Source organism: Hypomesus nipponensis, chromosome 11, assembly GCF_054491055.1.
Source record: "Hypomesus nipponensis isolate SF chromosome 11, ASM5449105v1, whole genome shotgun sequence".
Lineage (NCBI taxonomy): Eukaryota > Metazoa > Chordata > Actinopteri > Osmeriformes > Osmeridae > Hypomesus > Hypomesus nipponensis.
Window position 1 is genome coordinate 18,232,464 of NC_140371.1, and position 72,089 is coordinate 18,304,552.

Here is a 72,089-nt window from a genome sequence, read left to right on the forward strand (position 1 = left end):
TGCCAGCATAATTTCATCGTGTATTTGTCCAGTTACAGGGATTTTCAAGTACTAGTGAAACATTCCAACTTGTGTAACTGGCAGATGGAACATTCCAACATTGACAGTTGATATATATATATATATATATATATATATATATATATATATATATATATATATATATATATATATAGGTATCACACACATACACATCCAAGCACAGGAACACACCTGCAGCATTTCGGGCCCAAAGAACTCCATAAGTGGAGGGATCTTGTTCTCAGTTTTCTCTCCAGAAGAAGCAGTTATGATTTTCCGAAGCACTGCTACTGCCCAGTTGAAACCTGCAGGAAACCAGGAGATAATGGAAAACGTTACAGTACATGCAAATATATTTTCCTCACAGATACTATTCAGTTGTAAATGTGGGCCTAATCTTTTATCTTACTTTCAGTTTTCAAACATGCACAGATTGATCTTTGTCATGCATGTTAAGGATTGTAAACTTGCTAATTACAGTAAGATAGGACTCTGTGTCAGACTCTGAACCTATATTGGATAATTCCAAATACATTGCCAAAGTCACACACTTGGGATTTTGCTTATTAGAGACTAGCTGAATGTACTATGTGATACATTACCTAAATCAACTTTTTATTCCAGGACAGAGAGAGAGAGAGAGAGAGAGAGAGAGAGAGAGAGAGAGAGAGAGAGAGAGAGAGACAGAGAGACAGAGAGACAGAGAGAGAGAGAGAGAGAGAGAGAGAGAGAGAGAGAGAGAGAGAGAGAGAGGGAAATTTAATGGAGATTTGCGTTCCAAATAGGCTACAGACACTCTCCCTTTACAGAACCCCACACTGTGGAGCCCATTGGTCTGTGGCATGGGGCGAGGCATGTATGTTTTCCTTAAGGATGACTCCTTTTTTATGCTACTTTTTGCAGTGAGCGCAGGCTCGGTACTAAAATACATACATAACATTCCTCAAACACACACCATTTCTGTGTCCCTTGACGTGGTGCTGTACACAGTTCAACGCTCTGCCTTTCACTCATGAAAAGACGTTTGGCTGCTAAAGACTGTGCGTTTTGTCTTTGTGTGTAACCTCCACACTCACACAGTTCACTGCTGTTTACTAGCACTGCTAAATCAAAGTATAGAGCTGCTGCTGTGAATTGGCCCACTTAAATTAGCTGACAGATTATTTTGGAGATGTTGCAGTCTCCTATCTTCATCAATCACATGATACATATAAAACACAAATCCCGCCCATAAAGTGTTCATAACCACATTGCTTTTTTATGATAACAACATTAAAATAGCCTCTTACAAATAAGGAGACAATGCTGTATATCTAGTCTTTGAGTTTAGGGTGTACTCCAGTCACAAGTTTTTTTTGAACATTTATTAGAATCGAATGTATGAGCAACTTTATGGCCCTTGTTTTAGAACAAGGAATTTCACTAGAAACTGAAAACATTTTCTTGATGGTGAAGACATACAGTCTTTAATCACAAGGATGCTTTGTAACCAACAAGAGAAAGTGTAAAATATTTCACATTCCCTTTTTACTGAACTACTGTAGGCAAGTAGTTTTTACTCACCACATTTGGGGTAGGCAACTAACATAATATCATCTTCCCTGGCTTCCAGTTCTTGTAAAGCCTTAAGGTTCTCCTCCGGGCACATAATGACAGGATACAGCACTCCATTATACCTGTACAACTTTTCCTCCTCCTTCATGCCCTTCGCCAGCTCCATCTTGGACTGGATTTTGTCTGGGAACTTGTTACTCATATTGATCAAATCTAATGTCAAATAGAAAAGTTCTCCAGAAAATCTCACTTTCAGATTCAATGGACAAGTCTCTATTTGTGCAGCTGGAAGTCCATGCACTCTACTCTCTGTGTGAGGGAGTGGGGCTCTGTGAGAGTGATTTTATAGTAGTGGGTGTGAGTGTATAGTAGTATACTAAAGGAGGAGGAGAAGGAAGAGGAGGAGCTGGGCCCGCCTCTTCAGATAATGCTTTCATGAGAAGCGGGAGTTTCCTGGTTTCAGTTGGAGCCTGTGGAGTTTCTAGTCTAATGTGGGCAGTGATCGATTGGGTGATGCCCCTGCAATGTTAACCAGATGGGAGGGACCCCTCTCTGTCCTTTTTCTTTGGAGCAGCAATGCCTTCCCTCGCTGGAGCCCCTTTCAAAAAAAGATGGGAGGTTGGGGGAGGATTGCTCTCTTTTGGTAAGGTAATACTAGTCATAATCTCTCAAAACAGCATTCTATCTCTGACCGTGTCCTCTTTAATGATGCATTGTCCTTTTGCAAGTACATTGGCCATTTGTTTCTTTTCTCTTTCACACAACCTTACTTACTGATGATATTTAGTACGCACCGTAAAATGCTAGATGTCTGTCAGTCATGTTGTGAATGTGGAGTGTTATTGAAATATCCCGGATGAAATGTCCGACCAAGTGGAGTGGGGACTCCAGCGACTAGTTTCAACCAATAAAGAAGCCAATCCCAGGACACCACCTCATTCATATACACATCCCAGTGTCACTTGATTAACAGCTTCTGAACAATGTGACTATTCACAACCATAGAAAAAATAAATGCATTTACATTTAGCAGACGCTCTTATCCAGAGCAACTTACAGTAAGTACAGGGACATTCCCCCGAGGCAAGTAGGGTGAAGTGCCTTGCCCAAGGACACAACATAATTTAGCACGATCCGGCAACTTCCTTATTACTAGCCCGATTCCCTAACCGCTCAGCCACTTGACCCACCAAAACTCTTCAAGTTCCATACTGGCCCAGTGCCACCAACCAATAGAATTTCCAGGCTCACCATGACACTTCCCATCCATTCCTGTCCCACACACTCTATGGCAGTTAATCGTTTCTGAACAAACCTTTTGGAAAAGCTTGTTAGATCACAAGAGAAAGTCCAGAGCAGAGAAGCTGTTGTAAGTGAGTGGATCTCCAGGATAGTCCTTCAGCTTGTTTGCATAGCTTCATCATGTGGAACATGGCTTAACGGTGAAAGTGTGCACTGGAGGAGATGTAGACATACTGTGATGTGTTATGACTGAACCTATTGTATCCCTGACTCACATTAAAAGGGCAGATGCCTTTTTGTGGAGGATTTAGGCAAATCACCACCCACAGCCACAACCACAGTACTATGGACACACAAAAAATAGGGTGTCAAAGGAGCAGTTGTTTTCATTCATGTCCTGCATGTTATGGGACATGAAAGTTGTATAAAATAGCAAGGTGGACTGACATGGATCAACTTACCCCAGTGAACCAGACTGATCACTGGCTCCTTTCAGTATGGTTTTACAAGATAGACTAGGCCTCTAGCGAATTTAAAGTTTCATTTTAGCGCAAGAACCCCTTTCCCTCACGGTGAACATACTTGTTTCATTTAGGATCAATCTGTTTGGTCAATAGGGGGTGAAGAGAGCCAAGTCAGTGGTTGGAATAAATAGTAAGGACAGTTACCGTAACACTATTGACATGCACACTGATACAGATTATGTGGCTCACCCTTAACATTGCAATTCTGACAATGCTGAAATATTCTATAATGAATCTCAACTTAACAGCTGGCCACGTTTGTATAATAACAGCAATAAAAGGATGGACGAAGCAGGAATGTTTAACAGATAACAGATGGTTGTCAAACTTTCCTTGCCAGGCAGGATTGTTAACTTGATGAAAGCAGCATGGAATTCTCTACATATTTGAGATCAAATTGAGCTGTGTGTTTTAAAGCAGTACATAGAAAGGATTTGAGAGTGTATCTGGTAGAATGAAACTGTCAATTATGTTAATTGTAGGTAATTCTGAGTTGTTAGGTAGAATTCAGTATTATGAGCCCACATTTTTTTTCAAATAATACGTGTTGTCAATAAGTTCACTCATAGGTCATGACTTGAGATCAGCCCAAGAAGTTAATTGTCAAAAGAAGCAGGACCAAATAATTATAGTATATCTGTACCTGTACAACTGGAAATAAACTACAATTGAAACTTTATCAACGTGGTATGAATAATCTTTAAACAGAAATTCAATTTTAGATTTCCACTGAAGATAGAGATCTGGGTAAGAGCGTCTGCTAAATTACTAAATGTACAATGTAAATGATAATTATCTGTTTACGTGGTATTCGCAAAAGAACAACTTGAAGAAATGCAATTTTAGTTGAGTTATGTAGGCTACGTTACGTTTTAATGCATCACAAGTTTGCTTTTACATTCATGAAATTTGTCCCTTCGCCTTTTCCGTACGCTGCTGTGTATGCTCAGACTTATAGTACAATGAACCATCTGTTTGGTGATGAACGTACAATACAAATAACTTGATGATTTGTAGATCTGTGAATTTTTGCCTGCTGCGCATTGAGCTCATTTGGGGGAAATTCCTACTCCGGAGTTGAAAATGGCGATGGACGGGTTGTCCACGTCTCAATCCGGACTTTCGTATGCTGGGGATTTTTACCCTAGAAAATTTGGTCCCAAGCCGGACGTGGTACCGTCCGGTATTACGGAGAGGAAAGTTGGCCCACTCGATAAACCTGACATGGTTGCGGTGGACGTCATTAACATCAAGGATTCAGGTTTGTTGACAGCGTCCAGCCGCTATTAGCTAGCTAGGTAACGCTAGCTTGTGATGTCTCGGCTGCTACCACAGGTTATTTAGCTGGCCTAGCTACTTAGTAACATTAGGTTATTATTAGCTAGTACTAGTTATATCACTGTAAACGTTTGACGTGTTAGAATTTCCAGTGATATAACTTAATTACTGCTACTCATCTCACCATGTACTACTAGCAAGCTTGCTAGCACTACTGCTTGCTATAAACGAGCCACAACACCAGCCATTATAACATGGCTAGCTAGCTAGCAAGCTTGATGGCCTAATTAACTGACTCAGTCCCTTTTAAATAAGGTTGGAATACTAGTAGGCATTTGGTGAAAATTGTGCTCTTAGCCCTTTCCACTCAAATTCGCAACGATTTGTAACTAACTGTGGCTTGTAAACGCAATGCAGTGGCCATTTCTAAACGACTTGATTCGTCTTTGGCAGATATTCCATTGCACAGGAAAAAGCAAGAACATGACACCTATGTTTTGGTAAGTTGTTGAACATGGAAGTACGCTCGCATATTAATTCCAACATAGACTTGGGTAATACACCAAATATTACACCCCATTTCCTGGCACGTGAACGTACTTCAGCGTCACTTACTTTACATTAGAAAGCCACGAGATGGCGATGTTGGATAATGTCACTATCCTCTGCTCTCAACATCCTTGCACAGTAGTAGATGGAGGACGCTGCATTCATTTTGCAGTACAATCTTATGTTTTATTAACAATGTTGTTTTTGGTCTACCAAAGGGCACTATTCACCCTTTCCGGAAGACTCACAGATCCTTTTATGGTAAACTCTTGCAAGAATTTCGCTTGGTGACTTCAGACAGAAGGGTGAGTTTGTGTGCACTTGCAACCTTAAAGACAGCATTATTCCTTATAAACATTATATGTATTGTATTGCATAATCTTAAGTGCTGACTTTGTTATCCCATTGGGATTAAGACGTTTAGACATCACATGTAGTTTAGTAGCCAGACACTTCATGCCAATCTGTCTTGAGTCAAGTCCATCACTTGATTCCTTTGATAATTGGCTTGTTCAAAAGCTAGGAGACATCCTATACATTCAGACATGCCGTGTAGGGTAATCCATCTGTTGGCAACACGTTCCACGCAGCGCACATCGCCTTGCACCGTCCAGCACGTCCAACAGTCCTGCCAGTACAAACACGGGGGATGGAATCATTTAGCGTCATGTATCGTAGAGGCATCACAAGCCTACTTAAAAAGCAAACCTTTTTAGATCACAGCTTGCCCACTTGTCTTTGTGTACTTTATGGGAAAGTGTCCCTAGCTACTGAATAGGATGTCCTGTGTCCACGGTGATGCCATGACGACAGCGAGACACAGTTGTACTGTGGAGTGAGTGTATACAGGGTTCAATCCCATCTTTAGGTATTATCTGGATGGTATCCATCTGCCGGTTGTTGCCTGGTGTGTGCCCTGCCTCCTGTACTCGCCTGGACCCACATAGAACCCACTGGAAGGGCTGGCTGGTTTGACCTCTGACCTCTGGGATAAGCTGCTTTGGACCAAAAGTGTTCCATCTGCTGGTGGACAGGGCCCTGGTTGGCGAGCAAGAGGGAAAAGAGATAGAGAGAGATGTCACTGGGAAGACCAGGGAGAGAGTATAGAGATGGAGAGAGATGTTATCGGGAAGAACAGGGAGAGAGTATAGAGATGGAGAGAGATGTCAGCGGGAAGACCAGGGAGAGAGTATAGAGATGGATAGAGATGTCACAAGGAAGCCCAGGGAGAGAGTATAGAGATGGAGAGAAATGTCACTAAGAAGCCCAGGGAGAGAGTATAGAGATGGAAAGAAATGTCACTAGGAAGCCCAGGGAGAGAGTATAGAGATGGAGAGAGATGTCACTAGGAAGACCAGGGAGAGGGCTTGAGAAAGACAGTAGACTGTGGAGAGTGAAGGGCGGCAAAGGTTGGAGTTGTAGAAGGAAGAAAGGGTTAATTCACGTGAAGGGGAGACTGTACGATAGAGAGGATATGCGTGACCCACCTATGATGTGGGTGGGTGGGTGGGGGGGGGGGCACAGACTGAGAATATAGCCCAGTCATCGCTGGACCCTGGTCGATGACGCAAAGCAGTCACAAGGCTTGACGTTAACAGTATCCTGAGGATTCCCACAAGTGCCACTGTGAGTGCCACACAGGGTGAGGTGCATCAGGGCGATCAGGGCCGCGTCATCCCAATGTCAGCTGCAAAAATCCTCGCGTTGTCAGCTGAAGCCTCAGGAATAAGAATCAAGCTGGGTTTGCACCCGCAATGCTGTCATCCACCACAGGGTGGCAGTGCATCACCTACCCTCCCACCTCTCCTCTCCCGCAGGGGCCAGTGTGTCCAAGTTTGTTTGTGTGTGTGTCGGGAGAGGGGGACGTGTTGGCCAGCGCGCTGTCGTTCTGTTTGCACACACACACAGGGCGCAGTGCACAGCATAGCCCTGTGGCAGTAACATCCCCTACCACACACACTCACTTCAGCTCCCATCTCTGTCCTTGGTCGTGGCTGTCACAAGACGCCCCAGCCCTGTCATAACACTGTGCACCACAGTAATTGTAGATTTCACAGCACTCCAAGGATGGCCTCTGACTGGTACAGGAAGTGACAGGCCCGCAGTTAGGACACTAATGTTTTTTTAAGGAGAAGCCCATCCAATGTTTCTGTTGTGGTAGCACATGTACCCAAGTATTCAGACTGCCCGGAGTTGGGAAATCTCAAGTTATTATCAGGGTATCTAACTGTGTTTGTTTGTTTGTTGTAGTCTTGGCGGATCCTGCTGTTTGGGGTCCTAAATGTGTTGTGTACCGGCTGCCTTCTGATGTGGTGCAGCTCTACAAACAGTATGGGTAAGTTGTGCACATGGTACACATACTACACCTAGCATACTACAATTGTACACATCAGAGTAGTATACTTCCATACCACACTCTCAACTATTCTACAGACCTTCAGCAGAATAGTGCATCTCTGCTCCATTAAATACAAAACGACTTTATGAAATCTTTGAGAGGTTGATTAGAAAGGCATGTACTGTCTTCTTTTCCTCGCAAAGTTTTCCCAGTAGGAAAGTTGCAGTTCACATCGAAGCAGTAGTTGCCATTATACTTATTATTCTCAAGAATATCCTTGCATCTGTTGTTTGTTATGTTGGTTATGGATGGCTGCCTGTTTAGGAAGAAGGGAACACAAACAAAAATAGCTGATACGCCACATAAACACACACTCGTGCGCACACAGCTGGACAACTGTAGTGTTTGTCCTTTTAAGGAATATCATGACATTGTATTTTGATCAGGAGTCAGCTGACAGCTCAGTCTGTCTGTCGGCGCGTGTATGTGCGCCTGGCCGTATTATTTCAGCAATCATCACAACAAGCTTGGTGTGAAATCCCATTATGATGACTTAATCCTTTTGAGGAGCCATGAAGCAAACAAGCGGGCAACTCGAGCCTCCTTGAGTTTGACCCCCCCCTTCCACCCCCCACCCCACCGTGTAGGGTGTCAGAGAGACAGCAGAGGCAGGAAACAGAGGACAGATATCGAGCGTCCAAACGCAAGACAACACCGACGTCGATATCCCCCCCCCAGATGCGTGGCAGTAGGCTCAGGCCCCAGCGCCATCCCCAGACTCAGCCACAGACAGACATGGCAGTATATATCCCTCCAGGACAGGACGCCATGTTGGTAAACTGGCTCGGTGGTGTTTGTCCACACGGCTGTGGCACTGTGCTAATATTGAAGATCTGTGGAGAGCAACATGGGGGGGGGATGGAGAGAGGCTGGCCTTTCCCTCCCTGGAACTTCAATCCATCGATTCCATGGATTCATTTTTCGAATCCACACTCGCACGATCCAACAGCTGATCTCAAGTTACTGTGCAGATGTGTTTTATTATTTTTAGGTAAAGCACAAAGGTAACATCTGCAATGACACGGCTACCTAGTGGCAACGATTGACATCTGTCTGTCTTGCTGCATCTGGTTTGTGTGTGTTTGTATTCACGTGAAAGCTTTTCTGTGTATTCTCTGTTTTGTGGTGGGGGCAGAGGGGCATGGGTAATGCGTGTGTGTGAGCAAGAGATTGATGTGGATGCTTGGATGTAAAGGAAGTGGTATATGTGTGTGCACATTTGTGGGCAGGGGGCCAGTTATTGTAGTGAGCTTGTGAGGCAGAAGGGCAAATTAGATCTCTTCCACATCTCTGGGTGTTTTCCAGTCATTGCGTAAAGACCTTAATACAGTGCTGCACGTTTGTCTTCCGGTTCATTAGGCCTGGGGCCCTCCACGCACACTCAAACCCCTACCCTTTCTCCAGAGTCGAGATCCCTTAGCGTTCTCCTCCCCCCTCTCTTTACAAACCTCATCCTCTTCTCCGCTCATTAGGCCTTTCTTTCTCCCTCCCTCCCTCCCTCCCTCCCTCCCTCCCTCCCTCCCTCCCTCCCTCCCTCCCTCCCTCCCTCCCTCCCTCCCTCCCTCCCTCCCTCCCTCCCTCCCTCCCTCCCTCCCTCCCTCCCTCCCTCCCTCCCTCCCTCCCTCCCTCCCTCCCTCCCTCCCTCCCTCCCTCCCTCCCTCCCTCCCTCCCTCCCTCCCGCTAGGTACCTACGAACATTCAGCAGTCTCACGAGCCCTTGTTACGCGGCGTCATGGAGCCGAGCAGCTAAATACTTATGTAGCACTAGCGTTGCTACTGTATCCCTGCCTGTGTTTGCGCTGTTGCTCAGCAAGTATCGTGTCGTGGACCGGTGTAGGACTGATTGACAAGCGCATCATATATTTAAGTCATTTAGCTAAGACTTGCATGTACAGTACGTTATGTCACATTAAATACTTTATTTAAATTCAGGGTTGTGTGGTGCGTCGCTGTAGCTAGCTGGCGAATATCCATAGGTTAAAGCCAGAGCAAGAACATTCCTTGCTGAGTTTTGTTGGTGGCCATGATGTTGTGGCCCTCCTCCCCACGGGGTTCGGGAAAAGTTGGATTTTCCAGCTACGACAGCTAGCTCCGTTACAGTAGTGGTGAAGGAGTTGGCTAAGGCGAACGCTTGCGATTGGTTATGGCAAATCAGAGTGGCTCTGGGCGGATCCAATAGTTTTAAACTTCAACAGAGGACCCGCCTTCAAGGAAGTTAGCTTTTGTCAATCCCAGAACCTCTGTACAAATGAAATGTACGAGGGTCTGGTTAGGACCAGGCTAGCGTTGCTGTATATCAGTTGTAAAAATGTCTGTTAAAAAAAAACTGACCCATCTGCAACCGACGCAAGCACACCCCACAATTTCCCCAGAGTACCTACCCTCTCTAGTTACATTAAGAATTGCATTGCAGGTCGATTTAAGGTGTGCCCCAAAATGTTCTGCTTGCGCTCCTAACATTTTCAATCATGGACTACTGTGCTCCCCGTAAAAGCCCTGCCTCAGGGCTAGTTAAACACGATGACATACTCACAGAACTGTGGACCCAGACTAATCAGAGCACAATTTACTCTGTCACTGGCAACACTTGTCATGCTGAGTAAATTGGAGACTGGTAAGATACATGTGTTTGAGTGTGGGTTACTAGTAAGAGATATGTGTATGTTTGTGAGTGCGTCTAAATGTGTCCCAGATAAAGTGTTTGTTTACTGTGAGCCCCAACTGCCACTAACTAAAACAAATAAATGTTTGATGTCACAGTAGATGGTTCCCTTTGACTGCCTCCTTTGTATTCCAAACCTGCATCCTAGCGGAGGGTTGGTTCCACCCCACCCCCAGCCTGGAACAATGTGGAAGCCGAGTCAGTTGAGGGAAGTCGCCCCGCCACTGACCCGCAAAGTTCGAGTACGGAGCTCGGAGTCGAGCACGATAATAACCAGCAGAGGAACTCCCACACTACCCACTTTGATCTCATTGTCATAGTGCTTTTCCAATCCAGCAACACTTTAGGGAGCAGGGCTGAGGGCCCTGCAGGGCCCCCTCTGTTCTGACTGTGAGGTCTGTTTACTCTGACTCACTTAGATTCCTCTCTTCAAGCATTTGCCGCTTCTTGAGAACATGACCTTAACATGAAAATGGCAAGGAGCTCATTTGTGTGTGTGTCCGTGAGCGCGTGTGCCTTGCGTAAAGGTAACCGATCCTAAAGAGCCACTTCTCCAGACTAAAATGGATGATGCTCGAGAACGCTGTTTGGTCTTGTCAGCTTGTCCAGATCAAATTCTGCCACCGAAACACTAGACAGGGTTTCAGAGGCGCGCTGGAGAGAAATGGCCAGGCTTTCACTAGATCTGCAGATTCATCTTTTGTCAACACTTCTTTGAGCAGGATCGATCTCCCTGTCTGCTTTGTGAGTAGAGGTCACAACAGACCAACACTCGCTAATTCGGGCAGAGTAATTGTTCAGTTGGAGTTGGCAGTCCCCTTCACTTTTTTTGTACATTATGCTCTTTGTGAAGCAGAGGAAATCATACGTGTGTATGTCTTGTAGTTTGTCAACCCTCGTTGTTTCAGCTGTCAGCCTCTCTGAGTCAGTAACTGCACGTCTCATAGTCTGTTTGTTTACCAGACGGTAGTTGAGCCCAATCCAGGATTAGGTGACACAGGGTTATGTATCATATGGGCTTGCTGACTTAAACTAAGCTTTATGTTCTGTTGTATTTCTTGGAACATGGTGGGTTTGCATACTATTTGTTTTTCTGGTGTTCCTAGAAGAAGGTTTGGCCTGTGGGACTGACTGTGATGCGCATGGACAATCTCCACTTTGGGTTTCTGAAAGCTATTAGTCAATTCAATGTTGTCCGTGCTCATTTCTTTAATGGATGCAGTTGCAGCTAGCTGTTTGTTGGTGTTGTGTGGTGTTGTGCGGTGTGCGCGCGCGCGTAGCAGCAGCCGGCGGCGGCCTCTTTCTCCTCCACACTAGTCCCAGAGACACTGTGTTCCCTCCTCACTGCCGATCTACAGCTGGGGGCAGCCATGCGAAAGGAGGTCAAGTGCCCGTTCTGCAGGCTTACAAACAGCCCTCTTCCTCTGCCTCCTCCCCCCACCTTCCATCTTTCCTCCTGAACGGAGGGGTTTACCCTGTCTGACCACCCCAGAGTCTGTGCAGGGCTCAGGAGACGCAGTGTGGGGGACCTGCTCTGGCGCGCTCCACACATGCCTTCCCCTCGATAGTGTGCGAAAGAGGGGAGTGAGTGATGAGAGATGGTGAGTGAGAGAGAGCACGTTGGATCTGGTGTCATATTGTCTTATTGGTCTCATCGTGACTTCGTCCCAGGAACGATCAAGGGGTTCGTTTTCAAATCCAAATTTGAACCAAGAAACCATCATCCCAAATTGAACTTTTCATTGTTCAGCCATGTCTTTATTGAACCGGGTCCGTTTCTATATGTGTTGATCAGGATGTGTGTGTTGTCACTCGGTGTGTGAGTGTTGAGACACACTGGGTGTGTACCCCCGGCCTCTGGGGCTCGGCTATGTAGGAACCCAGCTGGTGAGGCTCTGCCGGGCCCGCTGGGACCGGACGATGCAGGGAAGAGGAGGAGGAGGAGGAGGAGAGGGAATAGGCTCATCTACTCGGATGTCTGCTCCAGCCCCAGCCTCGCGCCAGACTTTTTGTCTCTGTTTACTCCCAGAACAGCCACCACATCTGCCTGCAGCTCAATATGGCTCTGGCTGCTCTTATGTAGTGTTATGTAGTGTTATTGTTTGACAATAAAGGACATTGGTATTTTTTAGGTATGGTGGGGAAACTCTTGACTACATACAGGCCACACGAAGCACTTAAGATCTCGAAGAGATTGAACTTAGATTTAGAATTTTTATGTTGGTGTTGTCTGTAGCTCCTTCACGTCAAGGTATTTTATCTTCACCAGAGTTGAAAGTAGTCAGTATTGGCTTGTGGGATTGACCAGGAGGTCTTTAGGGAAACAAGGTTATTAAGCTCAGGCTGAAACTGGGTCAGAGCTGGTTGTAAGGTCAGGGAGCCAAGATAGGCCAAACTAGTTTGGGGTGGCGGGGTGACTTTAAGGTGTGTGTGTGTGTGTGTGTGTGCATGCGTTCTCCCTGGATCTCCTCTGGGGCCTGTCCAATTCCTCCTATTCATTTCTGACAAAGTACTCAACGTCTCCGGTTCCCGGCCTCCATCTGTGGCCTGGTGTTCCGCTGTTACACCACTCCTGTTTATTATTATGAGCACCCTCTCTCACCTCCCCCTGAACCTCCCCCACCCCGCTCCCCCTCCCTGCTTGCCCTCACCTATCCCCTCGCCCCACCTCCCAGACCTCCCATCTTCTTCTCTCCCTTATCTTCCCCCACCCTCACCTTCAAGCCACTCCGTCAACCTCCATACCCCCCTCCCCCTCGCCCCCCTCAACCTTTAGCTTCCACCCCAAAGCCCTCACCACTCTTTGTTGCCACACCCAGACCACTGTGTCGAGCCTCATCCATCAGGATCCAGTGTGGTCTGTCACCACTGCCACAGAAGGAACAAACGAAAGCTACACCTCTGGCTGAAAAGAAATCCTCACCTTCTTTCCTTGTCTTTCTTTGAAGCACATATCAAGGCACTCTGAATGCCTGAGAATGGATGGTCAGGTTCAAGGGTGCTAAGGAGAGGTTCTATGTGTGATGACAGGGAGTGCTGTTTGAGGACGCACTGTATCTACATGGTTGTCAGTAAGAACCTCAGGCACTGATGTTGCTGATACTGCGTTCAGTGTGACCCGAGGTGTGGGGTTCCATTCAGCCTGGGTCGCTCCACACAGTGACACACACTTGACTTGGATGGTATGCCACCTAATAGTGTGTGTGTGTCTGTGTTTTTGCTTTGTGTACACATGCACACCTCATAGTTGTGTTGTATATTTTGTGTGTACTATAGGTATTCATTCTGGGTGTGTGTACTTTGTGTGTGCATACTGCCTTTTTGTGTGTCATATTTTGCGTGTATACCAGGTATGCATTCTGTTTGGGCGTGTACTTTGTGCACGCATATTCTCTGCGTGTGCATATTCTGTGTGCATTTCCCCTGTGTGTGTTCTGGTCTTCCGTCCTCCCCTGTGCCCGCTGTCAGCAGGGGGCGCCCCCTTCCCGGGGCCCAGAGCGCCCCCTTCCCGGGGCCCAGAGCGCCCCCTTCCCGGTGCCCAGAGCGCCCCCTTCCCGGGGCCCAGAGCGCCCCCTTCCCGGGGCCCAGAGCGGCCCCTCCCCGGGGCCCAGAGCAGCCCCTTCCAGGCCCTTCCTGCACCCGGCTCGCATTTCCCCCGCCAGGTGTTTCTAGACTCCCAGTCAATAAAGCTTTTAGTTTACATATGGAGCGATCGTTTGTTGTTTTAATGTGCCGCGTCGACAGACACTCGAGCCCCCCCGGTCGATGCTTGTTTCTCCCAGCAATGACACGTAGCAGAGAGAGAGAGAGAGAGAGAGAGAGAGAGAGAGAGAGCAGCTCGCAAGTCAGCCCCCTCTGAGACGGACTGAAGCCAGCGAGCGGGCGTTGCTTTCCGTCTTTTCGTGATCTAATACTTCATTTTGTGTGTGTGTGTGACTCAATACTGCAGTGTGTGCTTGTGATTTAATACCTCATTGTGTGTGTGTGTGTGTACTTGTATAGGCCTAGCCTGTGTGTGTGTTTACTTGTGTGTGTGCCAACCAACCACAGCAGTTGTGTTGAGGGCACTGCCTGCCTGGTGTAAGGTGATCCACACCCTTGTTCCCCAGGCTCCTGAACTTCTGCCTACCTCTTCTAATAACCAGGCAGCACTTAATGCCACTAATGGGGCTTTATTCCCTTGGTGAGAGCATGTGCGAATGTCTGTGTGTATCTGAACTAATTAGTGTGTATTTGAACAAAATATGAGTGTGTTTTTGAGCGAGTGTGCATTTGAATGTGTGTGTGTGTGTGAGGGAGGGCCCACGAAGGTGGGTTGGAGGAACAACCAATCAGATGTGTTTGGGCTGCTGTCTTGCAGACGGCATTAAATATTCAGTACCCGGGTTGTATTCCTTCACTTCCCTTCATCCCTCGCTTCTCTCCATCGATTAGGTCTGCAAACATACACAAGCGACCTTAATCTCCTGTCAGTGTGCTACAAGTATTGGGTTCAGAGCCCCCTCTGGGAAGCAGAGCTGCTCTGTCTGGTTGGTTCTGACTAACATGCAGCTTGTCTGGGCTGATAGCAGACCTCTGCTCTCTGAGTGTCAGCGTGTTCATCTGAGGAACAGGAAGTGACGTCATCGTCGTTGTAACTTAATCTGAAGAGTAATAAATATGTAAAGCGAAAACGTTCCTATCCGCACACAGGGCTTAGTTAATCAGGTCATTCTGTTAATCGTTCAGCTGAGGGAAGCAGAGGCTTTGGAGATGTAGTGTGCGACACCCCTGGACCCTACCCTAGAAGGGTGTTCACATGAGCCCAGCTACGGTCATTTTACACAAAAGCTGAAGAGAGCGTTGAACCAAACTGCATGTGATGAAACCCCATATAGATATATGTATATCTATATATATAGGGTTATGTATCTATTTCTCCCCACAGTTGGGAGTTCTCGTCCAGAGACACTGTGTTCCTTTTGAGTCGGCAGCGTTGAACCGTCATGTCTGTCCGTCCTCGCTGAGCTGTCCAATCCCCTCGGCTCATTCAGCTGGCCTCGCAGGATTACATCACAGTAGTTTGGCCAACACGGTCCCAGCAAGTGTGGAAACAAAATGTTCCTCTCCATACAAATCTCCCCTAATCTGACTTCCATCATATCCAGCTTACATAAAGCCGGTTCAGAGGGGCCAGCCGATCCCACTGATTGAGTCTTCCTTTCTTCTTCCTCTCTCTGGTCTGCTTGTCAGCGCCCCCTGGGGTTGTGGGGGAGTAGGACATGAGGCAGGGCTGGGTTTAGGGGTGTGTGTGACACAATGCATTGGGATGACTTTCTACAAAAGGAATAAACTCCTGTGTTTTGTTTGTATTTCAGAACAAACAAACTAAGGGTAATTGTGTGTCTATCCATTTCAGCTTGTTTTAATGGAGGCCCATTTGACAGATTCCCTTTCTTTCTTTCATTCCAGCCTTAACTGCATACACATATCTCACCATCTTTGACCTGTTCAGGTGAGTACAGTTCCAATCCTGATACTACTGTTGATAGTGTAGAAGTAGTACAATTGTATTGAAACCTTATCCTGTGTGCGTGTGTGCGTGCGTGCGTGCGCGTACAGTACAGAGTACAGTATCAGTTGTGACTAACTTATCAGACTTCTTTTACCTCACCCTCACCCCCCCAACTCTCCCCTTCCAAACCCCATCCCTTCATCCACCACCCCTCTGTGCCCCCCCATCTCACCTGTCTTCCCTCCATGTCTCCCTGAAACCACCAGTCTGATCACATGTTTGGCCAGCTCCTGGGTGAGCATGAAGAAGCCCAGCCAGCTGTATTCGTTTGGGTGAGTACAGCAACCTCAGCAGCGAATTGACAGTATCCAGCAGCATGGTTATGTTACACACAGAGACATAAATGTACCAGTGACGGTGAGCATAACGGTAAAGTAAGTAGGACTCCATCTCCTTAACGGTAGAGGCTGCAATAGCAAAGGGATCTGCTTGTGAAATAGTTTAGGTGCTTATGTCAAGTTATTATAGGAGTCGGGGCTTTGCTCCGATGCTATAGGTTTCTTTCCTGGGATTAACATGTGGTCGAACTGTGGCCCTGATTTAAGTACTACACACACGCACACGCGTGCGCGCACGCGCACACACACACACAGTTTAACGTTGAGGTCAACATACACACTGGCATCTGCTATACAATCCTATCCTACAATATTTTTTTATTTGATGAACCTCCCGTGTGTCCCCAACACACCAACACACAGACAATCGTTGTCCCACAGCCAGTGTGTGTTGATGGCATGCTTGTCTGGTTGAGGCTATGGGGGCCTCTGTGTTTTCGCCAGACCTTTGACCTTGGGGTGTGAAGTTGTGGTGATTGTACGGAAAGCTGCTTTTCAGCTCCACTTGGCCTTAATGTGCTCACTGGGCTAGCACAATGGGTTAGCCACAGCACAGATTATCTCCAGTGCAACTGGAGCTAGCCCGATCTCCACCCTCACATCTCCAACTACCATGCCCGGCTCCACCTCAGACCCCCCCTTAGACCCCACCTCAGACCCCACCTCCGCCCCCCCCCTCAGACCCCACCTCAGACCCCCCCTTAGACCCCACCTCCGCCCCCCCCTCAGACCCCACCTCCGCCCCCCCCCTCAGACCCCACCTCAGACCCCCCCTTAGACCCCACCTCAGACCCCACCTCCGCCCCCCCCCCTCAGACCCCACCTCCGCCCCCACCTCCGCCCCCCCCTCAGACCCCACCTCAGACCCCCCCTCAGACCCCCCCTCAAACCCCACCTCCGCCCCCCCCTTAGATCCCACCTCCGCCCCCCCCTCAGACCCCACATCAGACCCCAGTGTCTGGCCTACCCCTGCCCAAACCGCCCGCTTTTCCAACTTTTTTTTAAGGTCCAGTCCTCTTATTCAAAGTGTTACGGACACGATCGATGGTTGTCTGGCCAATAAAAACCTGTCCTCCAAAAAAATGAGCAGTAGTCACATGATAAACTGCTGAGAGGATGAGTAATGTTTTCCTGTGTCGACAAAATATTTGCAGTGCACCAAATTAAAGATTTGTGATGCACCAATTTGTAATGGGCATCTGAGGATTACCTAGTACAATCAACGTCTTTTAGATTGTAATACTTTAAGTGGGAGGCATTGTTAAGCCTCTGTGGGCGCGGGTGAGTGCGCGTCTGTCGTTGATTAATAGGTGTGTGTGTGTGTGTGTGACCGAGCGACCGGGGCCAGCCAGGCTAGTCCATGGCCCAGCTTTGTGGTGGGTGGTGCTGCTGCTAAACACTGTGCAACCTTTTGACCACAGGGTGTGAGCTTAACGACCAAATTGAAAAGGACGAAGCTGCCTGTTGGCCAAACAGCCCTCCTGGTTCCAACAACAGAGTCATTCAGCCCGCGGCGGCACCAGGACGGAGGGGGGAGGGGTCAGCCCGCGCTGGCACCAGGGCGGAGGACGGGGGAGGGGTCAGCCCGCGGCGGCACCAGGGCGGAGGGGGGGGGGGGGGGTTGCAGGCAGTTAGGGGCAACGTGGGTAAAGAGGGTAGAATGAGACGGCAACCTCATGATGCTTCAGCCTCATCAACTGAGGACAGCCCAGAGATGCCCAAGACAATATAAACTAATGTATAGCACTGCTACAGCCCTGATACGTTAGCACAGTGGCCTCTGAGGTATGTGAATTAAACATGGACTAGGTTTCCAAACAAGGGCAGCCGGGGAATTAATACGATATTTCCTTTGTTTTGGTTAGAGCTTGCTCTCTTGTTTACTCCGGCAAACCACGGGACGTTATACTAACCTTTTATTTTATATTCTCAAAATTCCTTTACTTAGGTGGTCACCTCGACTTCTTCAAACCTGCTGACAGCTTTTCCTGACACAGTATTTGTTTGACCAATATGACATGTTTATAGGATCTCTTTGTTTTGAGGTCCAACACTATTTGTACATAATGCTTCAAGATGAATGAGATCAGGGAGTGTGCAGGAGCCTGGAGCCAGTTTCTCTGACATCTGTCTTTTCCAGATGATAATGGATCTTGCTGTGTTGTGTATGGCACAGGCCTGCAGGACCACAAATCTGAAATGTCCCTAATTAGCAGTTTGAGTAGCATCTGTTTGTTTGTGTACATGTTTGTAGTGTGTTGACTCCTATGCCCTGTGTGTGTGTGTGTGTGTGTGTGTGTGTGTGTGTGTGTGTGTGTGTAGATTTGAGCGTTTGGAGGTAGTGGCAGTGTTTGCCTCAACTGTGCTGGTGCAGCTGGGAGCTCTGTTCATCCTGAAGGAGAGGTAGGTACTGTTTTCTGCTAGAAACACAATCGCACACACACACGCATTGCTCACACACACACACACACACACACGTGTTAATCTGCAGTGCCTACCTCTGCCATCCTGCAACCTCACACTGCTCCCATGCTGGCTAGAGACACATGGAGCAGGGTTGAATCAACGGTCATTCTCAAAGAGGGGAGGGGGGAGAGGAGGTGGAGTGACGAGAACGCAGTGTCTCTTTAACGGGCCTGGCTACCAACAAACAAATAAGCCCTGTGGTGTGTGTAGTGTTTCTGTGGGCAGCGTGCACACGGTAGTGTTTGTCCAATGTATGCTGTGTACAGTCACCAAGCTCAGTGTGTGTGTGTGGGTGTGTGTGTGTGGGTGTGTGTGTGTTTTCTCCCTGTGGTCTTCATCAAAAGCTAAAATGAGAAAGAAAGGGGAGGAGATGAGCTAAGAAAAAGGAGAATCTTAAAGGAGAGGGATTACGGTGAAATGTATATATTTCACCGTCTGTATATATTTAATCGTAGCCTACTGCATGTTGGGTGTTGTACCCTGCAGTGGGTGGGTGTGGATGTGTCCAGGGCTATGCCCCAACTTTTTCCCTGAAGCGGTTTGTCCAAAGGTTAGTGCTCTTGACTGTAAAATCAATCAGCTAATCGAGTTCTAAGTTACAATAGCGTGTTTTCGCACACACAACGCCGTCCTGCCAGCCAGTTCTGTGCAGCACCCAAAGCCCTGGCCAGCACGTGACTGTTTAAGCAGGGCTAGGCCGCTAAGGAGCTCATGAGGGAAGCGAAGAATGGGCTTTAGCGGTCTATGAGCTAATGAGCCCTGCATGTTTGCGTGTGCTGTTACTGTACATACAGTTCATCGTTGGCCCCCCACACACTTTCTTTCAAACCCATCATCAGTGGGCTAGAATGCGCTGGAAAGGGTTAGGTTGCCACACGTCTCGTCCTAGAGACTCGTTCTGCGACACCTCGCTTCCTACAGCCCAGGGAGAGGAGAGCTGTTGGCGCGCGGCGGCGGCAGCGGCGGCACACATACGCCCTTCAGCTTGTTCATCTCGTAAATGAGATGTTTCACCTCGTTGGTTTGCCATATTTGTCAAATGTATCCCAACAACCGTCCTCACAAGGGGCGTCAGTGCTCTCTTTCCCCCGACACTCACTTCCTGTTGACTGTGTTGTTTGTTTTATCGACTACGTTTCCTCTTGTTTTCGTGGTTTCCCAGTGTGGAGCGCTTCGTGGAGCAGCCGGAGGTGCACACGTAAGTATTCCCCCATCCCGTCTGCCTCCCTAAACACACACACACACACACACCTCCAAGCTCCAGGGACAAACAACACAGCAGCCCAAACATCTGGGTTTGTTTTGAGGCCAGACAGACATAGACAGACACACACACACACACAGACCAACTCTATTGTCTACCCCCCATCCCTCTAAACTCCACCTAACTGGATTGTCAGCTAATCACGCCCCCCACACACACACACACACACACACTTTGCTCTCAATCATAAAACTCAGATTAGTCCATTTTTTTAATACCAAAACATTCCTGGCCTAAACCTGTGAACTGTGACAAGATTACACCGTGAACCCTGCCAGGACATCACAATTGAATGTTTAGGATGTAGACAGTCCAGGTGCAGATTATCTTCCGCTCTGCCGCGTGGCAGGTGTCTGAGATGCCACAAGATCCCAGGTACTACCGCGCATCTGGATCCAGGCTGAGAACATCCACTCATACCCAATCAGTGGAGGAGCTCTCCCTGGGCTTTAGAAACCTCCACTGATTGTTTAGACGGGTATTAATATCATTTTGTAAAAAAAAAACAATTGATGGATTTTCTGGGAGTTTGGATTTGGTTGTTGACGTGTTGTGAAGCTGCCAGTGTACAGCAGCCTTTTTTTTTTGAGGGAGAAAAAAACATTTTACACCGAAATAATTTGCAAATGGTCATTTATTAAAGATAATATACAGGAATGGTGTATGTAGTATGGGCATGCATGTTCCACTTGTGTGTAGTATCTGCTTTAACCATCTCTCTCTCTCTCTCTCTCTCTTTGTCTAGTGGCCGACTGTTGGTGGGCACTTTTGTGGCTCTCTTCTTCAACCTGCTGACTCTGCTGTCTGTCAGGAACAAGCCCTTTGTCTACGTCTCTGAAGGTACTACAGTCTCACAACAACTGGGTCCGCAGCGCAATGTGTTCCTCGAGTCAAAAATAGACTCAAGGCTAACGCACAGGGGTGTGGGTTCGAATCCGGCTGAGGCCATTTCCTGTATGGCTTCCGCCTACTTTCTCCCTGCATTCCTGTCTCTCCAACTGTCCTACCAATAATTAAAGGAGGAAACATCCATCCATCCATCCATCCATATATATATATATATATATACACTCAGTATATATATTAAAAAAAGACCAATATAAAATAAGGTCTTGACGTTGCTCAGCTCTGAGACTCTGCCAATATGCAATGTCTTTCATGGCCAACAGGCGGCCGTTATGTTGATAAACACTTTTTAGAAAGTTACAGTAATCTGTGAGTGCTGCAGAAAGGGATCCCGTGGCTCTAAAACCTAACTGACACAGTTCTGCTCTCGGGATGGGGGCAATCCAGAGCCCAGACTCACTAAACCTCCTGCTGCCTCTAATGAAAGACGACACACACACAGACACACAGACACACACACACAGACCTTACAGCAAGTGTGAACAAACTCCCCGCAGGCTGCCCCAAGTCTTTAGTCTCCTTGCTGTGCAACTGAAAGTAATGATCAGATAGGGCACGAGGAACATTCTTGATCTCACACATTATGATCCATTTCGGATCCGTCTTTGTATAGCTGGCGAGCAGAGCAGGAGGAAGCAAAGCAGGGAGAGATTAGGCGTCCTTTAACAGCTCTTCTCAGGCGTTTTCTGTTTGTTTGTGTTGGCCGTTTGTTTGTGTGTGTTTTTTTCACCGCACGTTAACCATGTTTTCAGCACCCTAAGGGCATGTTTGTAGAATTTCTTCCAATGTGTCCCTACTGGACTGCAGCCACCACTGCCCTTTGCCATAAACCCTGCGCTCTTATTGGATAGCCTGCCCGACCTCGCGCTTTACTGTCTGATGTCATTAAGGACTTACTGGAGTATGAACGTAAGATTAGGAATTCTCTGCTTGTGTTCTTTCCACCCTGGCCCTCGGAGGGGCTTAGTGAGCCAAAGGAGGCCTGGTCTCCTCAAGATGGGATCATTGACTTACCCTGTCTGTCTGTACATCTCAACAATCTGACAGACAGATTGGGGCTCTCATTGGCTCGGGCAGCACCCTCGAGCTCTGTCACTTCCTTCCTGTGTGGGTGTGCCCGGGGATGTGAAGATCCCTCGCTGGCCCTCAGCTCTTATTTCCTCAAACTTGGATGAGTCTTGACATCCTTTAACATTTGAGTACTAGACTTGACTAGGTAAGCCAGTCCCCCCCCCCCCCCCCCCCCACACAAACACAAATGCACATGAGCACTCAGTGCATATAGGGTCCAAATAGACTTTGCAACCCAAGTTTCACATGGTACAGTTGCCCCCGGAGATGAGCCAGGCAGGGAGATCATGAACAAGGCCCTCTGCTCTAATGTCCTCCTCAAACAGTCTCTCCCCACTCCCAAAACACCTTACTCTCTGTCTGGGGGGTGCCCACAAGGAAGAAGGAAGACAAAGGGAAGTTGACCTTGAGACTTCAAAGAAGAACTTGCTGCCTTAAGTCAACTTCACAGTACATTTTACTGGTGCATACTGTTCATGTGGATGTTCCTCCTTTCTCTCCTGACCTCCCCCTCTTCCTCCCTGGTCCTATGTGAACAGCTGCCAGCAGCAGTTGGCTCCAGGAGCATGTTGCTGACCTGAGTCGAAGGTAAGATTCTGTTTCACTGAGTCATCCAGCTGTATCGATCCTCTGCCCTCAACCCCTGAGGTGGACACCGTGCCTGTGTGTGCGCGTGTGTGCCTGTGTGTGTGTGCGCGTGTGTGCCTGTGTGTGTGTGCGCGTGTGTGCCCTTGTCGCAACCAAAGGGATGGGGGAATTGATTTGGGCTTAGAACGAGCGTAAATGAATATGGGAAAACATGGCTGTTTTAGATTCCCAGAGAGTATTGTGTCGTCGTCCGTCCCCCCCCCCCCCTCCCTCGGGCGGGCCCTGGGTTTGGTGGTCAGAGGTTAAAGCTCATCCTCTGTCTGTTATCTGGTCTTACCTTCAGCATAAGGGCTCTGTGTTGCCCTTGCCCTCAGGTTAAGACCACCTAATGGGTTTTTGGTGGATAAAGGACCAGGTTGGGGGTCAGGCGCACCCTGCCTCTTGACCCCCTTTCCCCAGTAAACCCCTAAATGGGCTTGTGTGATTAATCCCCATGTAAGCATGCTCACACACCTTGCCTCTCTAATACATCTTCAGAATGATGAATAGGCTCACTGGTTTGGTGTGAATAATAGATGTTTGAGGGGTTTAGTTTCAGCCAGAAGGGCTGAGATCATCTTCCAGCTTCTACTTCATCCCCTGCAGGTCTAGACCCTGGTAACTCCGAAAGAGGAACCTGACAAAGGAAGTTAGGCCTCTATCCCAGAGTCATTTTACTTGGCCGCCAGCAGACAAGTATAGTGTCACATGTGCTGGTTGTGATCCTTACCCTTATGCAGCGTTGGGATCAACATTGTAAACGACAATCATAAGTCAAATGTAATTGTAAGTATTTAAAATGTAAATGTAAGGGATGTTTCGTATTGCCTTGTGTGTGCAGGTTATCCAAGGCTATGACAAATTCTGTGAGGGAGCAAAGCCGTGATTGGTCAGGAGCCAGAGTGAACACAATGTCCTAGGTCTCTCCCTGCTCTCTCCTCTCTCTCTCTCTCTCTCTCTCTCTGCTCCCTTGTTCTAATTATATCATAGATGTACTGAGAGGACGGCCCCATGTCCTCACCTGGGTTTGTAACCCTGGTGTTTCTCCTGGCCCACACTGCTGTTGGGGAAACTCGGCCAGGCTGCTTGCAGACAGCCATTGGGTCAAATGTTTGTTTCGCCGTAATCCTGCATATTCTGTCCCCAACAGTCTGGGATTAGACACGAGCTGGATTGATGCGCGCACACACTGACACACACACACACACCGTTGGAAAACTACGCAAATACACATTTTCTCTGTCTGCCTCTCTCACTACATATTACACACACACTCACTAAATCACACCATTGTGTCCGTCCTCAAATTATATCAATGCACCAGAGAGATTATGAGCTTATCGGGATTGGAAATCCTGTTTCCCCCTCCTCCCTCCAACTCCAAATGTGTCTTTCTGCTAGTCCTGGGTTAGGGTTAGAGTGATGAGAGTTCCTGCTTGTTTGGGTCAATAGTGTCGTTTCTTTTATTATATACTAAATGTCTGTTGTGTACTCTACTCTCCCTGTTAAACCTTAACCTGTGATATAGGATATGCTCTAGGATATAGGATATATGCTATAGGATATAGGCTTGCCGTGTCCGTTCTGATTGAATTGCACGTTCAGTCCGTCAGAGATGAATAGGCTAGCAATGATGGTGTTAGCATATTGTCTCTGTTCATCCCAGTCACAATCTGCAATTCTTCTCTTGTAAAGATTATTCATTTTTTTTGTGTGTCTCTACCAAACAACATCTATGAGTGTTTCGCATCACTGCGAGGAGAGGGTTCTAAAAATGGAAACGTTGTTTTAATAAACCGCTGATATACAAACAGGCTAGAGAACATTCTTAGGAGAACGGGGGAAAAAGTCAGACACATAACAGCTGTCAACAGCTAATTTTAAGAACGTGTTGTCTAATGAGTTGTCTTGTGTGTGCGTATTCTCAGCCTGTGTGGGGTCATCCCAGGTCTAAGCAGTGTCCTCTTGCCTCGTATGAACCCGTTTGTCCTGATCAACGTGGCAGGAGCCCTGTCTCTCTGCATCACCTACATGCTCATCGAGATGGAGTACGTTTCGCCAACACACACACACAAATGTCAACATATAGACACTCGCATACATCATTTATAAATAATGACTTCATTACCACCTGCCCTCTGTTCTTTTAAAGAAACACGGTGACATATAAACTGTGCTGTCATTTAGAGAGGATTTGTGATGCGATGACGACGTCTCCCGTACCCACTTTGGTCTTGTCTCTCTTTGTTACCATAGTAACTACAATGCCGTTGACACGGCGTCAGCCGTGGCCATCGCCCTCATGACCTTTGGCACCATGTACCCCATGAGTGTCTACAGTGGGAAGGTTCTGCTGCAGGTGAGGCATCGACCATGATAACCCTTCTATATCTGTCGCTTCCGTTCCTCCAATAGACAGGATCGACCTACTGTTTTGTTTGTGTCTATGTTTGTATATGTGTATTCATAGATGTATTGAATGTATATATTCTTCTAATCTTTTCTTTTGGATGTGTTTTTGTGTGGTCTGGTTCTTCTCCCTCTAGACCACGCCCTCCCATGTCATTGGTCAGCTGGACAAACTTCTTAGAGAAGTACGTTGAGATCATTTAAGTCTACATTAAGCCTTTTTTTTTATTGTGCCGTTATGTACTTTCAATATTCTGGATGTGCTAAATGGAGAGCTTCCCAGGTAGATATGAAACGTGTATATATAAAATATATACTATGATTCCAGGTATGGAAGTTGGAAGTTAACTCTGTACTTGTTTGGGTTGTGTCAGGTGTCCACCCTGGATGGGGTTCTGGAGGTCAGGAACGAGCACTTCTGGACCGTGGGGTTTGGCTCACTGGTACGCCTCAACTCTCCCTCAAACACCCAGTGCAGTATTCACGCTGCACTGACACCCACAGTCTAACAAAGACCAGACAGCAGAGAACGTTTGACTCTGAAATCTGTTATTCTGTCATCAGACAGTGTATCTGATGCTTCCACACAGGACTGTAGCTTAGTAGAGTGTCTTAAGTTTAAATGGCAAGTTTAAGTAAGTGCCAGTTGTAACAAGAACAGGTACTTTCTTGTTTCTAAATTCTTTGGTCTGGTTCCCTTGGCGGTTTTCTGGCGGCCTATCTAAACTAGTGTGTCACCAGTTACATCATTTGCTACTGGCTCACCCAGTCACATTTTCATTGTAGTAGCTTCAATGATGCTACTACCTAGCATAGTCTGCACCCCCACCCCCTGCGTCATGCTCTGTTTGTCCCCGCCACCCCCACCCCCACCCTCTTCAAATGAGATGTCAGGAAAACAAAGAGAGTACCATTTACACTCGGAATTTACTGGCTGCTTCCTCGTAGACAATCTGTCCGGATTTGCTCACTCAAATGAGAAGAGGAACAAACAGCTCATGCGTTTCAATTTCTCCGTCCCCTCCCATTGGTTGATTTTGAGGCTTTATCTTCAAAACTTCAGAGACGTTGCTGCCTGCGACTTTGGATGTGAACTCTATTCCTTCGAGCAGCTGGCAGCACGTAGGTTTTCAAGCAGACATCGGAAGAGACTGTGAATATAATATGTGTTATTCATTGTATGTCAACCGAGACGCCTGTCAGATTTGGCCGTTCCTCCATGCTCCCCCGGGCCAGTGCAGTCCCCCTGTTCTGCCTCTAGGTGGAGTAATGCCATGTCGGAAGACTCCCACAGAGCAGATGGAGATGTCAAGTTCACACCTGATGTACTCACAGGGGGATGTGGTAAGGGGGGGTAGAGAGATTATCTGTACATTATAAAATATGTTATATTAGTATAAATATAACGTTTAGGGACGTGAATTTCACAATCTTGCACAATTATTTCCTGTTGAAATTACATTATTTGAGCTTTTCGTAGATAATTATATTGTCTGTCACCATGGAGGGCTAGCTATATCAGTTGATGTGGGGATCAAGGCTTGTGTTTCTTTCTGTCTGAGCTCCTATTAGCGCAGCGTGGTAATTCCTGTGTAGATTTGAGGTTCATCTGTTGTGGTGGTTGTCACACAGTTGTGGCTGTTGGCACACACTCCCTCAAATCGCCTGGGGTTAGGCTTAGGGCAGCAGAGAGAGAGAGAGGGAGAGGGAGGGGGAGAGGGAGAGGGGTGTGAGACAGACAGATAGACAGGAGAGCATGTGAGAAAAACTTAGAGAGAATGGGGGAGAGAGAGAGAGACGGAAAGAAAATCGTAGAGAGAGCGAGACGGTGAGAGAATGTGGGTAGAGGAAGGGAGAAAGGGGGAGAGAGAGACTTGGGTGGGGGAGAGAGACATAGAAACGGCGGGGAGAGCGGCGGGGAAACAAAAGAGGGGGGTGCTCAAAAAAGGAAGAGAGACGGAACAGACTGAAAGAAGAGCCTGAATGACGAGGCAAAGCCCTGCAACTTCCCTCCTTTTTTTTGTGTGTGTGTGTTTTGGCAGGCCGGTTCAGTTCACGTCCGAATCCGCCGCGATGCCAATGAGCAGATGGTGCTGGCCCACGTGACCAACCGCCTTCTCCCCCTGGTCTCCACGCTGACGGTTCAGATCTTTAAGGATGACTGGATTCGCCCTTCCCTGGTGGCCGGGGCTCTCCCCACCACCTCGGCACTGGGCCCCTCTGAGTACGGGGGCCCCGCCGGCTACGCCCCTCCTCACCCCTCTTCCACCAGGCCCCAGGATGAAATGGACCCCCTGACCTCCACTCCATCGAAACCCAGCAGTCCTCCCCCTGAGTTCTCCTTCGACACCCCTGGCAGGCACGTGCAGCCTGTGGTGCTCCTCGGTGCACAGCAGCACCTTAGGCCCGGGTACAACCTGGGCCTCAATTACGGAGCCTCCCCCTACACCAGCATGCTTAACCCTGGCCTGACCCGACCGGGTGGGGGGCTGGCCCTGGGTGTAGGGACTGGGATGGGCCTTGGGATGGGGATGGGAACAGGGATGCCTTCATCGCAGAGTTTCAGAACTGCCTTAGGTTCAGCGCCACACAGCTATGGAACCAACCCCAACCTGCTCCCCTCACAGTACAGCCAATACAAACCCTGATGATAATAAATACATACTGCACTGGGGACTCAGGGTGAGCTTGAAAAGGAATATATATTATCGTATTTATTTTAACGGGACCATTCTAGACGTCCATTCCTAACTTTGATGGATTTTCTATCTTTGTATATTTTTGGTACTGTTCATTGAAAGGCTGACATGTTGGCAATTGACTAGGTCCAGTGGCTGTATACCATTGAAATGTTGCTGTTTGATGATCGTGTATGATATGTATGGCTCTGATATTCTAAACGTCTGTTTTCAACCAATACTAATTCATTTCAGTTGATGTGTGCTCATGGACTGGAAAGCCCTAGACTCCCTGTTCTTCTCTTGGTCAATGGTTACCACAGGCAGCACAGTCCTGCCGATTACTGCTATTTGACCAGCATCAAAACTATAATAATGAAGCAAACAACCATGTTTTATGGATACTCGAATGATTCCTGTTGAGCATTATTTCTACTATTTGCCTTTTAAGCATTAAAGGGTTAATATCATCATGCACATTTCTTTAATTGTCTGTAAGACAATGTTAACAGTTGTACCCTTCATCTAGAACAGGCTTTGTTTTGGCGCCCTGCAAAAACAGACATTATCATACACAAATAACATCAATCACTCGCCTAGACATGACCTGTATTCTAAGGTGGTTTGGCTCACCAGCTGTGGGCTTTGGAAAACATGAATGCTATTAAAAGAAGGCAACTGCATTTTAGGTTTTTTGATGGAGTATATTTTCATAAGCTATAGGCTACCATTGTTTGCTGTATGTGCACTTTGATGACATTTATAAACCCTAACTTTGTTAAATCAGCGCCAAGCCTGTTAGTCCAGTTTTACTTTCAAATCATCAACACAAAAAATTATTAGCCTCACGATAGTTATTTATTAAATAATGGTAGCCTATACCAATGGTCCATTCTAAACGTGTTAATGGTTACGTCATAGGCTACAGGTTTATATGTTTTGAGATTTTTTTTGCCTTTAGTGCCGTTTATAGCCTGCTAATCGACAGGTCCAATTATCTGGTTTCAATCTCACAGTAGGCGTAGTGCAATATTGTGCGTTGTCTAGGTCCCTAATTTATTTTGAACATGCACCCCATTTCCTACCACTACTGTAGGCTAAATGTGTTTCAGGATAGGCATTATTAGACCCTAGGAACACGTTGGTTTGTAGACCCCGGTTTAAAGAAAATATCACAATTGCGCCTCAAATGACATTGCATATGGCTATAGCTGGTGTGTTTTATGTTAATTCATTTGTCCTTTTGGCTATTTAAAGAGGATACCAATTTTTCGAGGTAGAAGCAACCCGTTTTTCTTCTGATACCCAGCAATTGAAGTACGAAGACACTACAGGCCGAGTGTCGAGGCTGAAATCGCCCTGGTGAGAAGTATGGCTTATTTAACCATTTTCTGCTGGTATTGACACATTTTACCTTTAACATTTATATGTAGGCTAATTTATTGTAGGCTTTTCTCATCATCGTAATTTAGCTGCCCTTCATCAACAATTTGAGGCTGTTGTAATGGTAAACCAATTAAAGGTTATCCTAAACGCACAGCGATTTTAATTCACATTTGGTCTCGGCAAACTATTTTCTGATCGCGATGGTTATTTTTGTTTTTTTAATTGGTAAAAATTGTAATAAAGTTCTGTGTAAAGCATATTTTTCAATATAGGATATCATGAGGATTTTGAGGAATACTATTCCGATTTCAAGTACAAGACAGTTTGTCCAAACCCCTTATTCGTTTAGGACTAGGCAAGTCACTGGGAATTCATTTGAACGTAATAAGAAATCGTCCTTCTAGATTATTATGGATCTTTTTTTTTCTTTTACACAGGACACCTTTTAATCAAGGGAATTCAGACTGAATTTCTTTTACATAAAGTAACTTTTCTTTCGTACAAATAATTACTTAAAATTAGCTTATCCCTAAATTTAGCCAGTGGTTATTTTGACAGAGATCAATGTTTGTGTGTGAATTAAAATTATTCGTTTATTTAACAATAGGTCAACGTTAATACAATTAATAGCAGGAACATGGCTTGATCGATGAACATTTGCAAGTATTTTTCCCTTCATAAAATGCCTGTAATTATATATGATCAGTGTCTATTTTTGTTTTGACTACATCTGTCAGCCTACTCGATTCAGATTTTTAAGGTGACCTAAATTAATAACCATCTATTGTTTATTTTTTCAACCAAGTATTGTTGAAACAAGGCTTCTGTTCATGTGTCCGTAGCAGAGGTGCAATAACAAGTGGTGAAAGAGGCTCTTGGTAGGGTGTTAAAAGGGGCACAGCTGGTGATAAAACTGGTGCTAACCCCTCCGCGCACCCTTTACCCTCAGAGATCCAATGAAATCCTATCTGTCACATCGCATGAAGGGAAAACGGAGCCCTAAAAAACAGTCCAGGGAAGTTGGGCAATGACCAACATATTTTTTTTCATTTTCACCCAAATGTATTTGGACATTGCAAAAGTGCACATCAACAAAACATTCTTAAATGTTTCATCTTTATGCCAGAATACTCCATAGATTGTTATTTAACTATGTGACCTGTTGCCTGTCTGTCGCTTTGGCATGGCCTATGGTATATATGTCAGCTGACTTTTATGCCTAATCGTCTGGGAAAGTTCTTGCCTGTGGAAATACAGCTTAACAATGGTCTTAAGGAACCTTCTAGTTCCTTGGAAAGTGGTTCTGGCCAGTACAAAGAAACATGAAACGTGGCTTAATAGTAGATTTGGCCATGGTGCCTGCACACACTGTCACTGCTAAGGTGGTTCTTAGGGCATCACCTGTTCTTATTAGCTAAGCCCACATTGTATGCTCTCATGGTTCTCAATGGACCTGCTGTTTACCCTGGGACCTGTAGGTATTACAACATGGAAGAGGAGGGATGTGTGGGAGGTTGGTTAGAAATCGTTCTGCAAGACTGATTACCAGTGTGTGGGCCTGACAGTGAAACACATGAAATAGTATATGTTCTCTTCTGTTCACTAGTTTTTCTGCTTCAGCAGACAGTTGAAAGACTGAAGTTATTTCCTGACCTACAAAATAATAAGTACCCATTCTTGTTCACTCACCTCAGATTTCTGAAGGTTGGAGCAGTCTAGAATGGAGCCCAGCCATAGTTCTGGAATGTGACAGCAGAGGAGTGTCTCTGTAAGGTTGTCGGTGGAGCCTAAAGACTCCGCTTTCTGCCAGGGCAACATCCTCTCACCCTGAACCAGCGCAGGGCACTAAAAGCCCACATCTATAACCGAGTCCCTGAGTCAAGTCCCCAGTTCACTGGTTCCACTATAATCTCAACCCCCATCCCTAGAACCAGCCTCCCTTTACCCCAATCCCCCTCTCCCTGCCATTCACCAGCCTCGGCCGTAACCTCTACTTGAGCAGCTTTCTCCCCTGTGCCACTCTTACCCCTATGTCCTCATATTCAACACCCCCAGTCACTGAGATGCTGAACATACTCTCCTTTTCAATCCGTGCTTTGTTTTACTCCCAGACAATGCAAGCTGCCCTCCTCCCCATGGTGGACCAGAGACAGAGTGTCTGTTCCCCTTTGCCTCTAATGACCTCCAGGATGTGCTCAGGTCAGGGTGCCTGCCGCCATGCATCGGCCCACTGGAGCAGAACCCTGGCTGTCTGGAATGCCGGTGTTCCATCCCTTAGTTTGTACAAACCCACATCCATTAACTTAGTCACAAAGGAGCCATAGTTCCCCACCATCTTAACCACATAAAAGCTCCCTTCGACTGTACTCCATTGCATCGTCCCTGGTGAACTTATATTTATAGCGCTACATTATTTTTTTGGAACATTTAAGAACTTTTCTGCCAGCAGAAAATCCAAGGCAATTTTATATATCTAAAAGTATAAATCCAAAACATATCTCCATAGGAATCTTAATAGCGATGTATCGTTCTGATGTAATGGTACGCCAGCAGCTTGATGGTACAGTACATTTATCATCTCTGGGGGGTTCTAGAACATCAGGCGGTTCTAATGCTCATCTGTAAGGCTATGTGGACATATGAGGCTGGTGGAGCGCAGCTATTTCCCATGTCTACTTCCCTCCGAGTTGTAGAAATTGCATCACATGGATTAGCCCAGTTGGCAAGCTAAAAATATAAGTGTACTCTGCATACGAACATTTAGATCAGTGTGTCTGTTGCGGGAGAGATTAGCTTAGGTACAACCTGACACTTTACTTAACTCAGATTACAATTCAATGAAAAAGAGAAAATGTTAATCTGCTCTGTCATTGATGAGCTGGTTGTGTAAAGTTTGATCCTGACACCATGTGACATACTTGTAGTAATAGATCATCTGAGTTGAAATCCATGGTGGCTCTGCTTAGCACATCATGTGCTGTAGGAAACATGAAACCTTAACAACAGGGGGGAGGAAAGAAACAAGGAAACAGGTTTTAAGTATTGAAGCTGGGCCTCAACATTGCCTCCTTGTGCCCTGTGTTTTTATGCTCGGTTGACCATGCAACACTGATGCTAAGCGTCACATTGGAGCCACCAGGTCAAACTCTGGGACGTCAGAGGACCCAAGTAATCTCTGGCTTCCTGCCAAACATCTTCCTCACCAGGCTGAGGCTGTGGATGTGCCCCCTTTCATCAACCAGCCACTCACCCACTCCAGACCTTGTCCTCTCGAATGGAGACCCTCCCAATTACAATCTAGCATTGTGCGAAAAACCTAAAGCTTCCCCACAGGGGTTCACTTGTTCTAGACGAGCACTGCGGAATGGATGGGGCTCTACCCAAGACCTGGTGCAGGCATGGTCATGGAAAGGAATCAAATGGACAGCCTCACCTGTTTGGCTAAGATAGTGCCATGATGACTGGTATGTAATGCAGATATATGTATCTCATGGATTGTTCTCTTCACTGCATGTCATGCATGGTTATCAATGTTGTCATCTTTCGAGTCTTGTCAGCTTAGTGCTCTAAAGGGCCCCTTAGTCCTCCTGTTGGTAGATAACAGACTCCTTCCACAGAATAGCTCTCAGAGGTGCGGCTGTGCACATGTCATATCTTTGGGGATTAGTCAGTAAATCTGTAAGTGCAAACACTGTAGATATTAGACTTAAATCACATCCCTTAAATACCAGGGGTTTGCTGTGCTGTCAGGTAACACCTTAGTTGGGATTTAGAAGTGTGTGTTGGGAAACACGTGTGTGTGTGTGTGTGCGCATAAGCCACTGTAGGTGACGATTACTAGGACACAGGGGATGGATTAACCTCTTGAGCATGGGGACCCTGAGAGTGTGAAGGTGTGATGTGCGTCTCTGCCACAAAGCTCCACTCAGTCTTTCCAAACCCAATGTTGTTCCTGTTCTCCACTGACACTCACAGAAACGGACTGAGTTTAAGACTTCTGTTTGACATCGTCTTTCACGCTGGTTAAGTGTTCCAACAAGATATGAGCCTTTAGGAATGTCTGCTCAACAGACCAACAGCCGCTCTATTGAGGATAAACATGTCTGCTAGACTCAGACGGAGGTGCTTGGGTGGGTGTCAGAGCACGATAGCAACACCACCGTCTAACATTTCTCTTCTATTTATGTTATTACTGTTATAAGTCTCATTGATTTGCGTTACTACAAGAGCTTATAAGTGCAAACTGTTGTAAAAGCTTTGCAACCATATTACAACCTCTCCCAAAAGTGATCACCTGCACTTATAAGCCTTTTCTGATAGGCTAGCATAATCCAATCCCACTAGTAGCCAATAGGAGAGCTTCTTCTAGATGGAATTATTCATGGCTGAGTTGCCTCACACAGCCCCTACTGTGAGCTGCCTCATGATCCTGGGATGAGGACAGAGGATTCTGCCTTGTTCTATCTTGCAGTTCCCTTTGCCTCCACTAGTGGTGCCCTTCTCCCTTTTATGGCCAAATGAGGCGCTCTACCGTTTCCTGGGCATGTTTCTGTAGGTTTGGCGTGTGCTTAGAATACTGTGACCCCTGAGTGACCTTTTAAAAATGTAATTTGAGTGAAAATGGAGGACTGTACACAACTGACAATGCAAGTTACATCTTTTCAGAAATATTATTTAGCAGGACACTTGCTTGTTCCATCATTGTCCTGAGCTTTGTTTCTACGTGATTAAAGGACGTGTGCTGTGTTGGTCTGATGAGAAACATGCACTGAGAATGTCCTGTACTGCCTTACTGTGTCCACGGGATGATTGAGACGCAGTCTTAGCAGATCTGAATCCGCTCCATTGTACTGATAACAACAGGATCCGATCATCCAAATCATGTCAGTGTTCGTTACATCTTCCATGGAATTGTCCCACTTTCACCCAATTCTGTTATCTTCCAAATATATGTTGAAAATCGTGTAATCGATGCCCCGAATTGATGTAATGTTCCCTTTTACATTGTTCCAGCTGCTTGTGTTTCATGATGTCAATAGGGCAGATGAAATCCTGCTTTTTGTTTTTGTCATTGGGATTATAGCCTTAGTACATTGTAAGTGTTTGTGTGTGTACAGTACAGTGTTAGTACGTGCATGGCCATGTGTCTGCTGTTCATTGGACAGAACTGAATCCAGAAATGTGCTACATTACAAAACAATCACATTTGATCTGTAAACTGAGCAAATGAGAGATAATGCACGCTGACGAAAAGTGGAAAGATCTAAAATACTAATACATGTGAAGGGATTGGAGGCATATAAACTAAACCATAGGATTTCCTGTAGTGACAAATTATCTTTTTGGTAGCCAGATGAGTGGCATAAAACATGACGATACCAACAATGTTTTATGGTGACAGAAAACATGATTTTTCTTACAAGGAAGGTGTCCATTTCTCCTCCAGTTGTCTTTTGAATTTGTGCTGTTAGTTAACGTTTTACACATTCTTGTATACGCCCTCCTCTTCTCTGTCTCTTGAAAAATGCACTGTCGCCCTCGCACAGTATGTCACAACAAGCAGCGTTATGCTCATTAGGCATCAGACAGTTAAGTGATAGACACAGGGGGCTTCTGGAGCTTTTGTCATGGCCTGGTGGGATTTAGTTACATGGCCGTTGGTGGTAGCCATGCCTGATCATTAATGTGCTACCATGCTGGCAGAACAGGAGGGTGGCAGTGCCAGCCTGGTTGGTGCAGGTGATGAGACACTGCCAGCAACAAGAGTTATGTGTATTTGTGTGGCAACATATAAACCAACCACAATATGTCTGTTGAACTCTGCTCTGCAGAATGACCACCATCTCAGAAATCCAACACGACATTGCAAATCCAACACAACATTGCAATCGACGGGCCTCAGCTAATGTAGCCGGTACAGCAAATATAAAAACTTTTGCTCTTCCTTTTTCCTTCCCCCCTCCCCATCTTTCTTCCTCTATCTCTTCCTCCCTCCGTGGTTTATTTCTCAGTTATGGATGTAACAGAACTTGGACTGGTGTGAGAAACGCAGAGGAAAGGCCACTGTCCTTTGCGCTGTGACCATTCCATGATACTTCACTTGCCTTAGAGGATCTCTTTCTTGTTTGTTGGCTTATCTCCATAGAGAATCAATCGTGTGTGTGATGGGATCTCTGCACACATTTATGTACACTCTACTGGCAGGATAATGCAGTATAGTCATGTATGCATACCGTGGATGTTTTTAAAGGTAGCCCATTGTAACACACTGTGTGTGATAGTCACCCAGTGTGCAAATATTTATAAATTGTAACCTTTCGTCTAATGTTTATTACAGGAAATTGGCCAAAATTGGTGCTCAGAATTTGGTTGTACAACATACCTCCTAAAGATATGTTTTATCTATGAGAGGTCTACCTTTAAGCATTGGCAGTTTTTCCTAGTCCTCAAAGGTCTATTTCACAACTGGCAAATGATCCGCTGCTTCCAAACTGGGATGCAGGTTTGACTGATCACACACAGCATAGGCCACTGATTATGATATGAAGTTGCCTCTGCTCAGGTTCTGTGTTCCCCTACATTGATTGAGGTATTTCTATCCTCTGATTGTCATAGGTTGCAGATGTCCCAGTATACTTAAGTCTGATGAGGTCTTATCCTTGTATTCCTAAGATATTTTTGACGTTTTTGTTCTTAAAAAAAAAGTATATAGACAGTTAGAGAGGAAAAGGAAAGCGGGGGGGGGGGGGAAGGGAGGACATGCAGGAAATGGCCCAGGACAGAGTTGAATCCATGCTGCAAAGCCTTGGGTTATGTGGTACTCACACTATCCGGTGAACCACAAGCCCCAGGTCATGTGATTTCATGGTAATTGTGCAATTTGAATGTTGTATTTCTCTCAAGTGATTCTATATCACTTGAGTCTAAAAAGACCATACATGAACCCGAAAACAATTTTTGGATTGCAATTGTCAAGGTTATCTTGAGATATATTTAGAGACCCACATTAAGACACTGGACAGGACTTTGTTCAGTTATAATGGGAATCATACATATGTATTTGTATGGATGCACCAGCATTGCAGAGATCAATCTCCATGCTTGCAGGGTTTGCTTCAGAGCTAACATACACAGTGAATTGTTTTTCTTACTTCCACAGATAAGCCTTGTGTGATATGCTGTGGGATTGAACCTTAGGGTCAACTGATCATATAATGTATGTGTTAGAGATAGTGAAGGAGAAATAAGAAGCGTAGGCAAGCTGCCACCATGAAAACTGCATGTGGATTACAGATATGGACCTCTGTTAACGGGCTTGATGCACAAACATTGTGGTTTTTTGCCACAGAGGGTTGTAAAAGAATGTCTCTGGTCATAATAGTGTGTCCCTAAAAAAACTTTGCAGTGCCTCACTTTGCATCCATGTCATTTTTTCCACTTGAATCTGCTTTGTTTTATTATTATAGCATGTTTCATGATGCATTTAAATCACCTAAAATAATTAGTGAGTTAAAACCAAATTGTCGATCTGATTTTTTGTTTGTGCCTGAAAATAAACAGCCTAGGTATAGGTATGGTGTGTAGTTGAGTATATACAATTGATAGATTTCTATTTGAAGTATATTTGAATTGAGAAAAGTTGATCATTTTTTATATTATTATGATTATGTTTGGCAATTTATCCAACATGACACAAATAATCATAAAAGTTGATCGTTTTAATAGGTTAGTTGACAACGGCAACAAGGATGTTCAAGAAACATAAAGCAACTGAGATGGGTCTTAGATTTTTTATCCCTTTGATTTTTGACCTCTCATAGCTTGTTCAGCATTGCTGATTTGAGGAAACAAATTGATTGGTAAAAAGCCAATTGATGTTGGTAAAAAGGTTTTTCTTTATAAAAAACTACTGTTCTGGTTGGGTATTTTTTTGTTTGTGTGGTTATGATTGTTATACTGAATAAGTATCGTGCTGATTATCATCATTGCAGGCAAATGGGAAAATCAAACAAACCAGCAATGTTACATTGATCTCAGGATCTTCCACAGTTCCAAACAAAACAACTGAAGATCCTGATAGTCTTAAACAATCTCTCTCTAACAGACCATCAAGCAACTGTTAAATGTGAGGTCACCTTTATGGAAATCTCTTTGAATGCATGGGGTAGTTTGAGGCAGAGGGTAATGTCCCCATTCAAATCAAAAGAAAGAAAAAAAATGTGCAAACCAATCGCAGGTCTCCGGCTGTTTATGTGTATAATACTGATGTGATGGTCTGTGGCTAGTTTATTTTTTATAAATTTGAAGTTTCTATTGAAAACATGCATGGTTTCGACCCAGGCACTGGTCATCCTTTGTATGAGCATTGGGTTTGTCCTGGAAGAGTCTAAAAGCATGGGGCATCTAATCGGATCCTGTAAGATTGCAAAGCTGTTTCGTCTGAGGTTCCTTTGCTAACTTTAAGGCGGCTTTGCTGCATGTCAAAACATGTGCAAGTTGTACGAATATACATTTTAAAGTGGTGTTTACGCCAAACAAATGTGTCTGTAGTCATAAATCATCTGTAACGCTTTACAGTGCAATCATTCTCCGGTTGAGGAATGAACAAACATTTCAAGAGTTTACATCATTCCCCTCATTCACAGCTAATTTGATTAAATCTGGTCCTCCTCTTAAGGCGTCTTTTTATAAATGATAAATATGACCATAAATATATGCCAATAGTTAAACTAACCACAATGTGAATACTTCAGCCTATTCAGAGCATTTTAGACTCGAAAAAAATGCATGTCACTGACGGCTCCTTTACTTGCAACCACAGTAAATGTAAAAGCCATATGGATAAAAGCCATATGGAAGCAACGATTTACTTACAAAGGTATTTTCAAACTTGTCTGATCTTGGTTAAAGCTGCAACTAAAGACCAGTTCAATCGACCTATATACTAAGAAGGGCAAATCGAAGTTCTGGCTGACCCCTTTCATGGTTCACAATGCAAACCGCTTTTTTAAACCAACAGTTATTCACTGATGAATTTTAGATGGGCTAACGTGAATGGTGGTTCCCTAAGTGCTGATGAATAGCATCCTGGATACACCCTGACACCCACAGCTCTTGCAAGGCAGCAGGATTATTGTTGTAGCCCGGGGTTGTTTGCTTAACCTGCTCGCCTACCCCATTGTTGGAGGTCAAGGTAGCCCGCATTGCACACTCGCCCCTGTCGTTACCACAATTAGAACACAAGTCGTCAAGCACACCAGGGATCTTGTCTGGGAGTTTTGTCTATTTCTTGTTCCCCCAGGATTGAGAAAGTGTGGGAGGGATGGACATTGTGAAATATACGCATCCTTGGAATATGTTTTGAGTATCGGTGAGAATGTGTTTACAGGAAAGCGTGTCAAAGGGTTACGATTTGTACCTATGCAACATGCTTGAGTGTGTCAGCTAAAGGAGTTTTGTAATTGCCAGTTCATCTGTCAGGGCCACAAGCTTTGTGAGAGAAAAAACTCTTGCATACACAGTGGGTTGATTGGTGATGTTTAGAAAATATATATCTATTTGTTCAAGTTATGCAAATACACATCCTGTCTGAATAACTGTATATGTAAATGACATCAAACATGTCAAGGTAGCTTTACATTTCACAGTTATTCATTGTGTTGACCGTTATTTGGTCCAAACCATGTCCTTCCCATAAGCCTGTATTGGCTTTCTGCTGCTGGTATGTGGACTGTGGTATGTGGCCAGGGGCACTCTTTAGTGTGGGCACACTGGATTATCCTCCCAGAATTAAAGTGTCCTGTTATCTCCAAGCATTATCCCCTGGCAAGACCCTAACATTAGCGACCTATAAATCCCTGGATTGGCATAAGGTATCATTGGAGGTTAATGATTTGCTCAACAGAGTGTACTGTAAACAGTCAATTGAATAACTACAACAGCCTTAAACATTTTCGTATTACATGGATAAACCTGAACCATAAAGAGCCAAGGGCAATGAGAATACCAAACTGTTTTTTCGAGGTTGAAGAACTGTTTTTAGAAAGGAAGGATTTCTAATGCAGAGAAACATTAAAACACAGTTTTAGCTAGTGTTTCTCTAAATTCACAGCTTCAATTAAGTTATACATTTTTTATACATTTTGTTTATAAGAAGATCCTATAAATATGGTAGTGTTTTTATATTTTGTGAGGAAAACCATACTGAGTTATTACTTGAGAGAGCAATATTTAGATCAAGATAAGAGCTATTATTAAATTGTCCCGATGTGGATATGGCTTAATGGTGCAAGAAAATCTGAAATCTTTGATCTGTCTATTGAATGATTGATTTTTCCAGGAGAAAGTGGTCACAAGAATATAATGATACACTGTCTACATTAAGATACAAGTTTATTTTTAAATGATTAATACAATGACAATGTCCCTAAAACTGAGTATTAACATAGCTGAACATTAATGGTCAAACGAAATGTGGAGAAAAGATTTTTGTGAGGTTGATGTAATTTAATGAACAAAAATCCAAGTTGAGAACTCTTTAAAAGTTTTTATTTAAGTGGTTAAAATGTGATGAGGTGCATAATATTAATATAAAATACATTTACCATTAAGCTCTACTGTTTTAACACATTTTACTTGATGCCCCAGATTTTGAGTCAATATTCACTTTATTTAATTCTAAAGGGATCGTTTTTACTGAAACTAGTACATATATATTGGAGAAAAAAAATCATACACACTTGTTTTTTATTCACACCTCCATATTAAGAATTGTATTTATGCCCTCTCTTTTGAATTTCAATCAATTGCAGGATAAAAACAACTTGGAATTTGGAGCATTTAGGAATTAGTGGGTGAAAAACACATGTAATACTTTGGTACCCAACCCTGCCAGGCTGCTTTGGTTTCTAGAGCAGTAAAGTCTGGAGCTCTTTTAACAGAGGGACTTCCCGGCCACTATCACAAGACAGCAATCAAGGCAGTCGGAGCAAAGCTAACAGATAATGTCGGCCTATTAAAGGTTTCTATAAAATAATATATAGTTGGTATCTCATTTCCTATTAGATGCATGTACCGTGGACCATATCAGTGGCAGTCCAAAGAAAATGGTTTACCACCATTTGCACAAAACACACACAAAACATTGTCAAGATTCTTTACATGCATGCTGGGAAACCTTTTCAACGTCTTTAATAATTATGATTGTCTTTCAGCATCAAACAGAAACGACCTATTATCGATGACTTGGTTCAGATCTTTTTTTGAGTCCATCTTATTTTCTGTTGGTATTCTTCTCTCAATCTTAAACTGAAAAATGCGTCAACTAAGGCGATCAAGCACTCTAGTGCGGTTGTATCACAAGTATTCAACTGAAAAGTCTACCCGATTTAAATAACAAACCGTTATTATACAAGGTATCAGAATCCACCCTGTCTGACAGCACCCACCCACCGCACCTAGAGTTTCAGACCTTTTTCATTGGGTCCCCGCTTCCAATATTCACTAGCCAACACAAATACAAACACTCCTTTATACACTCAGCCATTTTACTTGTAAACTCCAATAGTAAAAGGTCATATCAGCACAACCACCCAACCACGCTTCGTAACTATTGTTTCAGTTTTGGTAGTATCAAAACATAGAATACTTGTGTACTCCTATTATTATTATTATTATTGTTATGACTTCTCTTTTTATATTGTGTGATATTGTGTGTTATTGTTTTGTTTTACTGATGCACATCCAATTGTGCTCTGGGGATATATAAAGTTCTACTGCTGCTGCATTTGATACAGTGCTGTCAGTGTTTTGTATCATTTAATTTAAATGTGATGTTTTTTATTATAAAATTAATTCAAAAGTAGCCTATTGTTACTTATCCCCATTTATTTATCAAAATAAATGCAATTGATTCCCTTAAATCCGTAGCATGTGTTTTATTATTACCAAATTAATGTGCAGTGAACTACCCATCATTCATAGATATAATTAGCTGTACAAAATTAGCTTGCGGATCTATAAAAAAAGATTCCTGTTTGAATCATAACCAGGGATGTTTGTTGATCTGCTGGCCACATTGTCTAATAAAACTGGACATTTGTTGTCAATGTATGCAAGAAATATCTAGTCTGTCTTAAAAATAAGTAGTTTTAAGTTAAAGTATTGCTTGTCTTATTAAAGAATTGCAATAATTGCAATAGTCATCACAATAGTAATATGGACAGGTAAGATGATGATAACTATGGTAGCAGTATCAACAATCATAATAAAAAAAATACAATTTGAATGATTGAATAATAATGTACGTAGTGATATTTATTTTCTTTAAAAAATACAGTTACGTTAATTTATAGAAATCTCTGTAGAATGAGGTACAAGATCATGTGTAATGTTCTTGTGCCTCATAATTGTATTTGTCTAGTTAAAGTTGCTAAATGTATTCATTAGGTAAGTGTAGACAACTTACAGCAATTGAGGCTGGACAGTTATCTGATGCCTGCTTCATTAACAACAGCACTTTGAACGTTTCATAAAAAGTTCAGCAAATACGCCGAGTTACAAACAGCACAAATATTTGATAAATGTGCACACAAAAAAAGAGCTAAACAAACACTTTTAATGTGGTGTTTGTATCAGTTCAACGGCAGAAGTGGATCAGCACTTTTTCTACCGGGCTCTCATCGCTGTTGTTCCTGAGGCGTCAGGGGGGTCACATGATGCCATGTGGTGGCTGGGATTTCAGCTGCCACTCACCCTATGCTGAGACCCAGCACCCCTCAGGACATGGTCTTGGTGAGAACCAAAACTCCACCGCCCCTCATCTAACCCCAGTAACCCGTCTTCTTACCCACGTCCCACCTCCATCCCTTCTTCCCGTCCCCCGCCTGTACTCTCCTTCTGCCCTGCTCTCCCCTCACCCTGCCTTCTTTCATCCCATGTCTGCTCGCTACTTTAAGGATCTTATTACCACTCTACACATTTGAAATAGCACAACTTTATTTAATGGTATCAAACCAACGATAAAATAGATATCTGTTGTCTTCAAAAAATGAAATGTTGTGGTCCGAATTTGAACTAAGCCATTGGGGGGGACTTTATTGAAATAGTTTGATTTAATGGTAGAAAATGTAATTCAATGATAAAAGCTAGACTTCATTGCATCTTAGTATGGAGCAGGGTTTGGAAGCTGAAGATGGCGGACACTGAAGAACTACTGTAATGCACGTCTCCAGAACATCTGGTGTTAATCACTGCCTAACAACTTCAAAGCAGATGGCACATTTGTAGAAAAAGGAAAATCTCAAGCACGCGTACATGATAAACTTTGAAATTATGTAAAGAATCAGACATCTTGTGAGTCCACGGCCATTGCCTTTGTTGGTGCTGGGAAAATGTCAAAACCTAAACCAAGACATTACGAATCAGGGGAGGGATTGAGATAGAGGGAGGTTGGGATGGGGTGGAGCCAAAGGATTGTAGACATCCCTGAAAACCATTCAGATGGAGCTCTGAAAATAGAGCCTGTAGAAGATGGAGATAATTCTAATGAGAAGTGACTCTGCGTGCCAGTGATCCATGCAGACTATTAGTGTTGTCACGAAACGCTGCGGATGCTACTGGGCATGCGCACTGGCCCTTTCTACCCTCGCATCACTGCCAGTTTGGGGAAGGTCATCTCGCCTGGGTGTACACGCTCCCACAGCAAACCCTACTTTCTAATTCTGCACGCAATTCTAACAGGGGGGCGGGGGAGATTTGTTTGTAGAGGTTTAGGCCCTTCGATTTCTGTGTGTTTGTTTGAAAATAAGGCAGAAATGCCCCACAAAATCGAACCCAATGTTGCTGGGTCATTGAAGTTGTTTGCACGGGAAGTTGTTTGTGCAGAGTGCGGGTTCAAAATGTCGTCTTTAGCCAAGGTGCACTGAGGTTTTTCTAATGTGGCGGATCACCGTCCTCGCTATGAAGACTTCTGACATCACACTTTTCTGAAAATGTTGTCGAAACATTATTGGTTGTATTTATTATGAAATGTTTGGGCAACAAAGTTGTTGCCGCTCAAAGTAAAGGAATTTTGGGATCTATTTTCAAAACAATAACTTGATGACATTCAGATTTAGGCTTTATGTGTACTACTTTTTATTCTTAGAATACATTTTTTTTAAATCATCGGATTCCCCTTGCATCCCTGGCAAGTTCTGGTAATAACCTATTATTTTACCAAAAAAAACCTGTGTTATATGTCTTCATTATTTTTATGTGAATCTATGGATTTATTAGCTTTAGCTATTAACTGTTTAGTAATGACAACAAATAAATTACGCTGATCCTTACTTTAATCCGTCACTTAATCAAATTAAGTATTTTTTATGGAATTCAGAATGTTTTATTTTTTGGTGTGCTGAAGGTTGAAGATGCAAAAACGATATGATAGTTTTTGCAATAAAATAAATGTTAAGTGTTTAGTCAGTGTTTTACATGATTTTTTACCAGTACTATTTTCAGATGTATTATTGCATTAATAATGAATATATATAATTATTATAAAATGCATGTTTTAAATAAAAAATGTGTTGTCTAATAAACATAACAAACATCTCAATATATATATATATATATATATATATATATCTACCTATAATAAAGACTGATAGACAAATGATAAGCAAGTTTATTCCTGGAGAGGTGGTCAACCGTTTTGACAGTTTAACTAAATACTATTTGATTTAGAGTTATGCTTGATGTACAGTGTAAGCATTGCTTCAAAGTTAAATCTGTATTTTTATAGTTCTGTAAAACATACAACTTTGTATCCGTGCAATGTTTTGAACACTGATCACAAATGAAAAACTATTTACTGTGACGACATTATGTAAACAAAGTATTCGCCATAACGTTTACAACCGAATATGCTGGATAATTTTTGGTCTATCCAACCTCCACAGTTGGTAGATTTTTGAAAATGACCGTAACACATCTAGTCAAATGAAGATTGATAAGACCCCTACCATTATGTGGCTCCAACTCTTTTCAGAACTGCAAACTTAGGTCCAAAGTCAACTTCATGTGAAGTTCATGTGTGAATCTCCAACTTTTTGTATTCCACGATAGCGTCCCAACTGTGTTTCAATCACTGCTGAGCTTTTACACAATAATAAACCACTGCATGGGATCAAATCAGACTAGAATAGAAAAGATTCACGTAATTAGCATGAACAATTTGCCTGACACAATGTCGATACCCTCACTACATTATTCTTTTGGGAATAGTCTGGTAAATGGTGGTGGTATATAGGCAATAAAAAAACATCTAGAATGTATGAGAGCTGGTGTGTGAGATCACGCTGATGTGGACATTTGTCAAATGATTACCTCTGACTTGTAGTTTAGAATTCTCAGTTGTATTTTTTCTACAGAAGTCCGAATTATGACCATGATGACAAGTTGTTAGCACCCTTTAACCAACTGTGGGGTGTTTTTTTTCTTCTTAATTCTGACAACCCAACACTTGTTTCGTTGTGGTGTAAAGATTGCACAGTAAGGATCATCAAACATTTTGTTACTTAAAAAGGATTTTCCATTCTAAAAAGGTTATTGTCACAAATGTCTGCATTGTTTTTGTTGTTAATCAGACACTTCAGTAATACACTTTAAATACAATGCATTTTGTAGGACAAAAGAGTTTGATTGATGGTGCATTGTATTTGAAGCGTGTTACAATGTTTTCTTCAACATTTTATTCACACAGTGATTTGGTGTAGTTTCTGCCATTGAAAATTATTCACTTGTCTCTTGTTTTCTTAAATATATATTAAAATATATTTCTTTAAAAAAATCTTCCTTCATTTACTGTCAATTCATTGTTGTGGCAGACTGTATGTAATTAAAAAGCTCTGTCATTAGTTTTCTTTTACCTACTTCTAGTCTCTATCCTTGCCCAACACCATTGTGAAGCACTAAAGTAACTGGATATTTAATTGATATAATATATAGTTTTCAGCAATCTTTTTTTTAAATCAGTGTCTTAGTGTAATGACAGCAGAGATTATCTTTCGAAAGCTTCCAATATTTTCTACGAGATACATCGTAAATGTCTGACTTTGTATCTAACTAACTTTGTAAAGCCATGCATTAACCAAGCCCTGTCCTGAAAGTGCATGGCCTCACATGCAACTGTCATGGTGTTTCTTATTTTAGAAATGTCTTTAGAGTCAACCTTGGAATTTTAGGATTAGTGAAACTGTTCTTCACTAATAGTGAGCACAGGAAGCAGTGTTGCGCAGGGGTCAGGACACTTCCAATTACCCTTTAAACAGTCTATTGGAGATTAGGTGGCACTTAGAGGAAGTATCTTTAGTGTCCACTGACCAGAATGATCTTTAACATAACCAGGCATCCCAATCTGTCTTGACCCTCTCACACCTGTATGTGTATAATTGAGCAAGGAAGAACATGCATTGTATTAGGGCATTTGAACACCCATTGGCTGTGCTCGTTGCCAGGCTTCAATGAATTTAAGGCTGTGAATGTTTAAAACGTATTGTATTAAAAGCAAGTATTGAAGTTAACTTATTATTCGCGTGCCACTAATATTTTTCCCAATGTACGAGAACAGAATGTAATTGTACAGAATGAATGGAGAATATGGCGAGGAAAAATTTGTAAGGTTCCTTGCCCACATGTTTTAGAGATGCTAAAGCACATTAGGGCTACTGCTGCACAATTTGATACACATCCCCGCCCAAACAAATTGGGGGATGTAGGATTTTATACTTTTATAAAATGTATTTCATATTTTCATTTCTTTGTGTGGTGGTCCCTTGATCTAAAATGTCTCCTTAAGCTTCCTGATCTGTCAAGTGAAATGATTGAGTGCTATGGAAGCTTCCAGCATAGGCTATGTCTTCAGGCCTATGTTTTGATATTTAAACCTGTCTCTATCAAACTGATCTTGAATGGGAATGTAAGCACATGATGATAGACAAAGCCGAATGAAATATTAAGGAGTGCTAAGCAATCTGGGCAAAATGTTGTTTTATAGTTTATTCTGTCTGGAGATCAAATCAGATTGTAAAGGAATATAGTGCCTTATGATTTGTGAAAACAATATATAGTTCTGGAACTGTAAGATGGAGTCTACTAATTGTAGTAGGCCCTGCAATCCTTATTTTTTGTGGTTCCAGTGGTTTCTATGGTGACCTGCTTTGAAAGGGGAATAAGAAGGTTAGCATTATAATGACACCGTCATTGTTCAAACTTGAGAAAAAGAGAAAAAAGTGATCCACTCGGAGGATCTGTGGACACAGTTGGAAGAGAAGAAATATTTCGTTTTGAATCCCACTGTGTTCTGCCACCTTCCATGTAATTGTTTTCAAGTTAAAGTTGAATATATTCGATGCCACCGTTAATGAGGTTTGAAGAAAGAGGCAACCTGAGAGAAGACAGGAAAAATCTGAGGTGAGCGATGACAGATGAGCGTGGGATTGAAATCACTTTGTATCCAACTCTAGATTAGTGCTGTAGCTTTCAATAAATCATAATAAATACGTTATTTTGTATTACTTATAGCTCTACTTCCAATTATCAATATTTTGTTTCACGTGATTGGTAGCTTATTCGTTTCCTCAGATTGCATATACTTTTTCGTTCGGGTGTCTAAGAGCGGTTTAATGCATGCGGGGCAAAGATTTTCACAACTTCAGGTCAACAGAGCTCAAACAAGCAATACGCGCCACAACTCGCAAGGTCAAACGGTGTGATGCCCACAGCATGAAGCGGATTGATAAATGGGTCATTATAATGATCCACAGATAGCGTATTACCACCAAGCATCAAAGCTCTATTGTATGGTACTTTTATATTTTGGAGACAAGTAGCTTGTAAAATTACAAGTTTAGGCCTACCTAATCTTTCTGATTTTTCCCCCATTCCAAAAGGCCTAGCATCACTAAGGATGTCCCCAAATGTCTAAGGAGCCGTGTCATTCAGGTGTAATATGTACATTACAAATCTTATCACTCCTTCAATGTTTCGTGACAGGAAACTAGCGTCGAAGTGCCCTTATTTTATTTTGAATTCCACCTGGTCCCACCAGTAACTTTAGATGTCCAGACGGGACGTCTAATAGGCTATTGGATTTTCTGTCTATTGTGTAGGTTAGGTAGAAAGTATATTGTTGCAGATAGCCTACATATCATTTCTTTCAAAAAGAAGATAACGAAATCAATAAGGAAAACTGATATTGCACTTTATAATGCTCATGTAAAGCATATTTATTAGAACTATAGATCTATTGAACTATTGATCGATAAGAAACTAAAATGTTTCTCTGACTATTATCTAAAGTCTTGATCGATGACTGAAGTGTTTTCCATAATGGGAATAAACAGTTAAATAAATCATAAAACTATGTAGAACGACTATCTCATCTGTCAACAGGCTATGCAATGACTCATCAAAATGGTCTGTATCCTATATTCACATACGTCCATATTTGCTGAAATGTGTTCCTTTGTGTCATCTAAGCAACTAGGCCTATACGTCCACTGTCAAAACAGACATGTTAAGGTGATTTGATAATATTGACTTATAACAGAAATTTCAAATTAAATATTTTAATCGAATGGTTTTGGGTAAATCATTTTATCCTGTAATTTAATTAATTATCAGCGTAGCCTACCTTGAATGTGGATTTCGTCATCACGTCTGTTCAATGTGTAATTCCGTGGGCCTAATAATTGTATTTCACATTTATGTTTAAACTTAACATCAATGGACGTGTCCTCTGTAAACAATGTTCTGCAAATTATTTAACGCGATTGTTGAGCCCATTCTAAAAGGAAAGAGTAGACCTATTATGCCGGTGTTCTTCTGTTCCTCAGCCTATCGAGTTGCCACCCCTGTTCTATCGGATCACTGGAGAATTAACATGAATAGTGTTGAGTGACATTAAAGACAGCAGTGGAAGGAAAACTTCACACACTTTGAAATGTTGGCCTAAGAAGTAGCCTAACTGAGACTAAACATGACCATTCTGCCTTTGTCTTATTAGGCACATACAAACCTACTTTATAGAATGTCAAAGGCATATCAAACTTTTTAACAGTCTGAAGGATAATACCTTGACCTATATGACCAACCGGTATTCGTTTTATCGACACATTAATTGGCACTCGACGACCGCAACGTTAATTCAGTGAATAGGAGGCCACCAAGTTACATGAAGAAATACATTCCAATCTTTCATGACGAAAGACATGTGACTAGTCATATTTCCTCCATGGGAAATACGTCGACCAGGCACTTGGGCCCACATATAGGCCCTACAATTGCTGGATTTATGCAACAGGCAGCTACAGTGTGTTGTACATTTTCATTTTTTATAAACGCGATTTTAGTGGGATTGCTTCCCCAGATAGATTTTGGATTGGGCCTACAGTGAAGTTAAGGTGAATTGAAATTAGAAGGTTATGCATTAGGTTAGGCATTATTTTCCTCTCACAGTTTATGGTTCAGGCACGGGCACAAAAGCCACTGGCCTATCAGAAAGTGATGGTTCGTAAAGATGAATATAGCTATAGTTTTATGAGCATAGGCCACACACAATGGAGCTCACTAAGTGTACAACGTGTTTTCCCTCAATCATTTTGATCGGAAACATAGCTAAATAATTGATTATGTGTATTTGTATTGTATTTACTTGCGGTCTGTTATTTTTCCAGCGGTTTCTGTTTTTTCAGAGCACGCTCTGCTCTCGTTACGCACTGCATTGGTCTAACTGCCTGTACCTCGTTTATTGAGATCTGTCAAAAAACACTCGCTTGTAGTAGACTAATTAGCGGCACAAACAGAAAATGAATGAACCTATACTATATATTCCTTTCCCAGGGGCGTTGTTAGAAATAAAACTCTACTGGGGCACAGTCCCCTATTCATATCCCCTTTATTCTTCCAAGCGTGCTGCGCACAATGCACTACTCGGCTAGTAGTACAAACTCCCCTTGCTTAACCCAATATACAGTTCAGGGACGCAAGTTTGATATCAGTTTTGGCAGGGACATCAATAGTTAATGCAAGTGCACACATTTTTTCGCATTCATTTGAGGGTAAATACTGGCCAATAACAATAATGTGGATCCTGATAAAAATGAAATGTAATGAAATACATTTTTTTTTTTGGTTCATTTAATATTGTTTTTATGTTTTAAGATGATCGGTAGGCTTATAATTTTGAAACTTTCTTTAGTTTTGTAATGTTTTCTTAGCCTACCTCAATTCTGACTTGTGTGCCGAGTCCGACACCTGGACTTCTGTGTGCATGCTGCAGTGGCTATTTGGCAAGCTCAGAAGAGCATGCTGACATGGAATTCTGAATGCATCGGTTAAACTGCTTTGATTTTACAAGTTGATTGGGATACTGCGTAAATTTGTTCCGGGATTATCAATCTAAATTAATGAATTGACTAATAAAGTAAATTGTTGAAACTCCAATTTTAGATTTAACTGGGGCACAGCAGAAATATACTGGGGCACGTGCCCCAGTAAAAAGGGTCTAACGACGCCCCTGCCCTTTCCCATGCCCCAAACCCGCATGGACTGATTTAAGTCTTCCAGAAAACTGGTATATGTCAATCTCTTGCCAGCAAACCAATGTTGTGTTTATCTGGAGAAGCAACAAAATTGGGGAGAAGGAAGCCTTACCGTAAATGTTTCTTAATCTATTAAAATATGTAGCCTAACACATGTTGTGTTGACCAAGCATGCATAGCCTACGCTGGCTATTTAGAACTAACAAATCAATCGAAGCATTTAGGTCCGAACAAAAATTGGCTCCTACGGTGTTCCAATTTCACATCAACACGCTACTTTATTTCAATATGGCGTCTTTTGAACGTCAAATGAAACGATGTAGTTGGCCGCTTTTTATGATTTTAATGGTGTTGAAAAAGAAGTGGGTAGATCTCATTATTCTTATTGCAACTGTATATTTGTAAAAGCTACAATAGCCTACAATTGTACACAAGCCTATTCGACCTGAAATAGGGGTCAAAATTAATTTAGACCTTGGTGCACTCTGAGCTCGGTTATTTAGTCATATTCTACTTAGCGGACCAAAAGGTTTTCGCATGGCCTTAATGTAGTCTATTTTGCAACTTTTGTTTAGTTTTACGTCTAACTTGAACCCTTTGCATATCTTGAATAAATAGTCCACAGAGGTGGACTTCATAGGTCTAGTATAGGCTATGGGTCTGATTGTCATTGTACACAGGATGGACTACATTGCACGTTGTTGTTTCAACACAACATTTGGACTCACGCCACACTAATGGAAACAATCAAGCAAAATAAGAAAGATAATTCAAACAGTGAAGTAATGTGTTGATATATGCATAGGGTACGTATTGCACAAATGTTTTATACTTTAATCAAGTTAGTTTTTCGAAAATATACAAGAACAAAAACAGACAATACATACTTCGTACAAGTCTACAACAAAAGTGCAAACGTTCAAAAGAAATAGTACAAAAAAATATTCAACATCGAAAATTAAATGCCTTGAAATAAATAAACCTGGCCCACCTATAGCTTAAATAAAAGTAATTAGTCAACTGTTAGGCCTATGCCTTTGTTGCTCGGTTGTTCCCTGTATATGGTACCCTGGTGAACACGGAAACTCTAGTTGCATAATGTTTGAGGAATCAATCTGCTCCTATTTTTTGAATACATATCCCCTCTATGGTGTGATTTTATGAGGAATTCTCGGATTAAAGTACATAGGTAGTGTATGCCCTGATTCAGCGCCATTTGCCAATATATATATATATATATATATATATATATTTATATATATATATTGTTTTATCTATCTATCCATCTATATATATATATATATATATATATATATATATATATATATATATATATATAGATAGATATAGATATAGATATAGGCCTATAGATAAAACAATTAAGTAAGCTAAGATGCCGTCCACATTGTATTGACGGGATAGCCTGCCTTGTATCTTTAAAAGGATATTGTTTTGTGATCTGTTAGGTGGGGCAATTATGAAAAGATAGAAGGTCAAGGGTCATGACAACAGGATAGGATTTTACCAGGAAGTTGAATACCTCAAGTGCTTTATATGAAAGATGGAAATATACGGTAAATAGGGTCACTGGGCATGCTATAGCATCAAGATGGAGGCCTACTGCCCCTACTGTCATGCACGTAGTGTCATATAGGCTAGTCTACATGCGCCGATAAACGGCCCATCTGACAAAACAAGGACAATATTAGGCTATTATTTAAAAAAGAAATTCTATGCTCAACTCTACCCTTCTCTGTTAACGTGTTGCATACCATTTTCTTATAAGATACATCAGTAGCCTATACAGTTGAGTCTATAGACCTGAAACCTGAGAAGAGAAGAGTTGTAGGCTGTCGTTGTCTCTTGTGTGACTTTTACCCTGATTCATTTAAGGCGCTGTCCCCCAAATTAATTCAAAATGAATACCCACATAAATAATTTATAATGCTACGTTTTATCCTCAATACTGATGAGTTCATTGACAACAAAAATTAAATACATTGTACAATAAATATAAAACATAAATAAACGACTTAAAGAAAGTATTGAAGTCTTTGTACAAGATATAAATAGCTCGAAATATATCGTTGCCTTTGGCAAGTCTAGTAAGTTTACAACCCGCGACTAACAAGGGTATGTCCCTTTCAAATAGCGCAACATAATAAACCATTGCACTTCAGGGGTACATATGGCCATTTCTTTAAGGAACAGTCGATTTACTTGACCATCAATTATATTTATCTGCCCTTTTATGGTGTTCATCCTTAACTTCTGCAGTGATAATATCAGTTTAAAAATGCATTCGGAGCAACCCTCTTTTGGTGGGACAAAACTCCAGGAAACCCACTCGACACTCCCGGGGAGAAAGGCGGTAAGGATGTTCTGAGTGTGTCTGAGAGGAGAGTCTGTGCTGAGCTGGCCGGCACACCAAAGCCTGGCGCGCTCTGCTGGAGGTGTGACGGAGGGTGCTGACTCCCTGAGACAAAGTAGCCGCTCTGCCCAGACAGCAGCCCTACAGGAGACGTGCTCATGCCGTAACTGTTTAAGCCCAGAGCCCCGGCTGATCCACCGAGAATAGGACGCGTAAGGTCCCCGTTACTGAGCTGCTCCACCCCGGGGAGTAAGGACCCATACGCGTGACCTTGGTTTAGAAATCCCGGCGATGAGCCATTGTAATGGGGATGATGCAAAGATAAAAACGGTGAGATCTGCCAATATAAAGGGTTGTTTGCCCTGTCGTTTATTCCCAAACCGAGAGGAGCAAAGCGCAGACCTCGTTTCATCGCCAGCTTCCCTCTCGAGGTCGCCGAGCGTCTCCGAAGTTTCCCTGTAGTTCCACCAATAAACACGTCGTCACTCGATGGGTCCAGCATCCAGTAGTTTCCCTTTCCTGGGTCGTCGTAATGCCTCGGGACTTTTACAAAACATTTATTGAGGCTGAGATTGTGTCGGATGGAGTTTTGCCAACCTTGCTTGTGCTCCCTATAATAAGGAAAGTTCTTCATGATGAACTCGTAGATACCGTTGAGCGTCAGCCTCTTTTCAGGACTCTGTCTGATAGCCATCATAATCAAGGCATTGTAGCTGAAAGGTGGTTTATCATATTTCCCGTTTTTCCCCGGCTCTGTCGCCTTTTCGGTGCTGCTCTCATCCTCTTCTATCGTTTTGTTTGGATCCAAATGTGCTGGTTCCATCTCAGCAGGGTCCAGGGATTTTTCGGAATCAGAACCCGGTGATGGAGTGTTCTTTTCGGAGATCGCGGAATCCTGTTTGTCACATTTCGACGGAAGCAATAGACTCTTAATGCTGAACGACGTAGACCTGTGCACCATCGGCGGCTCTTTCAGATTCTCCATGCCGTAATCAAACGATGAACGTAGGCTAAAACGAATAGATCAGAAACCGTTGGAATTAGGACATTGCATGCATGAAGGAACTCGTAGGACAGAGAGCGGGACGGGTCTGGGATGGAGAAATTAGTAATTAAGGAGGTTCAGTCTTATCACTGCATCACCAAAGGGGAGGAGCCTGTAGCCCAACTTGCTGTTTTTTCTGTTAACAAAACGTGATTGTTACAACGTGATTTTGTAATTTTCTTTATGATCAAAATGTTTTGTAACCATTCCTTCGCAATTCTTGAAGTTGAGTGAACATAGAAATGCAGACACGTATGTGTTAGTGCGCGCGCGAACGCGCAGTCTGTGGCCACTGGCATGTGCGTGCGTATGTGGATAGGATATATGTGCGTAAAGTAATTCGGCGACAGCTGCAGAAAGTAGCATACTGCGCTTATTGGGGAACATTTAAAATTGAATATGTGTAAGCAAACAATGTTCACATATGGGCACTACCATATAAAGCGCCTTTATTGTCTAACAACCTTTGTGTAGCCTACAGAACACAAAACGGTAGCCTAGCTGTACCTAACCAGTCGAACACTGTTACTTGAGCGCCTCCACTGTGTGGTACACAGTGCTGCAACAAAGAAAAGAAGACTCCTGAGTACGTGTGACTTGACCATTGATTGTAAATAGTGGCATATAGGCCTACATCAAATATTATTTAGTATATAGGTGTTTTTAGGTTATAGGCAAGAGTAAATAATAATTTTGCTTACAAACTTAAGCGCGATATTGCAGTTTGCGCACATTCATGTTAAGAGGTGGTTAAAACAGTGTTCATAATGTGTTATAGTATATAATAGTAGTAGACTAATATTAATGGATTTTAATTATAATATTTCTCAACATTATTATAGACATTTTATTGAAACAATTCATATGTTTTTTTAATTTTGTTTTATGATGTGTTAACGAAATTTTGGATTATTTTAGGACTGAAAATGTGAGGGATGTATGCCTGCAACATTTAACCTATCACAATAATATAAAATAAAAATTACCCCCCCACACACGCACACACAGATATTATAATGTCTGTATCTATATATATATATATATATATATAAATGTTCTTATGGGGTTTTTTTAAACTTTTTTTTCATTCATTTGTTTCAGTGATGCTTCTGTTTGATTTAATATAAACTTTTCCCATCACTCTGCTGATCAATCAAACTATATACTTGCAAAATAATTATTAATTGCTCGATGTGAATATCTAAACATAATGAAATTGTATGTTCACTTATAATTTAATGTAACTATATTATTTTCAGTTCATGTCAATATATATATATATATATATATATATATATATATATATATATATATCATATTCTGACATGAACTGAACATAATATATACAGTATATAATATTTTTAAAAAATATATATATATATAAATGTTCATGTCAGAATATAATAAAATACAATTTCATTATATTTACATATTCACATCAAGCCATTAATAATATTTTGCAAGTATAAAAGGTATATAACACCATGGACAACGAGTTTGATTGATCAGCAGAGTGATGGAAATAGTTTAAATTAAATTAAATGGTCACTGACACAAATGAATGAAGAAAAAGCAGCCCAGTTATTGGTTTAAATTTTTATGTACACAATGGGCTGCCAATAAAACAATACTTACTATAATTATACAAACATTTGTAACATCAATTAACGCCTATGACATATAAACAAGGAGGAATACAACATTTACAATGTAAAAAATAAAATACCAATGTTAAATTATTTACATTTTATAAATTGTCAATTATCAAAAACAACACAGTACTTAAACTAGACTACAGTATAATGCATGAATTGAATGGATTATGTAGTCCTGTTGATGGCTGCATATAGTGATTTCAATTATATTATGTGCAGGCTGTTTTATTCCTAGAAGTCTACTTTCTACAAGAGTAATGGCAGCATTTCCAAACTGGGAATTATGATACCTGTTAGTTTTTTTTCTTTACAGACTTGTTTGTATGATATCTAAGATAAGATCCAAACATTGTAAAATTGCAAACACACACACACACACACATTGTCAATCCAATCTGGGGTGATAGGTTGAGGATGAAGTGCAGTATTAACCCCCTATGTGCTGGTTTGCTAGCCATAACAGCAGCTGGTGGAGGTTACTGCATATGCTTCCCTAAATGTTTGGTGTGCCAACTAAAATGTATAGGGAAACAGAGAGATACCGATTTCTTAGTCCGACCCAGGTTAAAACAATCTTTACTTTGAGGGAAACAGTGCACCACAGTCCCGCTGTGCGCATAAATACTGTGTGTTATATATAAACACAGTAGATATACAGATAGAAACATGGTAATGGTTTGTTTCCCCCGCAGGCTCCAGGCCAACTGGAGGCTAGGCCTCCTGGGTCCGAGCACTGTTCGGTGACTGCCCCCTCCTTCCCAGCCAATCACTGACAGAGCAGCTCTGGAGACAGGAACACTGCACTCACAACATGGAGACGTATGGGCCAACATTTCCATTAAGCTCATCTCCGCTGGCATTAAATAGACATGAAGACATTTCAGATTCTGACTCCATCTTTATTTATATCGCTCAGGGGGGAAATCAGTTGTGGGTACAAATGAACAATGTTTTTTGCCTGATGAAGTTGACCGAACCTTACATGGCTTGGTGTGTGTTAAACTTAGGGTAAAATGATCACATGATAGAATGTCATTCAGCCTACTGATTCACCAGCACCCAGCAGCTCACAGCTGCACAGATTAAAACCATGTTGCCAAAATACATACCCTTAACTTTTTATGAGCTAGTTTTAAGTGCAAGATTATGATTATCTTGGTTTCACTAAACATGAACTTGGCTGACATCCTTCAGGCTACTTCTGTCATGCGTTCAGAGGAGGAAAATTGGGTGAAGGAATTTTTTGTGCAAAAAATATAAACTCTGCATTTCACAACCCATGCATCTTACAATTGTTCAACTTTTGTAGTTTTAAAAAGGCGTTTTGATTCCCTAGTTTTAAGCAAACGCTTGTGAAAAGCCAAACTCCACCTTTTCAGGTGACTTCACAAACCTGTCACCCATCAAACTATGAAGTGAATATGACAGTGGCCTGGCAAACAATGTCACATTCAGCACCAGGAGACAGATAGAGGTTGACACAAACTGTCTGAGGAAGTTCAAAGTTTAACCACTCAGTTCCACCAGAGTACAAAGAAAGTCTTGATTGACAATACAGCCAGAAAAACATGAGAAAATGTCAAAACATGAGGCTCTTGCAGGAGTTCGAAGATTGCACAGAGTATTCATATACCAGAGCTCCCCCTAGGGACTGTAGCAGAAACTACAAGCAAGTGTGGTTGAACCTAGAAACTCTAAATCTGAATCGTTATGCAGCAGCTTTAGGGTCATTCTGAGTTGAACTATTTATAGCACTGAAATACAGACCTCCCCCTACATCTCCAGGGCACACACACACACACATACACTGCCCCGTTACCACTGTTGCTGTAGAAACAGAGCTGATTAACCCAGCTGTCAGGTGGGAGACTGAAAACTTCCGTAACTACATGAAATGTTCTCACAGGGGTTGTAAAGCACAGAAATGAGAAGCGTTCCTGCTTGTCTAAATGCTGTGTGTGTTTGTATGTGTGTCTGGCTGGGGTGTAACCACCATACAAATATAAATACAGGAAATAAGGGGCAGTGTTTAATCTCTTGAGTGTGTGTGTGTGTGTGTCTGTGTGTGTCTGTGCGTGTGTGTGTGTGTGTGTGTGTGTGTGTGTGTGTGTGTGTGAGAGAGAGAGAGAGAGAGAGAGAGAGAGGTAGAGAGAGGGAGAGAGCAGGGCCTGAATTGCATTTGTGTTGAAACACTAGGGTGTGGGATTTGGTGTGTATATCTGTGTGTGTGTCTGTGTACCTCAATTTGGAGCCAAACAAACCCAAACAGAGCCAGGTTGGCCATGCTGTATTGGGTAATGTGATCATTGCCAGGAGGGAAGCTTAGTTCCTGGGTTAATAGTCTGAGGAGGGTCCACCATGGACTACAGTGTCCACATCTGCCATTCCAGCTCAGAGACAAATGTCAAATCATTACAGATAGTTTTGGTGCTGACACGGTGCCACAACAACATATGGACCATTAATCTAATTGGATGGATTACCTTTTTTTTCTTTCTTATCAGTGTTGCAGTGCTTAATCTATAATTCTTGCATCTAGCATATTAGTTTGTTGTCATTATTGTGTTTGTGTCACTGATTAGCTTGTGTCCCCATAGCAGTTTCATGGGTGGGCTGAAACCACACCTGAAGTGGATTAAAAGGGACATATTAGAAACATTTGGCAGTTTTCCAAAAGTTCAAAATAAGTTCAACAGTACAGGCAGCTAAGGACAGCACTACATGATGGTGAGGTTAGAAAGAGAAATAATTCAACTAACCATTTGACGGGTTAAATAACAAATTAACCAACTGTGTAACTGATTAACTAACTAACTACTCATAACTGAATTATGTAAAATTGTAGATGTTATTTTTGTAAAAATACAGACTGTTCTTTGACATAAACCACTGAAATACTGTTGGCACTCTACACTTCTGGTCCTTAATCATCTACTGTGCATAATAGATGCATTTGAATGTCAGATTGTAAAAAAGAATCTGTCAATTTAATTAAATGTAAAATACGCATATCTAATCATAGATGATGTCTCTTTCTCTCTACCTTCTTTTCCATGACTGTCTTTCTCTGTCAATTTATAAGTTCAAGATGTCAAAAAAGAAATGTTGCCAGACAGATGGGGCCTGACAGAAGTTCAAAGCTGTACTTTACCACTGTTGGGCTACTCTCTACGTGGTGATGCATTGCAAAATGCCTTTGAGCTTCTGATTCAAGGGTGACGAAGGGTAAAAACTCTTTGGAAATCCTCTATGATTTTTAAAATTTAAACTGTGTGTCTGTATGTCTCTGTTTGTGTCTGTGTGTGTGTGTCAAGCTTTGACCTGTAATGCCCCTCTTGTTCTCTGAGGTAGCACATTAGAGAGATCACACACCACTCAGCTCCATAGCCGATCGACCCAGATCAAAATAGAACGTTGGTAAATGACAACTAAAGAGTCTAATATTAGAACGCTTACATGCATACAACCAACAGGCCAAAGTCTGTTATGGTGACATCCTGGCTTGCGTAATGTATATTTCATCATGTGTAGAAACACACAGTTTGAGTATGTGTCCAGTTTTGTTCATTCAAGCACACAATGCACGGAAAAGCAATCAGTCCCCTTTCTAACTTAAACACATTCGTAGAAGCAGAGACTTCTAAAATATAGATTAGGTTACAGTTTTGAATAAAACATCACTCACACATGCCACTCAGCTGAAGGCTGATCTAGATTGAATGTAAGAAAAATCTAGAATTACAGACGACTGCCATGAAATAACAAAAATTGCAAGATTTGCTACAGCAATCATTTTAAAGAGTTTACCCACACTGTTTGTTTATATGGGAATATGTGTGGTGTCTGAAGGGTTTCAGAGGAGCACAGTACAACTGAACTGCTGCAGGTGTTCTCTGACAAGTCTGAGTATTGTGTGTGTGTGTGTGGGTATGTGCATGTGTGTGCAAGTGTCCTGATTTTCTCCTGGCCCTGGGGTCTCTGTGTACGATAACTGTCCAAGCACTGCTCTTGCGTCCTTTACAAAGGTCAATCTGATAGTCTGCTTGGTCACACTCAGTCTGTTTCCCTAACGAAACCAGCTTAATTCCTCATTCCCAGTCCCAGCCTTACCATGGGAAAGATCAGGGTTAGGCTGAGGGTTCAAAAGCGTGTTAGGATTAGATTGATGGATTCAGACAAGCTGGCAGGCTTGGAGTCAACCTGGGGAAATTGTAATATGTCTAATGGTGAACCATTTGCAGACCCTTTTGTTACAGTCCACTGTGTATATGTGTTTGTGTGTCCAGCCCCCCCCCCCCCCCCCGCCCCCACATACAGGGTATATTTATGTGTTCCTTTATGTGTTTGTTGTGTATGTGTGGACACAGACCAGGGGTGTGTTGGACGATACAACTAAGAGGAGCTGACATGTTACACAGCAGACATGTTTTGTAACCCTTCCCCCTCTTTCACCCTCTCTCTCTCTCTCCCTCTCTCTGTCTCTCTCTCTCTCCATCTCTCTCTCTCTCCATCTCTCTTTCTTTCTCTCCTTGTCTCTCCCCCCTTTCCTCTCCTCTCCATTCGGCTCTGCGCCGCTGTATCTGACAAGACCTCAGGGAGAGCCGCCAGTCTGCAGCCGTGAACTGCAGCGAGGGGCGGGAGCACTCGACAGCCCTCGACATCTTTCACAGACGCTGTTGCTGCCCGCCGCGAAAGAACACCGCGACCTAAAAACTCGGCTCACAGAGAAGCCTGCATTCCAAACAGAAGAGCCAGCCATGTGTGAACAAACTGTTGGAAATTAGATTATATCACCCACACACCCACACACTAACACACACACACAGAAACACACACACACAAAGACCTTTTACTATTTCTTTTGCCCTTTTTTTCCTCATCTTTTCTCTCCTTTCCCTTTTTGGCCCTTTTGATTAATTCCTAATGTAGCAAGTTGCTAACATAGTTGGTGAAATGAGATAATGAGGGTGCCGCAGGGGAATGGAGAGCAGCAGGAGGGGGGAGGGGGAGGGGGAGGGGAGAGAGGCGATGGAAGAGGGGGAGGGGGAGTTGTTACGGTACACTTGGGTAAATATTTCCATAGGACAAATCACCATCGCTTCATGTCATGGCACACAACTGTCAACTCCTCTGCCCTTTAGTGTCCTTTGTGTGTGTGCGCACGTGTGTGTGCGTGCGCGCATGCTTGTATCTGTATGTCTGCATTTGTGCGTACGTGCATGTGTGTGTATGCGTGTGTCTGTGTGTGTGCTGTTTACAAGTGTGCGACTGCATGTGTGCATGCGTGCGTGCGTGCGTGTGTTTGTGCGTCTACGTATGTGAGTGTGCACGTATGTGAGTGTGCACGTATGTGAGTGTGCACGTATGTGCCTCTGGCATCTACACAGGACATTCCACTCTCATTCATTTTGTGCCCTTGTTGATCAGGGAGGCTTTGTCTGGACTTTGAGACAAAACACACACACACACAACAATCGCTGTTTGTACAAAAATAGCTGTTTGTGCTTACAGAAAATGATTGTTTGAACAAGCAAATGAGGTTAATGTCGTATTAGGAATGTGTTTGATGTTCACAGTTCCGCCCCGTGGGACTGTACTCAACGTAACCTTGAGCTCCATCCTCACCTGCAGCTGAACGAGCTCTGCTACCCAACCTGACTACCTGACGCACCTGCTGGCTCTCACCTGGGGGCCTGAATGCCAAACGTGTGTGTGTGTGTGTTTCTGCTAGCAAGCCTGCCTGCCTGCCTGGTGTGCATGGTTGTGCTAGCCTGCCTGCCTGCCTTCCTGTTTGTCTGGTGTGTGTGTGTGTGTGTGTGTACATGGTTGTGCTAGCCTGCCTGCCTGCCTGCCTGTCTGTCTCTCTGTCTGTCTGTGTTTGTGTTTCTGACCTCCTTGCTCACTTACATCATTGAGCTAAACTGGGCTTTTCTGATTGGTCCTTGCCTGTAGCATCAACAGCATACCCTCCTGCTGTCAGTTCACACAGCACAAATATACGAGCACAGTAACCAATAAGACACATTTCATGTCCAAAAAGGTACAGTCATTCTGTGTATGTCTATTCATTCTCTAGTCTTAACCTTATTGAACTTGGTTGACTTGTCTAAAGAAAGAAAAAACTGTGGAAAAATTGGACACCAGCTGAGGACTTGATTAAACCATCTATTCTTTTTCAATGTGTTTGTGTTTTTAGATGAAAATGAACAGATATCTTTATTGACTTGAGGCTTTTCCATTATTGACTGAACTGTCCAGCTAATTCCACAAAAACAGTTTAGATCATGTGTGTGTATTGAAGCCAGAAATCATTAGGGTCACATGTGTTTTTGGTGTTTTGCCTGTGGGCCTGATTGCCAAAACCGTGTGTCTGTGTGTTTGTTTGTGTGTGTGTGTGTGTGAGTGTAGGTAGAAAAACATTAGTATTAGGGTAGTGATTTTCATTGTGTATAGTATTTGCCAGTCATGTATAGTGGTTTATCCACATACAGATTCTATCTGTAAACATTTATGATGTGTGTATATTATAAGGCATTAGGTCAGGAGAAATTGGTGACCTGCCAGCATAGTCTTTGTGAGTGATTATTTATTTGTTTGTGTATGTGTGTGTGTGTGGATATTTGCTCTGGAGATTACTGTGTCCTGCCTGGGCATTAGCAGCTTAGAGGCGACATCACTGACCGAGCGCAGGGCATTTTCCTAGATTTTTTCCCTAGATTTTCTGCAAACGCCGCCTTACTCAATAAATGTTTGCTCCTGTCACTCTCAATTAATTAGGTCCACTCACTCAGATCCTACGTCATTTAAATATTTAAAAGACCAAACATCACATCACATCATCACAACAAGCCCAAATATCTTTAAAAGAATGGAAGTGGAGTGTATCTGTTTTAAGTGTGTGTGTTATGTTTGTGCATGAGTGAGACAGACGGTGTGTCTGGGCGTTCTTTTATACATGGTTAAATGTGCGTGTGTGTGCGTGAGTGTGTGTGAGTGCGTTATAGTAACACAACAACTTGACTCATCAGAGCCTGAGTGAATCTGTATTGCTCACTGTGTCTTTACGACAGCATCAGCAGAGCCGACCACCTTTACCGTCAAAGGCTGTGTCTGCCTCCTAGAGGACTTTTTGAGTACTGCAGGTCTAATGTTTTTATCTCGGGACTGCTGGAATAAACGTATCGTGAAATACACTGCACCATATTCAAAGCATCTAAACCCCTACAGACTAAATTTGGATGTGTAGTAATCTGATACAGAGCAGTGAGTGGTGAGACGCATGACAGGGTGTCTTCTCTGCGACTGCTTGTGTGCTAGCCTGTCAATGCTAGTTCCTCACTGTTCCAAACAACTGCTGATTCTGCGAGAATGTCTAACGACACAGCTGGAGACAAGTTATGCTCCGTCGATTTTGAGATATTTGGACACGTCCAAGGTTTGTGTGTTTTCCTCTTGCTGACGTAACGTCTGTACTCCACCAGGCTGCAGCGGTGGTCATGGCTGTAAAGTGATCCGCTTTTCTTAATTTAGTAAGAAGCAGTCAGTGACCGTGGTTCAATCTGTGTATGTGGGGACTGTGATGAAAACTGTCTGGTTTACAGACTGTAAACTCACAGTTCCCTGTTTTTGGGTGCCTAACTATTTGTATGTAATTTGGCCTTCTTAACCATAATGCAACTTTTGGTGCACATGAGCTTGTTCCTATCCTTTCATCCAATAAAATCATTGCATGTTCAGCCTCTTTTGGGGCTCCTCCAACTGTCTGAACCTCTACTGGATTAGTATAGTGAATAGTTGCCACGGTTAGAACCCCATGTCCGCTAAACATTACATTATCATTAGTTTTAATGTTTTTTTGCGATTTTTTTCCTCAGGGGTCTGTTTCAGAATGGTAAGGTATTTCTCTTGTGATCCTATGTTGCTTACTGTATCCATATAGCTAGAGGAGTGCTGTATCACCTCTCCCTCTCTCGCTCTTTTTCTCTCCCCTGAGTGAATATCTCTCATCCCTCTCTCTCTCCCCCCATCCCCACCAGTACACAGAGAAGGAGGGGCTTAGACTGGGCCTTTGTGGTTGGGTGAAGAACACAAACAAGGGCACTGTGATTGGCCAGATCCAGGGCCCTGCAGATATGGTTCGGGAGATGTGAGTACAAGGTGCCCTGTTTCAAACCTGCTACTGGAGGAATCTTCTAGTCTAACAGTGTCCCTAAACCTACCAAACTTTATAGGACTGTTGTTTGTTAACGCTCATGCATGCATCTAAGTCAGTATCTCCTTTTGGTCGACTTTATAAGGGAATTATGTAATTAAGCTACCCCTTCCATGCAGATGTCATGGCTCACTTTTTTAGTAAAAAGAAACAAAATGTATACATCGAATTTAAAATAAAAAAGAATTTCCAGCAGATAAGCAGAACTTCCAAAGCAGCGACAGTCTGTGAACGACCAGCAGTTACCCTAGTCTACCACAAGATGGCAGTCTTTACTTAGTAGAACGGTAAACCGCTCACAACGTCATAAAGTTGCAGTGCTTCACAGAGAAAGTGTTGTTTCTCTAGCACTAGGCTTTAACAACATCTGAGACGATCTAGGGGAACATAAAGAGCTCATTTCAGCAGATGGTGGAGACCTGGGAGGCTGCGGGTCTGTCCATAATGCCACATACAATGTCACTGTCAGTGTTGGAGCTGTCAGAGTCACACTTCAGTATGTGGCCTTTCATTAGCAGTCCTGCCAGTGGATCTAATGTCAAACTATATGTAATTGTGTGTGTGTGTGTTTGTGTTTCTGGTCAGTCCGTGGTCTGACTTATTTTTCGCATTTATTCCCTTTCATCTCGCCCTGTCTGGCTTATTGTGTTATATTTAATTAGCCTTTCATCTTCTGCTGTGGTACAAGCAATTAAGACCTGCTGTCTGCACATTCTGTAAAGATGACATGTTTGGGTGGAGCTGTCCACCAGAAAGCCTGACTTAAATCATTTTTATTAAGAGAGAAATGGAGAGCCATAGGTTACCCCTCTCTCTCTCTTTCTCTCTTTCTCTCTTTCTCTCTCTCTCTCTCTCTCTCTCTCTCTCTCTCTCTCTCTCTCTCTCTCTCTCTCTCTCCCTGTCTCTCTCTGTCTCTCTCTCTCCTCCCACATCCACCAGGGAGACCAGGGAGACCAGAAAGAGGGAGAAGGAAAGAGGGGGAGATGAGGGAGATGATCTCACTGGGAGGGAGAGGGTTCAGGTCAGAGTATCACATCCAGATGGGATGTGGCGATGATGACATCAGGGCGGAGGCAGGTCAGCTCTGCACACTAAAATGACATCATCATTTCCAGGCTGTTGCTCACACCCTGACAAGTAACACACACACACTCACACACACACACACACACACACACACACATAAACCAAGCTGTTTGTGCAACTGCTCAGCGGCTGTTCCATTCCTGTAAAGCCTGGGGTTGGATCTTCCTATGCACAGCCTGGACTCAGACTACAATTCCTCTGTGACTACCTGCCAAATAATTTACTTCAACTTTAAGCATCCTGTCAGTGCATGCCACATATTGAGCTTTTTAATCTTTTCAAACTCCAAAAGGCATTTGAGTGCAGGGAATGCTCTTTCGAAATGTCAAGCCTTCACAGGTCATAGCATTCTTTTCAGAAGGATACACTTTGTTAATTGTGTGGCTGTGTCTTCTCTGTCTCGTCTGTGTGGAGGGTTAGATCCCGGCTATTATTGCACCAGTGCCTATCCCGGAGCCATGAAATCTCTATTTCAAGCCCCTCTAATAGAATTATGCCCATTTAGCACAGATGCCTGGTCTGGCCTGATGATTTAGCCAGCATCTCTCAGACCCCATGTCCCCTCGTATAATGTCACGTCCATATTAGTGGCCATTATTGTAGGTCAGAGAAGACCATCACTCTAAATAGATAAAGGAACTATGTGCTTGTCTCTGCTCGACTGAAGACTTCATCCCTCCATCCATGATTCAACATCACAGTGGTCTGACAAATGTATTGAGGAACTCTAAGATTAACCTCTAGGTTAGAGCTGTATAAGGGTATTATCTTTTACCTTCTTTCAGTAAAGTCTACCTGTATATATTGGTCCGTTTGGGCCCTTTTAGGTGTTGTTGTCTACTACTTCCTGGTCAGACCAGAGCAAAGCCTTGATGTTGTGTTGAACTGCAGAGCCTCTCAGTCTTATTAAACCTTAAAGACCCCCGGCTGCTCTGGGGGTCCCCAGCTAGCTGATCCAGGGTAGTAGGCAACACCAGGCATGCTTGGTAAACACACACACACACACGTAAAATAGACACACATATTCCATGAACACTAACGGCACAGAAACACAAACCTGCAGTGTTTTATGTGTCACAATCACAGCATGGGGTGCTCCCTAAAGTCTGAGTCACTGACCGTGTCAGAGAACACTGGCGAGGGTGCGAGTGTGCTGGTGGGGTGGGTGGGTTTTGTGGTTTTTGACTTCTGCGCACCACCAAAGGCCTATGATATGAATAGCATTGTAGCCTGCTGCCGAATGGACTAGACACTGGAGCACAGTGAGACTGGGATGCGATGGGAGGGTAATTCTATCTGGATGCTCCAGGGTTATTCTATCTGGATAGACCTCCATGAGGTCTGCTTCTTGCAGTTCAGGATGCAGTTCCGTGGGACCGTCTTGCCATAACTAATATAGCTCTTTTCTGTCCCAGGGGACCAGTGACCCACATCGGAACAACTTCCTCTGCCGAAGCAAACCCATAAAACAGCACTCTGGGCCTGGGAGGGAGGGAGGGAGGGAGGGAGGGAGGGAGGGAGGGAGGGAGGGAGGGAGGGAGGGAGGGAGGGAGGGAGGGAGGGAGGGAGGGAGGGAGGGAGGGAGGGAGGGAGGGAGGGAGGGAGGGAGGGAGGGAGGGAGGGAGGGAGGGAGGGAGGGAGGGAGGGAGGGAGGGAGGGAGGGCTGGCAGGGCTGGCAGGAGAGATGGAGAAAGGGGCTGTGAGAGATAAATGTAGTTTAAAGGTGAAGGAGAATGATAAATGAAGAGGAAGAGGCAGAAGTGAAAGTCAGAGGGAGGAAATTAGAGACGGAGGAAATGGAGAGGGGATTAAACAAGTGAGCAGAAGGGAGGGAGATTGAACCGAAACAGATAGATTGACCAAAAACAGGGAGATGGGGATGAAGGAAGGGGCTAGAAGGAGAAGAAGAGTGAATATGATTGAGGAGGAAGAAGTGAGTGTAATGAATCAGGGGAGGAAGAGATTGTCTCTGTTGAACCTGTCCCGGACGTTGCATGAGATCGGTTGGAACTGTGGGAGTGGCCTCTGTTGTTCTGGCGTTTTCCAGCCCACCATGAGGACTGGCCAGTGAAGCTGGGGATTGACACAGATGGTTTAAAGCCTGGTCTGTATAATCCATCTTAGCACTGTTCTGACAGGCTACACACATACACACAAAGACAAACACACAGACAAACACAGACACACACACACACTAAAGCCCCAGCCCTCTATAGGAATGCAATCCGTGTCCTCTATTCCGGTCTAATGCCCAGCTGTTTATCTGGGCCAGCATCCAATCCCACCTCGATCTGAGATCAGTCTTCCCTTCCCGCATTGTGAGTGATTAGCATGAAATGAGCAAACACAAAACTGACGTAGGATCAGCATCTAGATCTAACTTTACCAGGATAAAACTTGTTTTGGACGAGAGGTTTTTATCCATCAGAGGAGGGAGCAGACAGCCACACAGTGATGTCCACCCCCCCCCCCAGCCCCCCCCCCCCCTCTTACTCCACTGGTGGGATTCCTGCTCAATGGCTTGTTGGACAAAGCGTCTTGTTTGTGATGTCCTATCACAGAGAAGGTAAACAACGTTTCAGTGAGTGAATCTGTGATGGTGCCATCCTGGGGCCTCTGCTGATTGTCTCCTCTCCTCCCACCCTCTTCACTACATTCCACATTCCTTCTGAAAACACACTCCTCCCTGTCAGAACACACACACACAGAGACACACACACACACACACTCAATTTTCCCCTCCATCCTCTTCATGTTTTCAGATCGTTTAATCGTCTATCTCAGATTTGAAGCGAATCAGTGAAAAAACAAAAAAAAGTGCTGTCCCCTCAAATGAGCTAAAATGCTGTCCAATAAACATTGATCCAACATTTTTGGCCTGACCATGTTAGCCCACCTATTTCCTAACAGGAAATCCTCGAGGGCTGCCTTTAGCCTGGATGACGTGTTGTTAGAAGGACAACCTGATTTAAAAGCCATTCATTAAGGCCCAACCCCTGTTTAGATTTAATTTCAGGAACAATACTGCATGTTCCTCATTAGCCCACAGCTGCTCCCACCCCTTGACAGGATCCATCCCTTCCTTCCCATTCTCCCCAGGTCTTATCTTGTTTCCTCAAGTAGTTGGGAAGAAGGAACAGCCTTTTCCTCCAGGTTCCGCTCAACCCCTTTATGCAAAGTCGTGTCACACAAGCAGAGAGGAAGCGGGAGAGAAAGTGAGGGAAAGTGAAGGAGAGGACTGGGTGGTGATTAAGAACATCCAGACACGCACACACACACACACACACAATTTCCCCTTCAGATTAGTTTGGGTCATGTGTTTTAAATTGGGTTGATTCACTTAGGGGGGCAAGGCTTGAAAGGTTTAACTTAACAGCATAACTGAAAGTCAAGCCATTGTCAGGATCATCCATTGTGTAGACTTAGGCCTAGATCAAGCCAAATACAAGTGTGACCTCGCAGATTTATCACAAGTATATTGAATGAGCACAGACATATCACTCAGGCAAATCTACAGTTAATGAATAAATATTACACAAGTTGACCATTTTTTTAAAAAGAATACAGACTGTAATGCACAAATTAATGCTGTTTTGGGGTTAAATCCTCCATTTTGTTACATATTATTATTCTGCAAGAGACTTTTACCCTGCTAAACCCTGTGATGGCTACAGTTACAGCTGCCCTGGGCAGGCCTAGTAAGATACGAATACTGTACTGTATGACGTACAGTATAGTACAGTCCACAGAGTACGGTACAGTACGCCAAAGAGCAGAATAGGCGATAGATGGAGACGTTGCCTTATTGAAAGAGGCTGACTCATCTCCCCCCGCTCCTCCCCCGGCCTCCCTTCGTCTTTCTCTCATCACTCAATCCCTCACCCTTTTTTCTCTTTCTAATCTATCACTAACCCTCTCTGTCTCTCTCTCTCTCTCTCTCTCTCTCTCTCTCTCTCTCTCTCTCTCTCTCTCTCTCTCTCTCTCTCGCTCTCTCTCATCCCTCACTGCTCCGCCACTGCTCAATTTCCCTCTTTTACCATCTCTCTGGGGCAGCTGTTAGTCTGCTGCCTGTCACGCAACCAGGAAGTCCAGCCCTTCCATGGCCCCTGCCCGTTATCTGAGCTCCCCCGAGACTTGAGAACCTACACACACTCACACACACACACACACACACACACACTCACGCACACCCACCAACTCTCACACACACTTACGCACACACACACACGCGCACACACACTCATGCAAACACACACAAATCGAATCAGATTTATTTGTATAGCCCTTTTTACACGCAAGCATGTCACAGAGGGCTTCACATACGCCCATAGAACTTCCCCTCAACCAACCTAAACCCTCATGTAAACACACACACATTTATGCACACACACACACACAAACAGCTAGTCCTGGTCCTCGATAACCTCCCTTAAGCTACACAGACCAGGATGATAATAGTAATGCTGAACCATAATAATCACACAGGCTGCTGAGGCCAAATCAGGACGTTTGGCCTGGCTGTTGGCCTGGCTGTTGGCCTGGCTGTTGGCCTGGCTGTTGGCCTGGCTGTTGACATCACAAGCCAGCAGGCCAACCTGAGTGACTGACCCGCCTCAATGATCTACCTCTGAATTAAGCACAAAACAAAAGCAGCACTAAGAAATCAAATCTTTTTATCACTGAGGTGGCAATCTCTGTTCATTCTCCTAAAGGCGTCTTGTTGAGCAGTGGTTCCCAAAGGGAGGGAGAACAGGGGCTCTGGAGGAATCTTCTGGCTTTAGAGTCCCTGCTCTTCTGCTCCTCCACATGTTAAAAGTTTATTTTTAACCAAGGAAAGATTTTTTTTTCCCAAGCAACTGCTTATTTTCAACCAAGGAATGTATGTATTTCTTTCCCAAGCTGTAGTTTAGATGCACAGATTATTTTTACATTTCACCCTATTTGAACCCCTGAAGGGTCAAGTGTATCTTTCCAGTAACAAAGCAGACAAACAAAATAGATACAAACAATGAATGCAATAAGCACATGTTAAGAACCGTATCGGATTGCATCATATCACATCACGATTCCAATTGCACCGAATCATTCTGTAATCAAACGTATCGTCCCTGAATTGAATCGTAGCCCAGTGCACCTAGATACACATCAGACCGTCCTGTAAGGGAGAAATGCGCACCCCTTGCAACACCTGTAGGAAATGTGTAGACACTATAGATAAACAGCTACATAAACCTGTATGACGACCAGCAATATAACCCATCTCTTTTCATTCCCCTCTCTTCCCCCCACCTCACCCCTCCCTCCCACTCAGGAAGGTGTGGTTGAGTAAGGAGGGGAGCCCCTCGTGCCGCATCACCAGAGCTTCCTTCACCAATGAGAGAGCCATCGACAAGCTCCAGCTGTCTGGGTTCAACACTCGCTTCTAAGGAGGCCCCTGAGCTGAAGAGTACATTTACATTTATTTATGCATTTAGCAGACGCTTTTATCTAAAGTGACTTCCAAGAGAGACTTTTTTTTTTTAAGTGCATGGGTCACTGATTATAACAACGACATAGCCCCACGAAGATGCAAGATCAAGACGCCTAAATGTAGTGATATGATCACAAATGTGATGTGCCAGCTATGTTTATTTTTTTTAATTAATTTCTTATCTCTTAGTATTCGCAAAATATCAAGCTATTTTGAAAAGATCTTTGTGCAAAATGATCTTTTGCTAGCCCTCTTTTCAAATAATGGTCATTCTCTCCTCTCCCCCACTTTTTCTGTCTATTGTTGAGCTCCCTTGCTCTATTCAGACAATGAATGCTTTTTGTCATCACATTGAATAACATCAATAACACACTGACAAGCTTTCCTGATTCCTTTTGTCTTCGTTTGCCTTTTGTCTGAATTTAGTTTGCTTTTCATAATGATTTGAAGGGCAGATCACTCATTTCAAAAAGCTGGAACCCATCTCTCTCTCTCTACTCTTAACTTTAACTGCTCTCTCCCCTGGATTGAATTGGAGTGGACTCACTGTGTCTGGGGATATATTGGGACTGCAGGACTGGAACAGGAATTCAGCTGTACTCTTGGACAGGTCACATAGCTGAAAGGATTATAGATGTTCAAGAAGGCCGAGCTGGCCCAGCAGAGCGTAAATACAGTAGATGTGGATTTGAGGCGACTCTAGACAGAGCCCCCCTTCCTCTCTCTCTCTCTCTCTCTCTCTCTCTCTCTCTCTCTCTCTCTCCCCCTCCCTCTCTTTCTCCCTCACCTTTCTTTCATGTTTCATGTCATCCCCAGTCTAGCGAAGGCAATGTTACATAACAATAAGTCACATGATTGCCGACCTCACATGCCCTGGTCCAATGAGATCTATAGAAACCCTGCAGGGCTGAGTCAGAGTGCAGACTCAGCCAGAGTCCCCATTACAGCATCCACTGACTCAGCCCACCTGTGTGTGTTAGGTGATTCAGCTGGATCCGTTTAACAAATTGTGCTGCTGTAGTCCAAGGATTCTCTCTCTCTCTCTCTCTCTCTCTCTCTCTCTCTCTCTCTCTCTCTCTCTCTCTCTCTCTCTCTCTCTCTCTCTCTCTCTCTCTCTCTCTCTCTCTCTCTCCGTGTCTCTCTCTGAGTCTCTCTCTTTCTCTCGCTCCCTCCCTCTCTGCTGACCTTGATTGACTCTGGTCTCTCAAGGCCAGGTGATCTAATCCTGCCTCTCGTACTCTCTCCTCCCTGACCCCGCTGCAACCTCTCTCTGTCTCGTCCTGAATCAATCTGACCCCTCCCTTACTCTTACCCCCGAGCCAACCATCATTTCATCTCACCCATTAGGCCCCAACCACCTGCCTGTCATCATCCGATTCCAAGCTTGGATGGTTGGTTACCCAAAATGCAGCGGGGTGATAAATCCCTCCAAGCAACAGTAGCAGCAGCAGCTATGTTGAGAATCCTCTTATGTGATAGAGAGATCTGATTAAATCCAGGAGAGCTTACAGTCCAGTTCATCACCTTCAAGGAACACTTAGAGAACACTCACCCAGGACACAACTCTGGTTGTACGTAAGACGCAGCCAGGAAGCCCTTTAAACAGGTGATGTCCAGATGACTGGGGGTTAGATGGCTGAGCAGTTGGGGAATCGGGCTATTAATCAGAAGGTTGCCGGTTCGATTCACGGTTGTGCAAACTGACGTTGTGTCCTTGGGCAAGGCACTTCACCCTACTTGCCTCAGGGGGAATGTCCCTGTACTTACTGTAAGTCACTCTGGATAAGAGCGTCTACTAAATGTAAATGACATACCCTAATAAGCACCAGTCAGATGCAGGTCATGCAGGAGTAGCTGCAGGCTTAAAGTAAGTGATGTACATAGGATGTGGCCACATGGATCCAAAGAGTCAAGACCAAATCCAGGAATGGGTGAAATGATGATAAAAGTCAAACTGACAGATGACACAATTACAGTTGTCACACACACAAACACATACACTTGGAATATGGATATACCATCATTGTGGACTATGTAGGTTCAGTCTTGGAGGGAACTCATCCTAAGAAAGTGTACCCATAGAGAAGGATGTAGCCTGAGAGTTGAAAACTCTATCGTCATCTTTCAAGAATGGGAAATACACCCATTGAAGGAAAGATATTTTAAGTCCTCTAAGCAGCAGTGAATCGTGACATCTGACATGATAGCTGCAGCAGCGCCTAGCTTTGCCTCTGTCTCTGCTAGATGATAAGGTTACTACCAATTCTCTGGTGTACTAGGAGCAACGGGCTTCACCTGGCATATTATCCCTACTGGGTATTAGACTTCCTGGAAATGGTTCTCCTGGTTTCAGATGATTGGATAAAGCCATTAGCCTGCAGCTTCTTACCCCCCGCCCTGCTGCAGCCACACCCTGATAGCAGGGTGGCGCAGATCATAGGTCCACTTAAAGAGAGAGGCTAGACACAGTAATCCCATTCCCTGATGTCCATTTCTGCTCCTGGGAATGTGGGGGCATGCATGAGTAGCAATTAAAGTGGAGGTTTATTATGAAATTAACAGACAGGTGTGGCTGTGCACCAATCCCAAGGTTTCCCCCACTTGAGTAGGCCTACGCAGGATGTTTGGCTTCAAAAGTAGCTGCTGGCTTTTCCTAGGGAATGTTTGTGCTTCAGTTTCAGGTTCTACTCTTCAGCCTGGATTGAGACCAAAGTAACTGTGCTGCGGTCGGCCATACA

The 72,089-nt window shown here is 43.6% G+C and overlaps 4 protein-coding genes across 4 annotated transcripts in view; 2 read left to right on the plus strand and 2 right to left on the minus strand.

Annotated features, from left to right (window-relative positions):
* Positions 1-1,881, minus strand: part of LOC146268525 (sulfotransferase 6B1-like) — a 6,032-nt gene extending 4,151 nt beyond the window's left edge. The window contains exons 1-2 of the mRNA XM_084709772.1: positions 1,585-1,881; positions 214-326 (exon numbers count right to left, since the gene is read on the minus strand). Of these exons, the coding sequence (XP_084565898.1) occupies positions 214-326; positions 1,585-1,777 (306 nt within the window). The 5' untranslated portion in view covers positions 1,778-1,881. The remainder of the gene's footprint in view (positions 1-213; positions 327-1,584) is intronic.
* A 2,420-nt stretch (positions 1,882-4,301) lies between these two features.
* Positions 4,302-28,011, plus strand: slc30a6 (solute carrier family 30 member 6). Its single transcript, XM_084709611.1, has 15 exons — positions 4,302-4,602; positions 5,073-5,119; positions 5,387-5,473; positions 7,419-7,503; positions 15,680-15,722; positions 15,989-16,054; positions 18,443-18,523; positions 19,749-19,784; positions 20,596-20,690; positions 22,367-22,415; positions 24,383-24,502; positions 24,711-24,813; positions 25,001-25,048; positions 25,238-25,306; positions 26,906-28,011. The coding sequence occupies exons 1-15, from the start codon at positions 4,425-4,427 to the stop codon at positions 27,509-27,511; spliced, it is 1,713 nt and encodes a 570-aa protein (XP_084565737.1). The 5' UTR covers positions 4,302-4,424; the 3' UTR covers positions 27,512-28,011.
* Positions 28,012-51,741: 23,730 nt separating this feature from the next.
* Positions 51,742-52,875, minus strand: foxg1d (forkhead box G1d). Its single transcript, XM_084710226.1, has one exon. It carries the CDS (start codon positions 52,866-52,868, stop codon positions 51,798-51,800), a length of 1,071 nt encoding a protein of 356 aa, XP_084566352.1. The 5' UTR covers positions 52,869-52,875; the 3' UTR covers positions 51,742-51,797.
* Positions 52,876-61,823: 8,948 nt separating this feature from the next.
* Positions 61,824-69,730, plus strand: acyp2 (acylphosphatase 2, muscle type). Its single transcript, XM_084667183.1, has 4 exons — positions 61,824-62,018; positions 62,458-62,474; positions 62,620-62,729; positions 69,193-69,730. Exons 1-4 carry the CDS (start codon positions 61,952-61,954, stop codon positions 69,305-69,307), a joined length of 309 nt encoding a protein of 102 aa, XP_084523309.1. The 5' UTR covers positions 61,824-61,951; the 3' UTR covers positions 69,308-69,730.
* The last annotated feature ends 2,359 nt before the right edge of the window (positions 69,731-72,089 follow it).

Bases quoted from the DNA above. Each gene is read 5' to 3' on its own strand.
- slc30a6 (XM_084709611.1), top strand. From the start codon at position 4,425: ATGGCGATGGACGGGTTGTCCACGTCTCAATCCGGACTTTCGTATGCT. The intron at 5,474-7,418 runs GTGAGTTTGTGT...TGTTTGTTGTAG, and splicing joins TGGTGACTTCAGACAGAAGG to TCTTGGCGGATCCTGCTGTT. The intron at 16,055-18,442 runs GTGAGTACAGCA...GTGTGTGTGTAG, and splicing joins AGCCAGCTGTATTCGTTTGG to ATTTGAGCGTTTGGAGGTAG.
- acyp2 (XM_084667183.1), top strand. From the start codon at position 61,952: ATGTCTAACGACACAGCTGGAGACAAGTTATGCTCCGTCGATTTTGAG. The intron at 62,730-69,192 runs GTGAGTACAAGG...CCTCCCACTCAG, and splicing joins GCAGATATGGTTCGGGAGAT to GAAGGTGTGGTTGAGTAAGG.
- foxg1d (XM_084710226.1), bottom strand. From the start codon at position 52,868: ATGGAGAATCTGAAAGAGCCGCCGATGGTGCACAGGTCTACGTCGTTC.